This window comes from Hemiscyllium ocellatum, chromosome 28 (assembly GCF_020745735.1).
Source record: "Hemiscyllium ocellatum isolate sHemOce1 chromosome 28, sHemOce1.pat.X.cur, whole genome shotgun sequence".
NCBI classification, from domain to species: Eukaryota; Metazoa; Chordata; class Chondrichthyes; order Orectolobiformes; family Hemiscylliidae; genus Hemiscyllium; species Hemiscyllium ocellatum.
Genome location: NC_083428.1, coordinates 41,291,714 through 41,363,802, shown reverse-complemented (window position 1 = coordinate 41,363,802; position 72,089 = coordinate 41,291,714). Strand labels below are relative to the sequence as shown.

General features: G+C 42.9%; 3 protein-coding genes across 3 annotated transcripts in view; 2 read left to right on the top strand and 1 right to left on the bottom strand.

Moving 5' to 3' along the window:
- The window catches only part of LOC132829005 (procathepsin L-like), a 22,078-nt gene extending 14,047 nt beyond the window's left edge, over positions 1-8,031 (top strand). Inside the window, exons 4-7 of the mRNA XM_060846265.1 lie at positions 1,099-1,320; positions 4,934-5,099; positions 5,855-5,960; positions 7,932-8,031. Of these exons, the coding sequence (XP_060702248.1) occupies positions 1,099-1,320; positions 4,934-5,099; positions 5,855-5,960; positions 7,932-8,031 (594 nt within the window). The remainder of the gene's footprint in view (positions 1-1,098; positions 1,321-4,933; positions 5,100-5,854; positions 5,961-7,931) is intronic.
- Positions 8,032-24,010: 15,979 nt separating this feature from the next.
- Positions 24,011-47,699, top strand: LOC132829188 (procathepsin L-like). The gene is made up of 7 exons (XM_060846550.1): positions 24,011-24,139; positions 28,374-28,496; positions 36,083-36,235; positions 38,033-38,254; positions 38,430-38,595; positions 45,260-45,365; positions 47,600-47,699. The coding sequence occupies exons 1-7, from the start codon at positions 24,011-24,013 to the stop codon at positions 47,697-47,699; spliced, it is 999 nt and encodes a 332-aa protein (XP_060702533.1).
- Positions 47,700-55,281: 7,582 nt separating this feature from the next.
- LOC132829001 (procathepsin L-like) lies at positions 55,282-70,481 on the bottom strand. Its single transcript, XM_060846259.1, has 8 exons — positions 70,463-70,481; positions 66,620-66,761; positions 64,812-64,934; positions 63,312-63,491; positions 60,624-60,848; positions 58,992-59,154; positions 56,677-56,782; positions 55,282-55,677 (listed from the first exon to the last, which is right to left on the bottom strand). Exons 2-8 carry the CDS (start codon positions 66,749-66,751, stop codon positions 55,578-55,580), a joined length of 1,029 nt encoding a protein of 342 aa, XP_060702242.1. The 5' UTR covers positions 66,752-66,761; positions 70,463-70,481; the 3' UTR covers positions 55,282-55,577.
- Positions 70,482-72,089: the final 1,608 nt, after the last annotated feature.

Sequence of the window (72,089 nt, the reverse complement as noted above, 5' to 3'; positions counted from 1 at the left end):
ATTTACCAGGATGTTGCTAGGTGTGAAAGGCTTGAATTGTAAAGAAAGGCTGAATTGGTTGGAACTTTTTTTTAGTGGAGTGTAGGAAGTTGAGAGGTGACCTTATAGAGGTTTATAAAATCATGAGGGTCATAGATAACGTTGATGGTAGGTTTATTTTCCTTAGGGTGAAGGATTTCAAGACCTAAGGACACATTTTTAAGGTGAGAGGGGAGAGATTTAAAAAAGACCTGAGGGTTCACGTGTGGATTGAACCTCCTGAGGAAGTGGTAGATATGGGTACACTTACAATGTTCAAAAGGCATTTGGATAGGTACATGAATAGGAGAGGTTTGGAGAGATATGGGCCAGGAGCAGGCAGGTGGCAGTAGTTTAATTTGGGATTATGTTCAGCATGGACTGGTTGGATCAAAGGGCTTGATTTTATGCCGTATGGCTCTATGATTATGAATATGACATCTAGTGGATTTGATTCCCATTAATAAATCTGGAATTCAAAATGTATTCTTTGTAATGGCGGCCATGACCATCATCTCTTGCTGTAAGATTCCATCTGGTTATATCACATTCTTTAAGGAAGGAAATCTATTGTTCTGACCAGGCATGGCCTACAGATGACTCCAGACTCATAGGAACTCTCAATCACCCACTAAAATGGACGAGCAAAATATTCACTTGAGGGAAGGGTAACACATGCTGGCATTGATGCCACATCTGAAAGAATAAAAATAAACAGGTAGGAGAGTTGAGGATCTGGTGGAAGTTATAGAGATGAGGAAGAATGGAGTCCTTGAAGGAAAATGAGAGCAAAATTTTAAAGTTAATGTGTTGGCGATGTAGCTCAGGGATGATTCACAAAAGAATTTCCATTAAGCATTCAATTTTTAAAGATTAAAAGCCTCAGGCTAAATATATGTGAGAAAGAAAATCATTATGAATGAAAGAAGAAATGGATACCAGGCAGCTGATCTGATATTAGATGAAGTGAAAATATTTTCAAATTTGGAGTCCTGTGCTACAGCTTTTGACCTTTATGTGAGTTTTCTAAGTGCAATAAGCAATCACAAATGTTGCTCCCTGTGATTCTTTCTATATTAGGGGCAGTGTGGTTCTTGTTGGGCTTTCAGCACTACTGGAGTACTTGAAGGACAAGTCTTTAATAAAACAGGAAAGCTCATTTCCCTGAGTGAGCAGTACCTGATGGACTGTACCCAATCTGTGGGAAACAGAGGCTGCAATGGGGGATTTAAAGTGCAGGCCCTTCTGTTTATCAAAGAACATGGTATTAATTCAGAAGAGTCATACCCCTACACTGCAAAGGTAATGTTCTTTTCTGTTTAATGATATGGAATTTTGTATTTGTTAAATGAGCAAGTATTTATATCCATTTTTGGGTCTGGCTGTTTAAATTCTTCTCTGAGGGATTGGCTAATTGGTAGAGATATGCTACAGATCTAGCACAAAGGAATACAAAAGCGATTATTAGAAATCCCAGCCTTGGAGCATCAATGCAAAAGCTCCTCATGGGGTTTGCCAGGCCCAGCCATCTTTAACGGCTTCATTATTGACCTATCCTCGATCATCAGAATTTGAGATGTTCACTGATTACAAAATATTCAGCAACACTTGCGATTGCTTCAATACTGAAGCTGTCCATGTCCAAAAGCAGCAAGACCTGGACAACATTCAGACTTGGGCTGATAAGTGGCAAGCAATTTTTGCTCCATAAAAAGTGACAAGCAATGGCCATATACAAGAGAGAATCTAATGGTGTTCAATGACATTACCATCACTGAATTCCCCACTACAACATCCTGGGAGTCACCGTTGAACAGAAACTGAAAAGGATGACTTGTATATGTTGTGTTTACAAGGTTACGTCAGAGGCTACAAGTTCTGTGCCAAACAATTCCCCTTGTGCCCCCCCACCCCTCAAAACTCTGTCCACCAAATACCAGGTTTAATTAAGTCAGGAGTGTGATGCAACGCTTCCCACGTGCCTGGATGGGTGCAGCTCCCAACAACACTCAAGAAACTTGACACCATCCTGAACAGAATAATCTGTTTGATTGGCCAACCATTAGCCACCATTTAGCTTTAACCCTGATGCACAGTGCAGCAATATGTATCGTCTACAAGATGCATGGCAACAACTCAAGCACCTTCCCAACTGGTGAACTCTATAATCTGGAAGGATAAAGACAACAATGACACCAAAACACCAAGTTTGTCGCCAAGTGACATACTGTGCAGACTTGGAAATTAATCACTGTTTATCCACAGACACTCTGTAAAAATCTACATCTTTCCCTAACAGCACTAAGAGTATTCCTATACTTACATGACGGCAGTGGTTCAAGAAGACAGGTCACCATCACCTTTTCAAAGGCAATTGGGGACGGTTAATGAATGTTGGTCTGGAAAGTGACACCCACATCCCACGATGATTAAATGAGTCATTGCAGAGTTTTAGGGTTCCCATCCCCGCTCCACTTTGCACACCGAGATCATGCAAGTGGGAAGGAAACTTTTCTCCTCCAGTAGCATGATTCCCTCTGTTTATGACCATTCTATCCAATGGTGCTGTCCTTGATGGGCTGGATTTCCAACTTGGAGCTGGGATTTGGGAGTTGGGCCATTTTCTGTTGTGGTGATCCCACCTCCTGCCTCATGCCACATATAATGGGGCAACAGCGAAGGACCTGGATTTGAGGCCACTGCATCCACTCCAGGCCCAAGTGGAGACGGAGCTGGACAGAGGCGTCTTGGTTAAAAAAAAAATCACTGGGACATGCAGCCAGTTCTCAAAAAGAGAGTGAGACCTCCTTTAGTCTCACCTTCTATCCCCATAACCCAACTATGTACCTCGACTCTCTCTTCCCACTCATTTCCCTTCTCGCTCCTCCATAATTTCTCACCCTCTCACTCCCTCAACTGCTATCCACTATGTGCAGAACCTCTGAGCCTAATTATCGCTTCAGAATGTCTTTATGATGTTCATGTCTGTCATAATGAAGAGACTATTTTGAAGCCTATTGATGAGAATTCCCTTTTTTTGTGCTGAGGTACAGCAGCCAATTGCAGTGTTCCTCACTGAGGTACAGCAGCCAATTGCAGTGTTCCTCACTGAGGTATAGCAGCCAATTGCAGTGTTCCTCACTGAGGTATAGCAGCCAATTGCAGTGTTCCTCACTGAGGAACTGGTACAATGTCATCTCTCATTACAGGATTTTCACAGGCACTCAGCAGGAAGCAAAGAGCAGCAAAAGAAAAACATTCAAACATTTTCCATTGAACAAATAAAATATTGGGACACATGTGTGGGATGAAGGTGTATTATTTAAAAAGGCAAAAAAGTTTACATTTTATTGTTGAGCAACAATTCATGAATAGATAATTACATTTTCAGTCCAGTCCTAATCTTCATCATGTTTCATTCATCATTTGAATTCAGTTGCACTAAATTTGACAAGATGTAACTTTAAACGTGTTTCTAACAATAAAAAGAAGTTCTTACTGATTTTAACAATTCTGGCTCTGGGAAGTGTTCAGAAAACTGTAGCCTGTGTTAAAGTCCTGAGTGACAGACCACGGTTCAGAATTCCCACTTCCTTGCAAGTCTGAAACGCTGTATCAGCAGTCACTTTCCAAAAGGCAATGGCAGTCAATGCTGGTAATTTATCATTAACCCAACTCCAACAAAATTCAAGCCTTTGTACCAACTTGCTCCATCTCGGAACACCACGTGGCTCCCTTGATGAGTTTAGTCAGGTTTAATAGAATGCTGGTACAGTGATGTGTGGGGAATGTACAATAGCAAAGCAACAGCTTTACACAAAGGATAGATAAGGTCTACAGTGTAGGTGAGCAGGATTTATTTGAATTAAAAAGGACAAAATGAAGTAAGTTAATACCATAGGCTCTTTCCTCAGAGAGCTGTCGTAACATATTGAGAGGGTGTAAAAGGCACTGGGCAGGGTGCAGAGAGCATTTACAAGGTTGACAGCAGGAACGCATGATTACCTATGGTGGTCTTCTTTTTCTTCAAACAGATGTAGAGAATTTTAGATTGATGAGAGGCAATGCTAAGATATGGTGGACAGAGAAGGTAGATAGAGACAGGAAAAGCATGCCTAGAGACCATCATATGGAACAGTCCCCAAGGAACTCAATAGAGAAATTTGGAAGAAAATTCTTTATCCAAAGCATGCGGAAAATGCAGAACTCATCAGCACATGGAACTGTTAAAGCAAATAGTGTAGATGTGTTTCAGAGGAACACTGACAAGGCAGCTGAGGGAAAAGGGGACAGAGAGTTACAAAGATTGATTCAGAAGAGTGAAAGTAGGAGGATGCTTGAATGGAGAATGGATTAGTTGGGCCAAATGGCCTGTTCCTGTGCCAAACACGTTTGAAGGAAAATGACCTGTTAAAAAGTGTTCAATGCAGGGAAGTTGTAAATATGAGGAGCACAAAATAAAATGCATAAGTGTAGGAAGAAAAAACCATTGACCTACTTACATTAATATAAAGGTTCGGGAATATGTTTTAGTTGAGATATATTCACCAAGCAACTAAAAAACAGTCATGAAAATTCATGAATTTAAGGAGTCTAAAGATGTGCAGGTCAAATGGATTGGACATGCTAAATTGCCCAAAGTGTCCAGGAATGTGCAGGCTAAGTGGGCAAGCCTTGGGAAATGTGCAGTTACAGGGACCAGGATAGGGTAGGTTCGGAAGGGTGGGTCTAGAGAGATGCTCTGCAGAAGGTTCGTGTTAACTTGATGGGCTGAGTAGGCTGCTTCCACTCTGTAGGGATTCGATGATTTTATCACTGAGGGACACAGTTGATTTTCTGGTCTTTTGTGATTTCTACTCATTTCTATTAATTCTATTGGTTTTATGTTGCATTAACCCTTGTCTCTTGGTTTTAGGATGGAGATTGTAAATCCAATAAAAAAGATATTGTTGCCACTTGCAAGGGTGTCACAATTATCCCAAAAAATTCTGAAGCAGATTTAGCTGCAGCAGTGGCCACAGTTGGACCTATATCTGTCTCCATAGATGCCGAGCATAGATCTTTCATGTTGTATAAGTCAGGTAAGAGCTGGGTTTATAATTAATGTACACAATGTAATGAAACTATTAATGGTCGAAACAAATTTTGAGCCAACCTTTTGAAATTCATACATGATGAAGCTAACAATTAATTGTAATGACCTTGTTTTGTATTTTTAGTATTCAATGAGCATTGTTTTGTATCACATTAAGAAAAAAAATGAGCATTATACTTTGAACAATTAGCAAATGGAGAATAAAGGGTTATTGGGGAATGTTACAAATAGTGTTTGTCAGCTGAGAACACCTGAGTTATTAAACAAAGTTCGGTACAAACCATTTTCTTGGGATGTGTTTAAAGTTATTCTCAGTTGCCATGACATTTAAGTAATTCTCCCATTGTACATCACTCTCTGTGAAGGTTCTCTGAAACTGTTTGTGCTATTGGAAGGGTTAGAACAACAGGGCACATATTTAATGTGGTTTATGAAAGGATCAAATATAACGTGAAAAAAAGATTTTTCAAAAAGTAAGTAGTTAGTGTATGGAAGGTCCTGGAAGTGTAGTAGAGACGAGTTCAATTGACTACTTGAAGAATGCAAGAGATAAACACTTGGACAGAAATAGAGTGCAAGGATATGAAGGAAAAAGCAAAGTTTTGGCACATGGTAATGATGCTTGTTTGAAGAACTGGTTCAGAGATGGTGTGCTCCATCTGTGCTCTAACATTTCTGTGATTCCGGGATTTCCACACTTCAATTCCAAAATAACAGGTATAAATGTTTCTTTCATTCCAGGTATATTTTATGAGCCCCATTGCAGTTCTATTAATCTTGATCATGAAGTGCTGGCTGTTGGGTATGGGACTGAAAATCAGAAGCCATATTGGATTGTTAAAAATAGGTATGTGTCTCAGAGAGTCTGCAAATTCAATGTCTTTATATTCAAATCAAAATAAAAAAATACTTTACTGTAGGTTTTCAGTTAACTATAACAAAACCTAACAAAATATACTTAGAATATCAATCACCCTTTCCTTATTTGCGGCACTTGCCCATTTGATCTTAACCATTTGGAATGTTTCTCTCTTTTTAATTTTTCCCTGAAGTCAGAAGGGAAGTTGAAATACTGGAGGTTGTAATTCTACAGATAACTGAGGTGGCTCTTCATAAAATCCCAATGTTTGGCCCATCAAGCCTGTACTGACTGTCTGAAGAGCATCCCACCCAGAACCATCCTGTGTAACCCTGCATTTCCCAGAGCTGACGCACCATGCCTGCTCATCCCTGAACACTATGGGACAATTTAGCATGGCCAATCCACCTAACCTGCACAAGGTTGTGACTGTGGGTGGAAACCAGAGCACCTGGCGGAATCACACACAGACACAGGGAGAATGTGCAAACTCCATACAGACAGTCACAACCAAGGCCAGAATTGAAACTGGGTCCCTGGTGCCGTGAGGCAGCCGTGCTAACCGCTGAACCACCACATCACCCCTTGTATGAGAGCTGAAATTCTGCCCAACCACTTACCCATACACCTAAGCAGATCCTGTTTTCAGGAGTCAGGGCCATTCTAATAGTCCAATATCAACACCATTTACAGCATTGACTGGGTATCAGCCTTGGGGAATGAAACATCTGTGAGTTTTTGCGACAGTGTAAATGGGACAATTGTCCTAATTTAACATTATTTCCTTACAGCCATTTATTACTCCGCAAAAGGGACATTTAAAACGTAAAATTCTCATCCTCAGGCCTTTGATTAACATTAGACAGAAGTGTTGGATGTGTGGCTGTTGTAGTCAGTGCTGTTAAAATGAAATTAATAAGAAAAATGTCATTACCATCGCATTACATTTTCCTCTATTGAAAATTCTGATTGAAGTCCAGCTATTTGGTCCTTCCTGATGGAAAATATAGGAATTGCTATTGGAAAGAAGGATTTCTCTGTGAAACAGTTGCTGAATTCACAGTGCAACCTTCAGTCTTGCTTAGTTTTATCTTGACAAGGCCACTTTTAGAATTTTTCTTGCAATTCTGGTTCCACGTCCCCCAGCTCCCCCCACCCCCATTAAAGGAAGGATGTTGTGCAACGTGAAAGGGTTCAGAAAAGCTTTACAAGGATGTTACCAGGATTGGAGGATTTGAGCTACAGGGAGAGGCTGAATAGGCTGGGGCTGTTTTCTCTGGGGCATCGGAGGCTGAGGGGTGACCTTATAGAGGTTTGTAAAGTCATGAGGGCCTTGGATAGGATAAACAGATAAGGTCTTTTCCCTGGATTGGGGGGGTCTAGAACGAGAGGGCATATGTTAAGGGTGAGGGGGGAGAAATTTAAATGGGACAACTTTTTCACATAGAGAGTGGTGCCTGTATGGTATGATCTGCCAGAGGAAGTGGTGGAGGCTGGTTCAATTACAACATTTAAAAGGCATCTGAATGGGTAAATCAATAGAACGGGTTTGGAGGGATATGGGCCAAGTGCTGGCAAGTGGGACTAGGTTAGCTTGGGATATCTAGTCAGCACGGACGGGTTGGACCGAAGGGTCTGTTTTTGTGCTGTACATCTGTATGACTCTCCAACTCTAAGTTGGTTCCATTTCTACAGAAACTACCTTTTCATTGGCTATTTGTGTTTGGTCTTTGTGTTCATAATCAATAGCAAAACTTCTTATTTCAAAGAATATCCCTTCTAAACAGCCCTACACCCCAAGGACTGCAGGAAGGCAGCTCACCCCCGCTTTCTCTGGGGCAATTAGGGACAGGGCATAAATGCTGGCCTAACTCTTGAAGCACATATCCCACAAATAACTAAAAAAAAACTAATGTGTTGTGCCTGGACTGTGATACAATGTTGTTTTTAAAATTTCAGCTGGGGAACAAGTTGGGGCAATGAAGGATATGTTCACATGGCTAAGGATATGGATAACAACTGTGGGATTGCTACAACTGCCGTTTATCCTGAGGTGTGATTCATCAAGTGAGGCTGCCTAAAAGTCCATCAACAAGAATCAGAATGACGTCTGACTGAAGCTACTAAATTTAAAGATTAACATTGATACTATTGGTCTCCATTGCTATTGTGGTTTCTGGAGCATTAATTACAAATATATTGACAAAATATAAATACACATTTCTTTGTTTTTGGTAGGAACAAGAATTTGTTGTTTAGGATCAATGTAATGTGTAAACTGGATGCACTTCAATACCGTAGTTTCACCTGAGCATTTTATGGATAAGAACATTGTAATAGTTTCCTTTAAAACAGTTCTCTTACATTGAAGTCTGCTACATAAATGTAAATTGTTGTTGCGATACATTAAAGATCATTGCTCATCAATCTGTGAAGCTAGCTCACTAAAATAAAATTATAGTTTTGGGTGGGTGCAATTGGTTTCCAATTCTGATCAGATGTAATCCTGGAGATTTCCAATACTTGAGCTGAAAATGTGTTGCTGGAAAAGCGCAGCAGGTCCGGCAGCATCCAAGGAGCAAAAGAATCGATGTTCCGGGCATGAGCCCTTCTTGAGGAATTGCTCATTCCTGAAGAAGGGCTCATGCCCGAAACGTCGATTCTCCTGCTCCTTGGATGCTGCCTGACCTGCTGTGCCTTTCCAGCAACACATTTTCAACTCTGATCTCCAGCATCTGCAGTCCTCACTTTCTCCTCGAAGATTTCCAATACATGACTTGCTGCCCAGCCTCCTTACTCCCTGTCCTGGTCTTCTCTGATACTTTATAATTGGCAATACTTTATAAATGATCCCGATGATTTTTTCTGCAAACTGGCAAACCATACTCCATGGTGAAGGTCCAGTTGTGATGGTTGGTTCCAACTGCGAGGTAGCCCTTCTACTTGAAGACTGTACATGGGGACAGAACCACACTTGGAGAGTTTAATTATGGAATATTTTACCATTGTAAAGAGAATAATGATTTGGGAAAATTCTAGCAGATTGTACCAGCAGAGTCCGATAACGTTAATAGGACTAAGTAACTAAGATGCTGGGTAGAATCTTCCTGACTTACCTGAAGCTGAGGGAAGGCTAGATGAGTGGCCAGGCAGATGGGGAACTGAATTAGGACCGAGACAATTCTCCAGTTTCCAGTCTGTAGTTACAGTTTTGGTATAAAGTTCTCAGAACCATTTGGCTTTCCTGCCCCACCCCATACCTTCCCACCCACCCTGCTCCCCTCCCCTCCACCCCCCCCCGATCACCGAGAAACTCTTTTGCATTCATTACCATCAATGAATATTCATTAAAATCTCGCCTGTTGGAATTTTGTTCACGGCTGCAATCTTGTCAGGCAGAAATGAGAAACACGAAGTTTCCCAGATCCCTCTACATCTCAGAACTCTGAAGCTCTCAGCATTTAAACACCAAGCTTTTGTTTTATTTTTACTTTATTGACATTTCTCCCCATATTATACTCTATTAACCACATTGTTGTACACTCACTTCACCTATACATATACTCATGTTATTTATCATTTAATCCTCTTCATAATTTACATTTGTTCCTAGTTTGATGTCATCAACAAATTAAGCAATAGTACCTTCCACCTCTTCATCCAATGGTATAAATTTTATTTTTACTTTTTGCAAAATGTAAAATTCTAAATGCAAGGTCCCAGTGCTGATCCTTGTGACATGTCATCCATTACATCTTCCCAACCTGAAAAAGACCCATTAAAGCCTACTTTCTGCTTCCTGTTAGCTACCCCATTTTCTTATTCCATGTGCTGCAGTGAGGGAATATTCACAGGCCCATGTACCTAAAGGCATTGAATCATACTGTAGGATGTTAAATATGAGTTGTAGGTCTGTATTACAGGGGATAATGAGGCCAACTCGAGTCAAATTGAGCTAATTGACACATGAAAGGAAAGGTATGTAAAGATCCAAGCTGTAAGGATCCTGCACAAGGGGAAGAGCAATTCAGTCATACATCATTTTACCGTGTAGAGACTGTTACAGGCTATCCAGCATACAAGCAGCTTGATTGGTAAAGACTCGGTCAAGATCTCAAATGGAAAGCAAACCTTTCATTTCTGACCTTTCCTCCCCTGTACACTAAGGCAGAGACTTGACCAAGGTACCCCTCGCAGCCAGACCAGCTTTGCTGAGGTTAGGAAGGAGGATGAGAAAGAACAAGGTTTGTCCACTGACAACAGAACCAGGGAGCTGGAGGAGTGTATGAGAAAGCAGTGCCTGAGAGGGAGAGTCCGTGATGTTGAACAGTGTACCATAGCAGCATGCACTGAAGGTGTTACAGCTACCGCAGTGTGAGTGAAAGGCAATGCTGGGCAAATCTTGGTGCGAGTGGAGAAGCCATTACCTACATCTACCATCTTCTCCAAGCAGACCTTCAGCCACTTTGGGATCAAAGCTTCCGAATAACCAGCTTCTTTCAAATCTCAATTGAGTATGTGCATGGCACCTCCCAACTAGTGACCTGGAAGTACAGAGGTGAGTTCAGAATTGCCCTTTATGGGAAATCACTACAATTTCTCCAGCTGACTCGATAACAAAGAGGCAGGTAGCTGTCAGATTTACAACCATTGCTGGAAATGGGATAGACTGGAATTTTCTCCGGTATAAAGAGCCATTGTCTAAGTGCCTGTGGTGTCTGGAGTTCCATGGTGTCATCCAGCCAGATTCCTGAACAGGAGGAGATTTTGCTCCTGCAGTATCCAGCTTTGTCGCCACAGACAACCATTCCCACATTCAGGAGCTGTCATATCCCTCACATTTTGCACTGGGTCCCAGATTCCTTCAACATACACTCCCTCACAACATCTCCAGTGGTGGCTTGTGAGTAACAAGGGTTACCCACGGATGGCATGGCTAATGACCACAGTGCACAACTCTCAGGTCAATGTTTACACATTGCTGCCATGCTGTCTGTACCCTGTCCATGTTGACCATAGGAAATCAGACAATGGTCTTCTGAAGATACATTTAGAACCATAGAAATACAACCATGGAAATGATACAACACAGAAAGGGGCCATTCAGTCCATTTTGTCCATGCCAACCCAAAGACACCCAGATGCCCTTTCTAATCCCTTCTTCCTGCACACAGCCCATAGCTCTGCAGTTTATAGCACTTACAGAGCAGATCAAGGTACTTTTTGAAAGGGTTTAGGGTCCCTGCCTCCACCACCAACTTAGGCAGTGAATTCCAGACACCCTCCACCCTCTGTGTAAAAACATTTTTCTTCACGTCTCCCACTTAAATTGAATCTATGACCACTAGATTTTTGAACTCATAACCAAGGGAAGCAGCTTTGTCCTGTCTATCCCTACCCCTCACAACTCTGTCACCCCTCAGCCTTCTCTGTTTCAAGGAAAATAGCCACACCTCTCCAATCTCTCCTCGTAGTTACAATTCTCCAGCCCTGGCAACATACTGGTACATCTTCTCTGCACTTATGCAATTATGGTCCTTCCTGTCATGTGACTGCACACAGTCCTCCAGTTGTGGCCTCACCACGACCTCTGTAGCCTAGACAGCTTAAAAGCAGCTATCCAGTGCTGTCTGGAAAGGGACAGTAAAGATTGTCCGCTGTACCCACCCAAGCGCCATGACTGGATTGGATCTTCGAAGAATGAGAGATGGACAAGTCCTCTGTCTGCTTGGGTGAGGAAGGAAGGCAGTCAGTCACAAGTGATGAAGGAGCCAATGCTGATGATAACAATGTGGAAGAAGTCAGGGCAGGATTGAAGTGAGACAGACAGGCCTGAGAGCACTCAACAGGAGCTGGATTTGAGAGTGAAGGACATTATATTAACAAATGTGGATAATGAGTCAATTACATCACAGTGATTTCTTGGCCTCAAGGGAATGATTGCTTTGTAAGACCGTAAGAAATAGGAGCAGAATTAGACCATTCAATCCATGGAGTTTGCTTCATCATTTCAACATGGCTGATGTGTTTCTCAACTGCTGAAAATGTGTTGCTGGAAAAGCGCAGCAGGTCAGGCAGCATCGAAAGAGCAGGAGAATCGACGTTTCGCGCATGATTCCTGAAGAAGGTCTCATGCCCAAAGCGTCAATTCTCTTGCTCTTTGGATGCTGCCTGACCTGCTGCGCTTTTCCAGCAACACATTTTCAGCTCTGATCTCCAGCATCTGCAGTCCTCACTTTCTCCTCTGATATGTTTCTCAACCCTATTCTCTTGCCTTTTCCCCATAACCCTTGATCCCCTTACTAACTAGCAACCTATCAATCTCTGTCTTAAAGACACTCAATGACTAGGCCTCCACAGCCCTCTGAGGCAATGAGTTCCACAGATTCACCACCCTCTGGCTGAAGAAATTCCTGCTCATCTCAGTTCTAAAGGGTAGGCCCTTCACTTTGAGGGTGTGCCTTTGGGTCCTAGTCTCTCCAACTAGTGGGAACATTTTCTACAAGTCCATTTTACCCAGGCCTCTCAGAATTCTGTAAGTTTCAATCAGATCCTCCCTTATCCTTCCAAAGTTCATCGAGTACGGACCCAGCATCCTCACCTCCCCTCATACGACAAGCCTTTCATTCCCAGGACCATTCTTGTCAACCTCCTCTGGATCTCTTCAAAGTTAGCATATCTTTCCTTAGATAGGAGGCTCATTACCCACAATGCTCCAAATTTGGGGAGGTGACGGCCTGGTGGTATTCTCACTGGACTGTTAATCCAGAGACTGCTGCAGAAGAATCATTCAATATTCTGTAAAAAAATTACCAGGAGACAGAGAAAATCCTTCATGAAATTAGACTTTAATTTTGCAAGATCAAAGCTATGACAGCCAGAAAATGTCTTCCCTGTCTGCTCACGAGACCTTTGTCTCTCGGCAGTTTATACAGTCTTAGGTTCCCATGCTTATCTGATAGCATTACCATCCCCAATGATACTGGCTTGCTTTGTCTTCTGAACCTAATCATTTTCTGCCACACTTTTTAGATTAGATTACTTACAGTGGGGAAACAGGCCCTTCAGCCCAACAAGTCCACACTGACCCACTGAAGCACAACCCACCCATACCCCTACCCCTACATTTACCCCTTACCTAACACTACGGGCAATTTAGCATGGCCAATTCACCTGACCCACATATCTTTGTGACTGTGGGAAGAAACCAGAGGAGCCGGAGGACACCCACGCAGACATGGGGAGAATGTGCAAACTCCACACAGTCAGTCACCTGAGGCGGGAATTGAACCCGGGTCACTGGCGCTATGAGGTAGCAGTGCTAACCACTGTGCCACCATGCCGCCCGCTAGCTTGTAACTTGTTCTCAATGTTACACTTAAGCTTAAAATTACAACACCATTGCCTTCAGTATTAGCTCATCTGTCAGTGATTTAACTAGCCTATCACAGTGCACTACCATTATCTGTTACTGGAGCTCTGTTGTATGATCCTGTGCATGCATTACAACACTAAGTCAGCTACATAACTGCCAAATTAATTTCCATAAGAGTTGGGTAATATTCTGGGGACCCAGGTTCGAATCCTGTCATGTCAGATGGTAGAATTTGAATTCAATAAAACTCTGGAACTAAGAATTTAATAATCATGAATCCATAGTTGATTGTTGGAAAAACCCATCTGGGTCACTAATGCCCTTTAGGGAAGGAAACTGCCATCCTGACCCAGTCTGGCCTACATGTGATTCCAGACCTACAGCAATGTGGTTGACACTTTACTGCCCCCTGGGTAATTAGAGACAAGCAATAAATGCTGCCTAACCAGCAATGCCCACATTCTGTGAAACCAGCAGTCTGACCAGAATCTTTCACAGACTCAGCGGTACACCCCTGCCCTTGTATTGTCATCCACTTGACGTGAATGCTCACATTTCATTTGCTTTCCTAATTGCCAACTGAATCTGCATGTTAATCTTAAGAGAAGCCTGAACTAAGACTCAGAAGTCTCTTTGCTCTTCAGATTTCCAAATCCTTTCTGCATTTAGAAAATAGTTTACGCCTTGATTCATCCTACCAGAGTGCATCACTTCACACTTTCCCACATTGTATTCCATCTCTCACTCCTGTGCCTCCTGGTCTGTCCAAGTCCTTTGGCAGCCTCCTCACTTTCTCAACCTACCTGTCCCTCCACCTATCTCTGCAAACGTAGCAACAATGCACTCAGTTCCTTTGTCCAGATCGCTAATTTATAATGTGAATATTTACGGTGCCAACATAGACCTCTGCCAAGCTCCACTTGTCAACGGGAGGAATGAATGTGGGGAATGGGCATGTTTAAGAACTGAACATCCATGGTGAAGGTGAAGCACTGGGGACTGGGGAACTGGAGGTTTCCGAGGAGGTGGAGGGTGTGGTTGGTATCCTGGATGTAGGTGGGAAGTGCCTGGACCAAAGGGGGAAAGGATGGAGTCGCGGCAGGAAGAAATGAGTTAGTGGTCAAGGGGTAGGTAGGACCTGGTATCAGAGAGCTGGTCTTCAGCCTCTGTGACATTCCATCCTCTAAACTACCAGAACTCTGCATTTGTCAGCAGGTTTGATGGCAAAACGGGGATTGGTGTGGAGGGAGTGAAGCACTGCACGTTCGGGACAGGGGGAGGGTGAGATTGAAGTGGGCGAGGGAGAGGCGGAGAAATCGAGGCAACTGATGTCATACAATAAAGAGTTCCAGGGCAGGCGAAAGGCTGGGAGAGGCTGTCTCAAAGGAAGAGGAAGGTTGGAGGCTGGAGAAGGTGTCATCAAACAGTGGTTGGGAGTCTTTGTCAAACATTGAATGAACTGGTGAACAGTACCTACACAGACACTGTGCCCCAACTCTTCCAATGTTACATTGGCGACTGCATCGGTGCAAGGTCCTGCACCCAGGCTGAACTGGAGCAGTTCATCGACTTCACCCATAACTTCCACCCCACCCTCGAATTCACTTAGATACCTCCCTCTCCTTTCTTGACATCTCCACTTCCATCTCTGGTGACAGGTTACAGACTGACATTTCCTAAAGACTTACAGACTCCCATAACTACCTGGACTACACCTCCTCCTAACCCTCATCCTGCAAAAACTCCATCCTATTTTCCCAATCCCTCTGTCTCTGTCGCATCTGCTCTGATGAGGAGACATTCCATTCCCTAGCATCTCAGATGTCAATCTATTTTGAACAACGTGTTTTTCCACTCTCCGTCATCCAGACGTCCCTCCACCACATCTCCTCTGTTCTCCATTCCACTGTTCTAAAATCCCCCACCTCCAAACACAATAAAGGTAGGGTTTCCCTGGTCCTCACTTTCCATCCGACTAGTCTTCTCATCCAATATACCATCCTTAAACACTTCCACTAACTCCAATTAGACCCCACCACCAAGATCAACGTCCTCTCCCCATCCCTCTCCGCCTTCCATAAGGAGCATTCCTTTTGTCACTCCTTGGTTCACGCCACTCTCCCCACCAAACCTCCAGAAACCACCACCTCCCCCCCTTTCCCGCACCACAACCCTATACCTTGCCCGGCAGCCGGAAAAGATGTAACACTTGCCTGCATACCACCCACCTAACTTCCATTCAGGGCCCCAAACAGTTCTTCCAGGTGAGACTGAGGTTCACCTGCCTCTCTTCCAAACTAGTTCACTGCATCCCATGCTCCCGACGTGGTCATCTCTACATTGGTGAGACCAAACGTAAACGCAGGGAATGTTTCGCTGAGTATCTCAGTCCATCCTGCGAGGGCCAACCTGACCTACTGGTCAACCCCCACCCCCACCCCCACCCTCACCCCCCCAATTCAATTCTCCTTCTCTACTCCACTCCCTCTCCAATGTGCCCATCCCCAGCCTCCTCCATTGCCACAGCGAATCAGATCGCCAAATGGAGAATCAACACTTTATCTTTCACCTGGGCAGCCTACAGCTCGGAGGACTCAACATTGAGTTCTCCAATTTCAAATAACCTTCCCCCAACTCCCTCTCCAACCCCACCTCCTCTCTTCCATCCCACCTATCGACACTTCCTTCCAGCTCCCATCGACCAACCAGGTTGTACCCACCACCTGTGTTCACCTATCACTATCTATGAATGGCTTGGAAGAGAACCTTCAGGTGGTGCTGTTCCCAAGTATCTGTTGCCTTTATCCTTCTAGGTGGAAGTGGTTGTGGGTTTGGAAGGTACTGTCTGAGGATCTTTGGTGAATTTCTGCAGTGCATCTTGTAAATAGTACACACTGCTGCCACTGAGCATTGGTGGTGGGTTGAATGGATGTTTGTGGATGTGGTGCCAATCCGGTGGCTGCTTTGTCCTGGATGGTGTGAAGTTTCTTGAGTGTTATTGGAGCTGCACCTATCCAGGCAAGTGGAGAGTGTTCTTTCACTCTTGAGCATTGTATGTGGTAGATAGGCTATGGGAAATCAAGGCATGAGTTATTCGCTGCAGTTCCTAGCCTCTGAACTGTTCTGGTAGCCACTGCAATGAGTCTGGTCAAGTTTCTGGCCAATGGTAACTCTCAGGATGCTGTTAGTGGGGTATTCTGTGATGACAACACCATTGAAAGTCAAGGGTTGGTGGTTAGATTGTTTTGTATTGGAGTTGGTCATTGCTTGGCATTTGTGTGGAGCAGATGTTACTTTTCACTAGTCAGCCCCAGCCTGGATATTATCCAGATCTTGTTTCATTTGAACATGGACTGCTTCAATATTTGAAGAGTTACGAACGGTGCTGAACATGGTGCAATCATCGGCGGACATCCCCACTTCTGACCTTATGAGGAGGGAAGGTCATTGATGAAACCGCTGAAAATGGTTGGGACCAGGACACTACCCTGAAGAACTCCCACAAAGATGTCCTGGAGCTGAGATGACTAACTTCCAACAACCACAACCATCTTCCTATGTGTCAAATATGACTCCAATCAGTGGAGAGTTTACCTCCTGATCTCCATTCATTCCAATTTGGTGGGGCTCCTTGATGCCACAGTTGGTCAAATGATGTCAAGGGCAGTCACTCTCTCCTCCCCTCTGGAATTCAGCTCTTTTGTCCATGTTTGAACCAAGGCTGTGATGAGGTTAGGAGCTGGGGGCCCTGGCAGAACCCAAATGAGGCATCACTGAGCAGGTTATTGTTGATAAGGTGCTGCTTAGTAGCACTGCTGATGACCCCTTCCATCACTTTACTGATGATTGAGAGTAGACTGATGGGACGGTCATTGGCCAGATTGTACAGGACGCACCTGGGCAATTTTCCATATTGGAGGAGAAAGTGAGGACTGCAGATGCTGGAGATCAGAGCTGAAAATGTGTTGCTGGAAAAGTGCAGCAGGTCAGGCAGCATCCAAAGAGCAGGAGAATCGACGTTTCAGGCATAAGCCCTTCTTCAGGAATGAGGAAAGTGTGTCCAGCAGGCTAAGATAAAAGATAGGGAGGAGGGACGTGGGGGGGAGGGGCGTTGGAGATGCGATAGGTGGAAGGAGTTCAAGGTGAGGGTGATAGGCCGGAGTGGGTGGGGGCGGAGAGGTCGGGAAGAAGATTGCAGGTTAGGAAGGTGGTGCTGAGTTCGAGGGCATCTCCTCCACTTCCCACTACTCCGCCCTTGAGCCCCACCCCTCCAACCGCCACCAGGACAGAACCCCACTGGTTCTCACCTACCACCCCACCAACCTCCATATACAACATATCATCCGCCGTCATTTCCGCCACCTCCAAACGGACCCCACCACCAGGGATATATTTCTCTCCCCTCCCCTATCAGCATTCCGAAAAGACCACTCCCTCCGTAACTCCCTCGTCAGGTCCACACCCCCCATCAACCCAACCTCCACTCCCGGCACCTTCCCCTGCAACTGCAAAAAATGCAAAACTTGCGCCCACACCTCCCCCCTTACTTCCCTCCAAGGCCCCAAGGGATCCTTCCATATCCGCCACAAATTCACCTGCACCTCCACCTCCACACACATCGATTATTGCATCCGCTGCACCCAATGTGGACTCCTCTATATTGGGGAGACAGGCCGCCTACTAGCGGAACGTTTCAGAGAACACCTCTGGGGCACCCGGACCAACCAACCCAACCACCCCGTGGCTCAACACTTCAACTCCCCCTCCCACTCCACCAAGGACATGCAGGTCCTTGGACTCCTCCATCGCCAGACCATAGCAACACGACGGTTGGAGGAAGAGCGCCTCATCTTCCGCCTAGGAACCCTCTAACCACAAGGGATGAACTCAGATTTCTCCAGTTTCCTCATTTCCCCTCCCCCCACCTTGTCTCAGTCAAATCCCTCAAACTCAACACCACCTTCCTCACCTGCAATCTTCTTCCCAACCTCTCCGCCCCCACCCCACACCGGCTATCACCCTCACCTTGACCTCCTTCCACCTATCGCATCTCCAACGCCCCTCCCCCAAGTCCCTCCTCCCTACTTTTTATCTTAGCCTGCTGGACATACTTTCCTCATTCCTGAAGAAGGGCTTATGCCCGAAACGTTGATTCTCCTGCTCTTTGGATGCTGCCAATTTTCCATATTGTTGAGTAAATGCCAGTGTTGTAACTGTACTGGAAGAGTTTGGCGAGAGTAACGGCAAGTTCAGGAGCACAAGTCTTCAGTACAATTGCCGGAATGTTATCAGGGCTCATTGCCTTTGCAATATTCAGTGTCTCCACCCATTTCCTGATTCACTTGGAGTGAATCAACTTGGCTGAAGACCGGTATCGGTAATACTGGGGACCACTGGATAAGGCCAAGATGGAGCATCCACTTGGCACTTTGGGCTGAAGATTGCAGCGAACACTTCAGCTTTGCCTTTTGCCTTGATGTGCTGGGCTCTTCCATTATTGAGGATGAGCCCTTTTTCCTCCAGGGGCTTGTTTAATTGTCCACCAACATTCACGACTGGATGTGGCAGGACTGCAGAGCTTAGATCTGATCTGTTGGTTGTTGGGATTGCTTAGCTCCGTCTATCACTTGCTGCTGATGAGCACTGGGTGTACTTTGATCAAGGGGTGAATTCTCACAGCTGCAATTGTCTGTTTGTTTTGCTTGTAAGAAGAACTTGGTAGATGTGATTAAATTAACTAGGAGCAGAAACAGACTACTGGGTCACTTGGGCCTGATCTGCCCTTTCAACAATTTCACGGTTGATCTAATTCCTGTATATTCCAACCTATCCCCAATAACCTTTTACCTAATTGAAGATGCATGAATACAAAGAGTTCAACAGAATGTTCAGCATCAAACCCACAAGAACAACTTGAAAATTGATCTCAAACTATGGCTCCCTTTCTTATATGTCACGTCTCCTCAATGTCTACCCTCCGCAAGTCAAGAATGTGATGGAGGACTCTCCAATTTCTGAATGGTGTTAAAAATTCCCATCAGTGTAAATCACTCTCTCTGCTATGACTCAATGATCATCCATTCCATCAATCCCTCTGGAGTGTAGCCTCTGTGCTGAGCAGAGCTGAGAGCGTGCTGCCTACTCCAATATGGACTCTCCTTGTGGCTACTGTTTGCTCTTGTCCAATCAGGAAGTGTAAGTCTGCCAATGAAAACACAATGGTTGATGTTCCTACCAAACCACCAGGAAATGATCTTACAGCCATTAGACAGTTTATAAGATGACTATGCTTTAAACATTGTCCTTGAACCTAACATAGAATGAGGTGAGGTTGTGCTGAACTTTGCCTAGCATCAGCACCAAGAGACTGCAGTTTCACAGATCCAGGGAACCCAGTCAAAAGTCAGATATAATCTTTCCCACCTGGTCACTGACAGGAAGGCAGCTGTTCTTGTTGCTCGCAGAGTTCAAACTGTCCGGAAGAGTCAGGACAGGCTTTGGAGTAAAAAAGGCTCACAACAGGCCAGGCAGAGGAAAGGATTGTTTTTAGATCAATCACCTAACTGGGGAAAGGCCGCTAAAGGATGGAATCCATGTTCAAGGAAACAAGAAATAGAAGAGTGGAAGGCCTAAGAATCATCAAGGGAATTCTGATTTTTATGTTGAAAGGATTCTGTCACAGGAACTTTATTTCAAAGGACACTGGAGAGTCCACTTGGTAAAGCAGGGTGAAGAGATCCTGTTTGACTCAGGGAGAGTTTAAACTTTAATCTTAAGACTGTGGAGAGTGAGGTGTTATGTATAAACACAGAAGTGGGTTGTTGGCTGTGGTGGTAATTTCCTGGTGGTATTATCACTGGATTGTTAATCCAGAGAACCAGGTAATGTTCTGAGGGACTGGGTTCAAATCCTGCCCTGGCAAGTGGTTGAATTGGAATGCAATGAGAAAACAAAATCTGGCATAAAGAGTCTAATGAAAACCATGAATCTATTGTTGGAAAAACCCATCTCATTCACTTATGTCCTTTAGGGAAAGAAACTGCCATCCTTACCTGGTCTAGCTTACACGTGACTCCAGACCCACAGCAATGTCCTCTGGGCAATTAGGAGTGGGCATTAAATGCTGGCAGAGCCAGTGATGCCCTCATCCTTAAATGAATAAAAACAATAGGAAATTACTGCAGAATATTCTTTTTTACAATGTAATGAACGGAATATTTAGTCTATGTTGACCTTACCTTTTTTGTTACAGTAAGGGTCTTAAAATGTGAAAGGAGAAAGTGAAGACTGCAGATGCTGGAGATCAGAGCTGAAAATGTGTTGCTGGAAAAGCACAGCAGGTCAGGCAGCATCAAAGAGCAGGAGAATCGACGTTTCAGACATGAGCCCTTCTTCAGACATTCCTGAAGAAAGGTTTATGCCCGAAAGGTCGATTCTCCTGCTCTTTGGATGCTGCCTGACCTGCTGCGCTTTTCCAGCAACACATTTTCAGTTAAAATGTGAAAGCCTATCCTCCATTTTTAATTTGGTCGCTCAGTTGGAAACCCTGCGTTGGGTCTCTACAGGGTTTGTAACAATGACTGCTATTGTCTAAGTTTGTAGACCAAGTATGGTGATCTTAGTGAGATAGCAAAGTCTTGGCTACTGTGGAAATATACTGTAGTCTGAGCTTGAACCTTCAGTAGAGAAGGAATGCAAAGGAAAGATTATTACTAAAAAAAATTGTAAGTTTGGAAAGATAAGCTATTGCTTATTAAATGATACTTGATAAATATATTCTGATCCAAAAGGTACATCTGCCATTACTTGTCAGGAAAGTGACTGCTTCACTTGTCAATCAGGCAGCACCTTGGCATGGAAAGGACGCTAAGTGTGTTGTATAAAACTTCTCTCACATGCACACTCCCTGGTGGGATCCCATATAGATGGCAAAAACACTGGACGGTAAGGTTGCTAATGCAATTTATTTTTTTAATTGTTATAGTATGTATTTTAAGCAAGCATTTTGTGTTTAAAATAACGTTGTGGATATCAAATGTCAAGGTCTCTTTGTGTCATTTCAAGTTGTTGTAATATTTCAGAGAAGGAATGTTTATCTTCGACGTGGGCTTAATAATGTAAAGCAAAGTCCACCGAAGTTGGTGCCATCATCAAAGATTATACAGAGAGACTGGAGAAAATAACCTTATTGTCCACGACTTGAACTCTCACCAGGCACGGCTTCTTGTGTTCGGTTCTTAGATTAGATTAGATTCCCTACAGTATGGAAACAGGCTCTTTGGCCCAACAAGTCCACACCAGCCCTCCAAAGAGTAACCCACTCCCCAACCCTATATTTACCCCTGACTAATGCACCTAACACTATGGGCAATTGAGCATGGCCAATTCTCCTGACTTGCACATCTTTGGACAGTGGGAGGAAACTAGAACACCTGGAAGAAACCCACGCAGACACTGGGAGAATGTGCAAGCTCCACACAGACAGTCACCCAAGGCTGGAATCAAACCCTGGTCCCTGGCTCTTTGGGGCAACACTGCTAACCACTGAGCCACCGTGCCACCCCTTATAAAGAGTGGGCCAGGCATCTACTGCACAGTGAGCGCGGACATCAATAATAAACTCTTTTTCTGCTCATTCATGATTAGTGTGGTGCTGGAAAAACACAGCCAATCAGGCAGTATCTGACGAATAAGCGATTCAACATTTCAAGCATAAGCTCTTCATCAGGAAGCACCAGTAATGTGGAACTCCAGGCTATCAACAGGGGAGATGGTGGTGTAGTGGCATTATCACTGCATTAGTAATGTGGAACCCGAAGCTATCATTTAACATTCCTGATGAAGAGCTTTTGCTTGAAACATTGATTCTCCTGCTCTACAGTTGCTGCCTGAGCGGCTGTGCTTTTCCAGCACCACACCTTTTAACTCTGATCTCCAGCATCTGCAGTGCTCACTTTCTCCTGCTCATTCATGATCCCAGTGTCTCCTTTGAGGGCTAGGAGGGTTCCTGAGGCATTTATTTTAAGGGCAGTGGTGACTTGCATTGTAATGGTTATGTGCTAGGAGACTGACCAGGCAGCTCCTACGTAACCTTCCTCCTGGCCTCCATTCTGTGAGGCTTCTCCTTATGCCCAGTTAGCTGACTGGGGTGTGATTGGTCCATTGCCATAGTTTGCTCTTTAAGTCAGAGAGTTTCCATTGAAACATCTGACAATTACTACTGCACTTATTTTGTTGGAGAAACTCCCACTGAGCTATCTTACTGAGCTGATCAACACACTTTGAATTTGAATTCAGAACTTGTTCATATACTTCTTCCTAACTTCTCTGCACAATTTATGTATTGTTTCTTTAAATTGGCCAGCATTTGTGCATTTAAATTGAATTCAGTTGCTGCGCTCCGACCCTCATCTTAATGGTTAGCTCAGTTGGTTGGTATATAATGCAGAGTGATTGCAACTTAATTCCCACACTGCCTGAGGTTACTAGAAGAGACTCCTTCTCACCCCTTCCCCTCACGTGAGGCGTGATGACCCTCAGCTTAAACGTCCACCAGTTTTATTTCTTTCAAATGAGAGTGTAGGACTGCGGCAACTCCACTTTTCTCAAGAGGCTAGTGAAAGTTAACAATCATGAAAATATGACCTTTATTCATTCCCAGCTTCTGAATATCTCAGGGAATTTCACTTTAACCTCTCATTATTGAACCCTAAGAAGGTGGATGCTGGTAGAGCGATTTGATATGGTTTTCTAGGAAACTTCACAAAAGTCAGTCACGTTAACCTGGGACTGGTGTCGCACCTTGTGCAGGCTGGATAAAGAAGTCAATCCGCAAAGGCATGAGTGAACCATCTGTGTGTTTAGGACATTTTAAAAACTTCCATAGCCAAGATTAGAGTGGTGGTGGAAAAGCACAGCAGGCCAGGCAGCATCCAAGGAAAATCGATGTTTGGGGCAAAAGCAAGCTGGGCTATAAATCGCAAAATAACATTCCAGCACATTCTTATACAGTCACGGAGTCAACAGCATGGAATCAGACTCTTGACTCCAACCAGTCCATGCCAAACATCATCCCAAAGTAACCTAGTCCCTGCTCCTGGCCCATATCCCTCCAAACCTTTCCTACTCATGTACTTATCCAAATGCCTTTTAAACATTGCATTTGTACCCGTATCCAGCACTTCCTCAGGAAGTTTATTCCACATGTTGTTCTACCCTCTGTGTAAAAATATGTCTTTTTAAAAAAAATATCTCTTCTCTCACCTTAAAAACGGGTGTCTTAGTCTTGAAACCCCCATCCTGGGGAAATGACAACTACCATTAACTCTACCTGTACCCCTCAATATTTTAAAAATTTCGATCAGGTCGTCTCTCAATTTCCTACACTCCAGTGAAAGAAGTTCCAGCTGTCCAGCCTTTCTCTATAACTCAAAGCTTCTATACCCAGCAATGTTCTCTAAATCTCTTCTGAACCCTCTCCAAATTAAAAATATTTTTTCTCAAACTCGGTGACCATCTTTGTGGGTGATTGATCAAAACCTCTGGATAACCTTAACTCCGTACAGACTAACATTAATAACAACTTGGTCCAGAGTAATTATGAGCAATATTTTCCATTATAGATTAATATGATGGGTTTTGTCTTATTAGGCTGTTTATCATAATGGTCACCCTCATCATTGGATGTGTGGAGGTCTGCATTCTGGCATTAGCCTCCGGATCCCCATTTAATCCAGCGTTGGATGATGGCTGGAATAATTGGAAATCGTTTCATAATAAACAGTACGAAGAGGTAAGAAGTTAAATGTTGACCTTACTTCAAAGGTTGCATTAGAAACATTTCAGAGAAGGTTAACTCAACCTTCTCCTGGGAGAAAGAGATTATCTTAAGATGATAGGATAGACAGATTGGGCCTGTATCCATTGAGAGGAATGAGAGGTGATCTTGTTGAAATGTTGGCAGGGTGGTTGTTGAAAGGTTGTTTCTCTTTCTGAGTAAGATTAGACCCAAGGGTCAACGATGGGTTTCCCATTTAAGATGGAGATAAAGAGAAATCTTTTTCTCTGAGCGAGGCATTAGTTCTTGAAGTTTTCATCCTCAGAGAACCGTGAAGTTAGGTTCATTAACTCTTTTAAAGCATGAGTTTAATGGAGTCAAAGGTTATAGGAGGTAAAGAAGAATGTAGAAATGAGACCATCGTCAAAGTGACCTCAGTCTTATCAAGTGGCGAATGTTTGAGGGGCTGAATGGCCTACTTCTGTTCTTAATTCCACATTTGTAGTTATGTAAGGAATAATGTTGATAAACATTGCAACAATTTCACACATTTTGAATTCGATTGAAAAAAAATCTGCATTATATATAGCACCTAGTAAAATAAATATAATATCCCAAAGCACTTCGCAGGAGCTTTTTCAAAGAAAATCTGTCACATGTCATTTCAGGTGAGATGAGGCAGCAAATGAAAAGACTTGTAAAGGAGGTAGGTTTTAAGGAACATCTTAAGGAAGGGAAGTGAGGTTAAGATGTGCTGAGATTTCCAGAGGGAAATCTAGAGAAAATCAAGATGAACAAGAGTTCTGAAATGTAGAAACCTGAAATCTTGGAGGATTGTAGGGCTGGAAGAGGTTACAGACATAAGCAATGTACATGGATCGATGTCAAAGCATGGTGAAAACATCTGCATTGAGGCCTTACTGGACAGACTTAGTTAGAGACAAAAAAACCTGCAAATGCTGGAGTCCAAAGTAGATGAGCAGGAGGCTGGAAGAACACAGCAAGGCAGACAGCATTCAGGAGGTGGAGAAGTCAATGATTTGGGTGTAACCTTTCTTCTGGACAGACAGCAATGTAAGTAGGAAAGAACAGGAGTGATGGGGCAGAGAATTGGGGGTGGGGGGGAGGGAGGGGAGGTGGTGAGCATTAGGACACAGACGTAACAGTTTTGCATGGGGTAAGGTCTACCAACACTGTAGGTGGGAGGTTAACTGGGACAGCATTAGAATGCTGGAAAAACTCAACAGGTCTGGCAACATGTGTGAAGAGAAATCAAATTTAACATTTCGGTTTGAGTGACCCTCCCTCAGAACTCAGTATTGGAATGATTCAGTTCAGAACCCCCCCTCAGTTATTAATAATTCCTTATCAGGTATTTATCTGCTTATTCTCTGAATTAAAATTCAATGCATCGAAATGACTGTTCAGCTTGCACAATCTTTCTGAGATTGATTGTTTACAATGTGTATTCCTTTACATAAATTTTGATTATGTTGAGGAATGCTTCATCAACACAATTCAATCTTTAATGAACAATAATTTGTAGAGGGGATCAAATGCCAGTAAGTTGCAAAATGATGAGATTCTGAATTGTTCTGTACTGGGCAGTTACTAGGCTCCAGTCAAAGCTAAAGGATGTATAAACTTGTCTTTTGCTTCAGTCCAATGAGGAGGCTTTATTTTGAAGGTGTGCTCTCTGTAAAAGTTCAAAACAATCTGAACAAGTCCAGGAAGACTGTCACGTTTATCACTGCCACATGACTCACCTCTTAACACAGACACAGTCCCAACATAACATGCACCAACTATAAACATAACACAGATCAGCTGAAAAATGAAAACAGCTTTAAATATTTGTCCCAGCAATTGTGCAACAAAATGTATATTTATCTCTCGCTGTTTCTTTTACAGACCTCAGCTATGTCAGGAAATAGCTGAGGCTTTGTTCCACTCAGTTTCTACTTCAGCTCTGCCTCATAATAGCAACAGATCAGAAAGCAAAGGACTGCAGGATTAGGAGTGTACCATTTCCTCCCTTGAGCTTGTTCTGCTGTTCAATGAGACCATGGACTGAATTTTAAAAGGGCTGTGGAAGTATTAGAAACGTTGTTCACAAACTGACTGACCTTAATGAGAAAGCTGCCCTCGAGTGATAGTGCATTGCAGTTGGCCTTCAGAAACTGAATGGGACTTCCAGCCTTCAGTGGGAGCGAGTTCAGTCTCTGAGAGCTGCCAGCAGGCCCAGTAGCCAGCTGCACCCACTGGGAAGCACTGGAACTGCGTACAACACCAATGATGATTAGCTTCAGCCCAATGCCCCAGGCCCTGTGAACATGGGGGAAGGGGGTTCCTTGGAGATTCTAAGTGGGGGAGAGTTGGACAATCTTTGAGTATGGGAGACCATCCATTTTCAAAGGATCATTGGCCACCATTTTTGCCACCTCCACTGGGATGCCACCATCATGCCACACATATTCCCATTCCCCTCCCTTGTCAGCCTTCTGCAAGGACCCTTCCTTCTGGGATACCCTGGTTCATTCTTTCCCGACCCCGAACACCCCTGACACCCCCATGGCACCTTCCCGTACAACTGCAAAAGGTGTAACACATGCCATTCACTTCCCCCCTCCTCACTATCAAAGGGCCCAGCCATACATTCCAGGTGAAGTGTGATTTAGCTGCACTTCACTCAATCCAGTCTATTGTATTCACTGTTACAGAGTGATCCCTTCTACATTGGAGAGACAAAGTGCAGACTGGGTGACCATTTTATGGAACACTTATATTCTGTCCACAAAAATGATTCCAAACTTGCAGTTGCCTGACACTTTAACACCTCTCCCTTCCCCCCCCCACCCACCCCATTTGCTGGCCAACATCTCTGTCTTCAGCTTGCTGTAGTGCTCCAGTGAATCTCATGGCAAGCTGGAAGAACAGCACCTCATTTATTGGTTGGGGAAATTTGCGGTATTCTGGTCTCAATATCGAGTAGGTCCTGACCACCTTTCCCCATGTTCTTACCGCAGCACCCACATACCAGGCCTTGTCATCACATAGGCTGCTAGCAAAAGGAACACATTGCTAACCAAATGACCGCCCAATGCTCTCTTGAATATCTCCACTATACCTCCTCCACTGCATTTCCAGGCAATGCATTGCAGACCCGAACAACTCGCTGTGTGAAAAAGTCCATATATCATAGGTTTTCTCATTCACTTAATCTCCTGATATCTCAGTAATTTTATGCCCCTGTCTACACATCTTCCAGTGTTGTTTATCTTGATGTCATTAGCAAATTTGGATCAGTGGCTTTCCATTCCGCCATCCAAGCTGTTCAGAAATTTATTGAGTAGTTGTTTTGGGGTAGGTGACATTGGGAACTGGATTGCAGTAACAGGAGATGACAATCTAAGAGACTCAGTGGTTAGCAATGCAGCCTCACAGCTTCAGGGACCTGGTCTTGATTCCAGTTTCGGGTGACTGTCTGTGTGGAGTTTGCATGTTCTCCCTGTGTCTGTATGAATTTCCTCCAGGTGCTCTGATTTCCTCAAATAGTCCAAAGATGTGTGGGGGAGGTGGATTGGCCCCACTAAGTTACCCACAGTGTCCGGGGATGTACAGGCTAGGCAGATTAACCATGGGAAATGCAGGAATGGATTTGTTTAGGGAGGGTTGGCCTGGATTTGGTGTTCTTTCAGATGGTCAGGGTGGACTCAATGGGCTGAGTGGCCTGTTTCCACACTGTAGGGATTCTATGATTCTATAATTGTCAGCAATATGATTCCAATTAACCCAGGCCCTTTGACCAACAAGGAGAGAAGATTCATAGAAAGACGGAATTAAAGATTTCATCAGGTAGAATGTTTGCATGTAAGAGTGTCACTAAGGTCCTCGTGAGTAGCCTTTAAAACAAAGACAACATTACAGCCACTGTTTCCCTCCAACGTGATGGTCGATTATTGGTGCAGAGTGGAAATTTCATGAAGGAGACTGGACAGGGGCTCATGGTATGAAGCTTCAGATTCTGAACAGCTTCCAGTGGTGATGCTGTCCTTGAGGACATAGGTCTGTTGTTAGTGAGTACCACTGTCCACCACAACACAGGAGATCAGAACTTAACAGGAATGGGAATGTTAATGCGGCATGTAAAACCTTTCGTTTTTAAGTGTGCAACTGAAGTGATTAAAACACCCAAATTTACAACAGTAAAAGAGATTAAGATTTAATTTTGGCTTAATCTTGCTTTTAGCATGAGAAGGATTATAGAAGACTGGTTTGGGAAGACAATAGGAGATACATCGAACAACACAATCTGGAGCACGCGATGGGGAAACACACCTTCGCTGTGGGAATGAACCAATTTGGAGATCGGGTATGTACTAAGTAGAAATGAAAGATACCATCTTCTGAACTTTCAATGAATGAGAAGTGATAGTGCTGCGTAGAATGAATGAGAAGCAAGGAAGCTTCTGCCTTGTCAGTTTACAATGGCATTTTTTGACAGTAGATGCTAGACATCTGAGGTAAAACAAATACATGAAACATTCATCAGGTCTGACAGCATCTGTGAAAATGGAAATACGTTGGTATCTCACCAATGATGCGCAACAGCATGCTTAAGAATCCCCAAACGAAGTTGCTAGGAAATCTCACAAACAACTCCTGTGTACCTAAATGGAACTTCATTTTGTTTTCTGTAAGGATACATGGGGAAGTGATGGCCTCGACTATTAATCCAGAAACTCAAATAATATTTGGGGGACCCGGGTTCAAAATCCACCCTGGCAGATGGTGGAATTTGAATCTAATAATAATCTGGAATTAAGAATCTACCAATGACCATGATTCAATTGTCAGAAAAACTCATCTGTTTCACTAATGTCCTTTAGGGAAGGAAATCTGCCATCATCTGGCCTACATGTGACTCCAGACCTACAACAATGTGGCTGACACCCAACTGCTCCCTGAAAGGGGCTAGCAAGCAATTTAGTTCCAAGGAAACTAGGGACAAGTGATAAATGCTGGCCAGCCAGCGATGCCCACGTCCCATGAGTGAATAAAAAAATTTCTACCTACTTGCTCAGGAGTTTGGAAGCAGGTTGGTAAGTTGCAACTCCTGTCAATCCCATGAACCAGATTTCTTACTGGAGTTTAGTCAGCTAAGCAATAATTTACATGTCAAATGTATTTTTCACATGGAAAAGCATCTTAAAGTGCTTTGTGAACAAACTTAAGTACTTTTAAGTTACTTTAGAGTAACTTAAGCAACAAAATATAGGAGACTTGAAGAAGAGAGCTAGTTATAGATGTGAGTTATCTGTGCTGCCATCAGTGACCTAGTGAGCCACATAATTAAGGATGTATAGAGACTTTTAAATCAAATATTAAGGGCAAGAAATTGAAATTGAGACAATGTGCTCAACTGAAGAATAGTGACAAGGCACAGACAGAGAGGCATTATAAATATCATTAAATGACAAAACTGAAGGCTGTTTCTGAATGAATCTGGCATTGAAATAAAATAGATGAGCTAATCACACAAACAGAAATAAAATAGCACAATCTGGCAAGGATCACAGAAATGGGGCTGCAGAATGTCTTAGATTGAAACCTGAATATTGAAGAGTACAGGACACTTAGAAAGGGTAGGAACCTAAATGGAGGGATCACTCTGTTAATTAATGATGGTGTTAGCATAACAGAGTGATAGCCCAAGTTCAGGGACAGCAGTTTGGGTAGAGATGAGAAGTGATAAAGACAAGTTCACTTGTGGGAGTGGTGTAGAAACCACCCCACCCCCCAACATAGTAGGATAGAGAATAAAGGATGAAATAATGGAATCTATCAGAAAGGTATGGTGATAATCATTGGGGTTGTAAATCAACACATAGACTGGAAAAATCAGATAGTCAAAGATAGCCTAGATAATGAGCTTATAGAATCTTTCAGGATAGTTTCTTAGAATTGCATGTTCTGGAAGAAAGTCATGACTGCAGTTGCTGGAGATCAAAGTTAAAGAGTGTGGTGCTGGGAAAGGTACTTTTCAGGTGTGAAAAGCACAGTAGGTCAGGCAGCATCCGAGGAACAGGAGAATCAGCCATTAGCTCTTTATGATGAAGGGCTCATGCTCACAGCACTGATTCTCCTGCTTCTCGAATACTGGCTGGCCTGCTGTGCTTTTCCAGCACCACACTCTTCAGTTCACATGTACTAGAGCTGACCAAAGAGCAGGTTAGACTAGTCCTGATATTGTGCAATACAATGAATGACCTACCTCTAGGTAGCAGTGATCACTATATGATTGAATAATAATATGACAATATAGAGAAGTAAAAATCTGGTACATCAACATTGTTAGGACAATTATGAGCACATGATGGTGAACTGGTAAATTAGGTTAAGTGATAAGTTAACAGAAATGCAGTGGCACATACTTAAGGACAAATTACAGAATATGTAGAATAGTACTTTGCAATGAGCATGATAAACTTCAAGGGAAGCACCTCCATGCTTTGTTAACTAAAAATGTTAAGGATAAGTTCAAACTTAGCAAAAGAGCATTTACTGTAGAAAGGTGTGTGGCAGGTCAGAAAATTAGACAAGATATTAAAGAAAACAAAGAATGACAAGAATATTAACAAAGATGGAAAGTATTAGAGAAAGCTAGCTAGAAATATAAAAACAAATAATTAACGTTTCTATAGCTACTTAAAAAAAGAGTTTGCCAAGTGAAGTTAGCTCGATAGAAAGCACATCCAGGGAATTACAAATGGAAAATAAGAAGGTGGCAGATGAACTGAATAGGTTTAGTTTTGCATCAGTTCCACTATAGAGATTACTGTAAAGATTGCAATGAGGTCAGCCAGACACAGTCTTAGCTGTAGGAAATGGAAAGCAGAAGAATTCAAGACATTACAATCACCAGGGAAGTAATAGCGAGTAAATTGTTGGAGTTATTGGTTCAGAAATCCACTAGATCCTGATGCACTTTATTCTCAGGTCGTAAAAGAAATACAGGTGAGAAAACTGATGCATTTTAGTTTCCAGAATTCTAGATTTGGAGAAGGTTGCTCAGATTGGAAAATACAGAATATAACTTCTTTATTTGAAAAAGGAGACAAAAACAGGAAACTACAGATCAATTAGCCTAGCATCAGTCAGAGGACAGATGTTAGTACCTGTTAGTAAATGAATTATGATCCAACACTTGGAGTTGTGTATAGACCTCCTAATAATGGTCAGGACCAGGGACGCAACCTGTACTGGGAAATAGAGAAGGCATGTCAGAAAGGCAACATCACATTGATCATGGGAGATTTCAATATGCAGGTGGACTGGGTAAATAATGTTGCTAGTGGATCCAAAGAAAGGGAATTCATGGAATGCTTACAGGATGGCTTTTTGGAACAGCTTGTCATGGAGCCCACGAGGGAGCAGGCTATTCTGGACCTAGTGCTTTGCAATGAACCAGACTTTATAAAAGATCTTAAAGTAAGGGAACCCTTAGGAAGTAGTGATCATAATATGGTAGAGTTCAGTCTGGAGTTTGAAAGAGAGAAGGCAAAATCGGATGTAATGGTGTTACAGTTAAATAAAGGTAATTATGAGGGCATGAGAGAGGAACTGACAAAAATAGACTGGAAGCAGAGGCTAACCGGGAAGACAGTAGAGCAAAAATAGCAGGAGTTTGTGGGTATAATTGAGGACACTATACAGAGGTTCATCCCCAGGAAAAGAAAGATTATCCGGGGAGGGATTAGACAACCATGGCTGACAATGGAAGTCAGGAAATGTATTAAAGAAAAAGAGAGATCCTATAAAGTGGCTAAGAGCAGTGGGAAATCAGAAGATTGGGAAGGCTACAAAAACAAACAGAGGATAACAAAGAGAGAAATAAGAAAGGAGAGGATCATATATGAAGGTAGGCTAGCTAGTATTATTAGAAATGATAGTAAAAGTTTATTTCAGTACATAAGAAACAAATGACAGGCAAAAGTAGACATTGGGCCACTTCAAACTGATGCAGGAAGCCTAGTGATGGGAGATAAGGAAATAGCAGGAGAACTTTGCGTCAGTTTTCACAGTGGAAGACATGAGTAATATCCCAACAATTAAAGGGAGTCAGGGGGCTGAGTTGAGTATGGTTGCCATTACAAAAGAGAGAGTGCTAGAAAAGTTAAAAGGTCTTAAAATTGATAAATCTCCTGGCCCCGATGGGATACACCCTAGAGTTCTGAGAGAGGTGGCTGAGGAAATAGCGGAGGCATTGGTTGAGATCTTTCAAGAGTCACTGGAGTCAGGAAAGGTCCTGGATGATTGGAAGATGGCTGTTGTAACCCCCTTGTTCAAGAAAGGATCAAGACAAAAGATGGAAAATTATAGGTCAATTAGCTTAACCTCGGTTGTTGGCAAAATTCTATAATCCATCATTAAGGATGACGTTTCTAAATTCTTAGAAGAGCAGAGTCTGATTAGAACAAGTCAACATGGATTTAGTAAGGGGAGGTCATGCCTGACAAACCTGTTGGAATTCTTTGAAGAGGTGACAAGTAGGTTAGACCAGAGAAACCCAGTGGATATGGTCTATCTAAACTTTCAAAAGGCCTTTGATAAGGTGCCACACGGGAGGCTGCTGAGCAAGGTGAGGGCCCATGGTGTTCGAGGTGAGCTGCTGGGATGGATTGAGGATTGGCTGTCTAACAGAAGGCAGAGAGTTGGGATAAAAGGTTCATTTTCGGGTTGGCAGCTGGTGACGAGCGGTGTCCCGCAGGGTTCAGTGTTGGGGCCACAGCTATTCGCATTATATATTAATGATTTGGATGAGGGGACTGGGGGCATTCTAGCGAAGTTTGCAGATGATACGAAGTTAGGTGGACAGGCAGGTAGTACTGAGGAAGTGGGGAGGCTACAGTAGGATCTAGACAGGTTGGGACAGTGGTCCAGGAAATGGCTGATGGAATTCAACGTGAACAAGTGCGAGGTCCTGCACTTTGGCAAAAAGAATAAAAGCATAGACTACTTTCTAAATGGTGAGAAAATTAGTAAAGCCAAAGTACAAAGGGATCTGGAATGCTAGTCGAGGATTCTCTAAAGGTAAACATACAGGTTGAGTCCGTGATTAAGAAAGCGAATGCAATGTTGTCACTTATCTCAAGAGGGCTGGAATATAAAAGCAGAGATGTGCTACTGAGACTTTATAAGCCTCTGGTTAGGCCCCATTTGGAGTACTGTGTCCAGTTTTGGTCCCCACACCTCAGGAAGGACATACTGGCACTGGAACATGTCCAGCGGAGATTCACATGGATGATCCCTGGAATGGTAGGTCTAACATATGAGGAACAGCTGAGGATCCTGGGATTGTATTCATTGGAGTTTAGAAGATTATGGGGAGACTTAATAGAGACGTACAAGATAATACATGGATTGTGAAAGGGTGGACGCTAGGAAATTGTTTCCATTAGGTGAGGAGACTAGGACCCGTGGACACAGCCTTAGAATTAGAGGGGGTCAATTCAGAACAGAAATGCGGAGATATTTCTTCAGCCAGAGGGTGGTGGGCCTGTGGAATTCATTGCCACGGAGTGCAGTGGAGGCTGGGACGATAAATGTCTTCAAGGCAGAGATTGGTAGATTCTTGTTGTCTCGAGGAATTAAGGGCTACGGGTAGAACGCTGGTAAGTGGAGTTGAAATGCCCATCAGCCATGATTGAATGGCGGAGTGGACTCAATGGGCCGAATGGCCTTACTTCCACTCCTATGTCTTATGGTCTTATGGCCTAAGTCTCAGGAAACCAAGCAGCAACATGGCTTTAAAGGAAAATTGTGCATAACCAACTCATTGGAGCTCTTTGAAGAGATAACGTGCTGTAGATATGTAGGGGAATGTGAATGTATAGAACTTAGAATTCCAGAAAGTATTTCATCAGGTTATTTTGGGCGATTAGCGTTTATGATGTAGGGATTGACGTGTTGGCATGGAAAATCCAACAGGAAACAGAAAATTGGTATACATGAGCCACTTTCTGTTTGGTGTGATGTAACTAGTGGTGTGCTACTGGGATGAATGCTGGACCCTCAATATTTTGCAATTCCCTTAAGTAACTTCAATAAAGGGACCGAACGCATGGTTGATAAATTTACTGATGACACAAAGATCAGTAGGAAAGTAAGTTGTAAAGACAACATAATCTGTCCCTTTATACCTTCCTTAATTGAAGGGCAAAGATTCAGTTGAAGCAATATTGAAAGGCATATTATTCAACTAGAGGGAGGTGCAGAGTTCTGGGACGATCAGGCATCTGGATGGCCTCGTGCATGAATCACAGATTGCTCATATGCAAGCCGAACCAGTGATCAAGAAAACTAATAGAATAACTTTGTTAATTTGAAGGGAATCACATACAAGTGTAAGGAAACTATGTTTCAGTTCCTGAGATTACAGCAATATTAATGTGTGTACCATGTTGTTCTCCTTATTTAAGAAAAGCTTTCAATACTTTGGAGGCAGCTCAGCGAGCACTTACTCCACTGATACTTGTAATGGATGGGATCTCCTGAGAGAAAAAGCTGGACAAGCTAGGCTTGTATCCACTGTAATTTAGAGGAAGTGACTTGATTGAGGTATTTTCAGATCCTGATCGCTTTGACATGTATAAAATGGATGCCATTCCACAATGGTCAGAAGCTTTCCCCTTTCAACATCTATCTCTCTCAGTTTGAATTGTCCCTATGGGAGCATGTTCAAATAATGACTGAAATAGCTGAGTATCAAACATAGCCTTTTTATTCAGTAACCGATGTAGTGCAGTTTGAGTTGGAATGTAGTATTAATGAATATAGTGAGCTGGTGAGTGAGTGAGTAAAGATAGCTATAAGGCAATATCTCACATCCCCTTGTTCTGGACCTCCCTCTCTATGCTCCTTCCTCCACATATATGCTTCAGTGTCAGGCAAATGTTTCTTGCCTCATGATGCCTCCAGTCTAAAACATCTTTGCACAGTAACATCACTTCAAGATCCCTGCAGCAAATTTGGGAAACCAGTTCTTATCAGTTTTCTGACATCATAGACATGTACACAGCCAAACATACAGACACGCGCACATACACACACACACACACACAGACAGAAATACATACACACACACTCAACAACATACACAAACACACATATACACACATACATACAAACACATAAATTTACACAGACATTATGCACCTTTCTATACCACATATATAATATATGTATATACATACACACACACACACACACACACACACACACACACACACACGTGCATGCACGCACAGTTTAAAATCCAGCAGGACTTGTGGTTGCAGTACAATCATGAAATGCGCTGCACTTTGAGTAGGAGGTCATGTTTCCATACTGAGATTTCTGATAATATCTTCCAGCACCTTCCATGCCAAGTCTCACTACCTCTTTAGGGGGCTATATGGCAGTCATTTTTCTCCTGTGTAGTAACACCAACTTTTGTGGCCTCTCCAAATCCATCTAACTCTGAGCAGTGAGCACCTTATTCCAACTACCGACTCCCTGCAGCATTAACTGCTAGTACTCTCGGCATAATTTCTGAGATCTACAGAATTCTTTGGTGAAACTTACCAACCTGCTTATGAATGTTCCCCACAAATCTTGCTTAAAATACAAAGGGGTTCTACTTGTGATTTCTTTTCTTTCTTGTGTTGAAGCAAGAAACTGAACTATGCCTACGAAGTGGAAAATCCAGGATACGGATGTTTGAAACTTTACAATTGCCATTCTCGGCTACACTCTGCTAACAGAGTCTATCTGATGACTGATTCTTGGAAATTCAAAATGTTTACTTTTTGCACCCAGGGGATGAAAGTTATGCAAATTCACCGTGAATTTATAAGCAAAATAAAATGAGTCTTTAGATCCTGCTAAGTTACAATTTCAGTTATTTTGACTTTCTAGACCTTCGATGAGTTCAGGCAGCTTTTGTCTGCATCCAGCATAAACAAAGCTGAGAAAATGACTTCCAAAGTGTTTACAGGACAGCAGAACATCCAACTGCCGAGCACTGTTGACTGGCGTCCCAAAGGTTATGTCACTTCAGTGAAGGACCAGGTAAAGATGAGGGGAAATGTTTCTGATGCTCATTAAACTGAGATGTTTTGAAGACCTGTTAATGCCATACAATATTAAAATCATGCTATTTGACCTTTTTTACAGGTAATATAAGCAACACGATCAGTTTGCTGGGATGATCTGAAATCTGGATGGTTATGTAACAAATTGCACATGACAATACATCAAGGCAGAAATTGTGACAATTTATTTTGTACATTACAATCAAATAGAATCTCAATCTTGGACAATACACCTTGACATTTGTTTTTTCCTTTTTCAAAGAATTATTATTGGTTCTGGGAATCTTCCTCTCACCTCTCTGTCTTCCTCCCGTGCACCTTACCAATGTCGGGGGAGCCTGAAAGAAGCATCTCTCGCACTGATCCATCCTCTCCTTTAATGATTTCCATTCCTCTGCTTCACCCTGTTTACCAGCCTTCCCTTTCACCCTGTTTACCAGCCTTCCCTTTCACCCTGACAGGAATATACTTTCTCTGGATTCTTGTTATCTCATTTCTGAAGGCTTCCCATTTTCCAGCCGCCCCTTTACCTGCGAACATCTGCCCCCAATCAGCTTTCGAAAGTTCTTGCCTAATACCATCAAAATTGACCTTTCTCCAATTTAGGACTTCAACCTTTAGATCTGGTCTACCCTTTTCCATCACTATTTTAAAACGAATAGAATTGTGGTCGCTAGCCCCAAAGTGCTCCCCCACTGACACCTCAGTCACCTGCCCTGCCTTATTTCCCAAGAGTAGGTCAAGTTTTTGCACCTTCTCTAGTAGGTACATCCACATACTGAATCAGAAAATTGTCTTGTACACACTTAAGAAATTCCTCTCCATCCTAACCTTTAACACGATGGCAGTCTCAGTCGATGTTTGGAAAATTAAAATCCTCTACCATAACTACCCTATCATTCTTACAGATAGCTGAGATCTCCTTACAAGTTTGTTTCTCAATTTCCCTCTGACTATTAGGAGGGGGTGGGGGTGTCTATAATACAATCCCAATAAGGTGATCATCCCTTTCTTATTTCTCAGTTCCACCCAAATAACGTCCCTGGATGTATTTCCGGGAATATCCTCCCTCAGCACAGCTGTAATGCTATCCCTTATCCAAAATGCCACTCCCACTCCTCTCTTGCCTCCCTTTCTATCCTTCCTGTAGCATTTGTATCCTGAAACGTTAAGCTGCTAGTCCTGCCCATCCCTGAGCCATGTTTCCGTAATTGCTATGATAGCCCAGTCCCATGTTCCTAACCATGCCCTGAGTTCATCTGCCTTCCTTGTTAGGCCCCTTGCATTGAAATAAATGCAGTTTAATTTATTAGTCCTACCTTGTCCCAGCCTGCCCTGACTGTTTGACTCACTTCTGTTCTCAGCTGTACCCGTCTCAGATCGATCTCTTTCCTCACTATCTCCCTGGGTCCCCCCCCACCCCACCCCCACCTTACTAGTTTAAATCCTCCCGAGCAGCTCTAGCAAATTTCCCTGCCAGTATATTAGTCCCCTTCCAATTTAGGTGCAATCTGTCCTTCTTGTACAGGTCACTTCTACCCCAAATGAGATTCCAATGATCCAAAAATGTGAATCCTTCTCCTATACACCAGCTCCTCAGCCATGCATTCATCTGCTCTATCCTCCTATACGTCTTTTATATTTCTGCTTCTGTCTCAACTTTTTATCCTTGATTTGAGTCCTGAACAATGAGCTTCCTCATGAAGCTTCCTCCAAATTAAGAAGATGTCCTAGACTATTTCCCCACTGACTGAGACTTTTATTTCTTTGTTAGGGGCAGTGTGGTTCGTGCTGGGCTTTCAGCACTACTGGAGTACTTGAAGGTCAAGTCTTTAATAAAACAGGAAAACTCATTTCCCTGAGTGAACAGTACCTGATGGATTGTAGCAGAGCTGTGGGAAATGCAGGTTGTAATGGTGGATCTGTCCTGGCAGGATTCCTATTTATAAAAGAAAGAGGCATCACTTCTGAGCAGTCTTATCCATACACTGCGAAGGTAACTTTTCTCTGAAACGTCACTGTTTGGCAGTTGTCAGATAGTTCGAATAGACAGAATGCTGCCTCAAATTTCTCCAGAAATCTACATTTCCAACAGGTTATGGTAACAGTTGTCAGGAAATTCCTGGAAATCATTTGGATCTCAGTTTTCTCTGACTTGCTTTTTGTTTCAGGATGGCAATTGTACGTTCAACCAGAGTGATATTGTTGCTACTTGCAAAGGCTCGCAGCGGATTCCATCTGGTTCAGAAGTGGATTTAGCTGCAGCAGTGGCTACAGTTGGACCAATATCAGCTGGTATAGATGCAGAGCATAGATCGTTCATGTTGTACAAATCAGGTAAGAAGCAAATTAAAGGGACTCATGCCTGTTTACGAGAGTAAAGCAGCAGGGAAGCATGATTCATGTGTCACGAAATGTCAGGTCCAAGCACCATCCAAGGGTTCTCAGATTTTGCCTTAATAATTCTGGGATCTGCCAGGACCCGCCCCTTTCCAGCAGTCTCCAGAGAGCACACAGCGGGATTCCTGGGAGAAAATGACAAAGGAGGTTCTGACAGTGCACTTACTGTTATGAAGCAGCTCAGTGGTGTATGTCTGTTGCTGGCATGCAGCAGGCAGTTCAACTTGTTATGGACCTGACCAGACCCCCTCAAAATATTTTAAGATGGTGGCCATGACTTTTGTTTTTCTTTTTTTAAAGGCAAATGTGAAGCGCTGTGTTCCAGATGTAATGCAGCTGGACAAACTGCTCCATCTGAAGGAAAACAGTGGGGAAAGTGAGGATTGCAGATGCTAAGAGATCAGAGTCAAAAAGTGTGGTGCTGGAAAAGCACAGCCAGTCAGGAAGCATCTGAGGGACAGGAAAGTTGACATTTCGAGCATAAACTCTGCCTCAGAAATGAAGATTACTTCCTGATGAAGACCTTATGCTTGAAACGTTGACTCACCTGTTCCTCGGATACTGCTTGGCTGGCTGTGCTTTTCCAGCACCACACTTTTTGACACATGAAGAGAAGCATAGTTTATTTAATCACTGTAGTTAAAATACAAACAAAACAAAGAAGAACTTTGAATAACTTATCTCTATTGGAAAACTTAACTGAATAATAGGTACAGTGACAATTATTAATTAGCTGTTCCTATGTAGCAGCGTCCCATAAACACACCCCTTGGCAAAATGGCAATTTCAGACACAGATTCTCACATGCAGTTCTTCAATCCAGGAGGAAATAAAATCCAGAGAGTAGCAGCCGGGAGACATTTACTGATGCTTCCAACTTTGTTGAGACCCAACAGCTTCTGATGCTACTGAAAAACCAAAACCCAGAGACCCTGAGAACTGGCCACACCCATTCAGGCAGTTCAATAAATATCAAGGCCTCCTAACCCCCTGTTTACTGAAGTGGTGTTCGCTCGCCAGCTCAGTGCCTCTTGTGCAATCTCTCTCTTGAAAGAAGCCAGGACAAAATAACCTCCTAAGCCATACCTTCATCACAAGCTTCATTGCTGACTCAGACCTCTATATCCTGTTTTACGTTCAGCTGGTCAATGCTAGCTGTGATAACTCATGTGTGGAATAAGGCTCCCTGGAAGTAACAATATTTCCCCATTGTTCTTTCACCTTCCTCCACAAAAACATAAATGATTTTGTAAGCGGGATTCGATTCGGGGCTGTTGTTGTTACACCAAATAAAACGTGCTCAGTATAGTTATTGCAAAATGTGCTGAACACCTCAGTGGAAGCGGGGGAAGCAGAAACAATCTTCGAGGAGAAAGTGAGGCCTGCAGATGCTGGAGATCAGAGCTGAACATGTGTTGCTGGAAAAGCGCAGCAGGTCAGGCAGCATCCAAGGAACAGGAAATTCGACGTTTCGGGCATAAGCCCTTCATCAGGAATGAGGAGGGTGTGCCAAGCAGGCTAAGATAAAAGGTAGGGAGGAGGGACTTGGGGGAGGGGCGTTGGAGATGCGATAGGTGGAAGGAGGTCAAGGTGAGGGTGATAGGCCGGAGTGAGGTGGGGGTGGAGAGGTCAGGAAGAAGATTGCAGGTTAGGAAGGCGGTGCTGAGTTCGAGGGATTCGACTGAGACAAGGTGGGGGGAGGGGAAATGAGGAAACTGGAGAAATCTGAGTTCATCCCTTGTGGTTGGAGGGTATGGGGGAAGATGAGGCGCTCTTCCTCCAGCCGTCGTGTTGTTATGGTCTGGCGATGGAGGAGTTCAAGGACCTGCATGTCCTTTGTGGTGTGGGGGGGGAGTTAAAGTGTTGAGCCACGGGGTGGTTGGGTTGCTGGTCCGGGTGTCCCAGAGGTGTTCTCTGAAACGTTCCGAAAGTAGGCGGCCTGTTTCCCCAATACAGAGGAGGCCACATCAGGTGCAGCGGATGCAATAGATGATGTGTGTGGAGGTGCAGGTGAATTTGTGGCAGATATGGAAGGATCCCTTGGGTCCTTGGAGAGAAGTAAGGGGGGAGGTGTGGGCACAACTTTTGCATTTCTTGCGGTTGCAGGGGAAGGTGCCGGGAGTGGAGGTTGGGTTGATGGGGGCTGTGGACCTGACGAGGGAGTCATGGAGGGAGTGGTCTTTTCGGAACGCTGATAGGGGAGGGGAGGGAAATATATCCCTGGTGGTGGGGTCCGTTTGGAGGTGGTGGAAATGATGGCGGATGATACGCTGTATATGGAGGTTGGTGGGGTGGTAGGTGAGGACCAGTGGGGTTCTGTCCTGGTGGCGGTGGAGGGCATCGTCGATCACGTCTGGGGGGAATCTCAGGTTCTTGGACTCCTCCATTCGCCAGACCATAACAACACGACGGTTGGAGGAAGAGCGCCTCATCTTCCGCCTGGGAACCCTCCAACCACAAGGGATGAACTCAGATTTCTCCAGTTTCCTCATTTCCCCTCCCCCCACCTTGTCTCAGTCGAATCCCTCGAACACAGCACCGCCTTCCTAACCTGCAATCCTCTTCCTGACCTCTCCACCCCCACCCCACTCCGGCCTATCACCCTCACCTTGACCTCCTTCCACCTATCACATCTTCATCGCCCCTCCTCCCTACCTTTTATCTTAGCCTGCTGGACATACTTTCCTCATTCCTGATGAAGGGCTTATGCCCGAAACATCGAATTTCCTGTTCCTTGGATGCTGCCTGACCTGCTGCGCTTTTCCAGCAACACATTTTCAGCTCAGAAGCAGAAACAATGACTATCTCAAATATGAAAAGATCTAACACTCTCCCCTTGACATTCAATGGCATTGCCGTTGCTGAATCCACCACTATTGAAGTACTGGCCAGAAATTGAACTAGATTATCCACATAAGAAAAGGAAAAGATCCCACTCTTTCATTGGAGAGAGACAACTGGTGGTTGTTTAAACTAATGGTCACCATTTTCCATGGGAGGGGCAAGGCTGAGAAAAGAGAAAGGTTGACAAAGTCGTTTATGGTAAGCTCAGCTATATGTGCATTGAACCCAATCTGTCTACCAAACCCACTGCCCAGCTAACAGAGCTGACCGATCCTCATACAATCATATAAGTACAATGGCTATAGTTGCAAATCAGAAGCTAGTTAATGCACCACCTGGTTCTCCAAAGACTTTTCCTGACAAGTCAGGAAATGCAATGGATTACTCCCCAGTTGCCTGGATAGGTGGAGGTCCAACACTATTCAGGACAAAGCAGCCCATTTGATTGGCACCACATCCACAAGCATCCACTCCCTCCACCACTGACATTGGCAACGGCATGTGCCATCAACAAGATGTATGACAGAAATTCATCAAGCCTCTTTAGCAACTTGTAAATACATAGAAGACTATCTAGAAGCAGATAGGCAGCAGATATATATGATCACCACTACTTTCAAATTAATTTCCCTCCTCACCTTCAGGCCATCAGTGACATGAATGTCATTATTCAGTGTTACTGGGTTAAAATCTTGGAATTCCTGTTCCAATTGCATTGTGGATCTATCTCCACCAGATGGACTGTAGTGGTTCAAGGAGGCAGCTCACCATTCCCCTCTATCGAGGACAACCCAGGATGGGTGATAAATGCCAATCCAGCCAGTGAAACCCACGTCATGGAGTCAAAGAGATATACAGCACAGAAACAGACCCTGGGGTCCAACCCGACCAGATATCCCAACCCAATCTAGTCCCATTTGCCAGCACTTGGCTCATATCCCTCTAAACACTTCCTATTCATATACCCATCCAGATGCCTTTTAAATTTTGTAATTTTACCAGCCTCCACCACTTCCTTTGGCAGCTCATTCCATACACATACCACTCTCTGAGTGAAAAAGTTGCCCCTGAAGTCCCTTTTTTATATTTCCCCTCTCGCCCTGGACCTATGCCCTCTACTTCTGGACTCCCTCACCCCAGGGAAAAGACCTCCTCTATTTCCCCCTCTATATCCACGCTATTCATGATTTTATAAACCTCTATTAGGTCACCCCTCAGCCTCCGACATTCCAGGGAAAACAGCCCTAGCCTATTCAGTCTCGCCCGATAACTCAAACCCTCCAACCCTGGCAACATCCTTGTAAATCTTTTCTGAACCCTTTCAATTTTCACAACATCCTTCTGATAGGAGGGAGACCAGAACTGCACACAAAATTCCAAAAGTGGCCTAACCAATGTCCTGTACAGCTGCAACATGACCTCCTAACTCCTACACTCATTGCACTGACCAATAAAGTCAAGCATACCAAATGCCTTCTTCACCATCCTATCTTCCTGCGACTCTACTTTCAAGGAGCTATGAATCTGTTCTCCAAAACATGAAAGAATATTTCAAAAAACAGACACTCACACCCACACATCCACATGCGCACAATCACTTGGTCACACACACACACACACACACACATTTGTAGGGTGAATTTGTACTTGCAGAATTACATTTTATTTTGCCCAAAAACTGCATAACCCCATGTAACATTCTGTTAAACTCAGTTTAGAAATAGTCTGATCTAACATTTGGGACACAGACAGACTTTAACTTCACACCTTTAATGCATAATGCTAAAAATCACACAACACCAGGTTATAGACCAACAGGAATAATTGGAAGCACTAGCTTTCGGAGCTTTGTTCCTTCGTCACAACCACCTGATGAAGGAGCAGCGCTCTGAAAGCTAGTGCTTCCAAATAAACCTATTGGACTATAACGTGGTGTTGTGTGATTTTTGACTCAATACAAAGAGGTTGTTGCCCACTTGTGGGAGAGTTGAAGACCACAGGGAGTATCTCAGAATAAGAGGGCACACATTCTGAACAGACATAAGGAAAAACCTCTTCTCTCAGAGAGTAGTGAATTTGTGCAATGCTTTACTGCAGAGGGCTGTTAAAGCTGTGTCATTAAGTATATTCAAGACTGAGATGGACAGAGTTTCAATCAGCAAGGGGAATGAAGGGTTATGGGGTAAACCCAGGAAAGTGGAGTTGAGGATTATTAGATCAGCCACAATATCATTGAATGGTGGAGCAGATTCAATGGACTGAAAGGCCTACTTTTGTTCTTATTTCTTATGGTCATACTTGAAAATTGGCAGACCCTACATTAGCTAAAACTATAAGTCTGAAATCTCCTGTGACAGAACTTCAGATATCTAAACGTCATAATCTGTCTGATTGTATCATCTACCAAGAGCAAAGCCTGAAACTTCCACTGACATGTGGAAGGAGTAGAAATATGTTAAGGTGAAACTAAACAGCAATCTGTCACATCGACAGATGGCCTACCCACAATCCATTGCACTGGGCCACTTCCAATGTTTTGGACATTCCACGTGTGGCACTACATGAACTTTAACCTGCAGAGAGGAATGGTATTGGAATGATAGTCTGCTTTTCTAAAGGGGACATTTGTAAGTCAAATAGGGTTGAAGCAAAAGATAGAAGAATATAAGTTTCATCACTGAGGAATCTCTTCAATAGAAATTAGGACCGCACCTCTGTGCTCAGTTGTACCTTTTGATATTGGATTGACTGCATCTATCTAGGGTTGAGATGGATAATTTTACTGGAAATACCCATACCCACACTTAAGCTGACTGTAACTATATTAGGGCACGTGCTTAAGAAACCCATTACTTCCACAGTCTTTCCTCCCAATCAGCACAATCTTAGGAAGGTGAGAGTAGCTTTGATGACTATCAGGGAGGTAATGGCATAGTGGTATTATCAGTGGAATGCTAATTCAGAATAATATTCTGGATACCATGGGTTCAAATCTCACCATAGCAGGTTGTGGAATTTGAATTCAATAATAAGTTGTAAATAAGAGTCTAATGCTGACCATGAAGCCATTGCTAATTGCCAGGGAAAGCCCGTTTGAGACTCTAATATCCTTTATGGAAGGAAATCTGCCATCCTCATCTACATGTGATTCCAGACCCATAGTGATGCACTTGACTCTTAACTGCTTCTGGGAGTTAAGAATGGGTAATAAATGCTGGCCGACCCAGCGATACTCACATCATGTGAATGCATAATGTTAAAAAATTGTTCAGGTTATCCATGTACAGAGATCAATATAGGAATTCACTCCAACCCTGATCCTGCAAATTAGAATTTCACCTTCCACTAAAACTTGGGCAGCACGGTGGCACAGTGGCTAGCACTGCTGTCTCACAGCGCCTGAGACCTGGGTTCAATTCCTGACTCAGGCGACTGACTGTGTGGAGTTTGCACGTTCTCCCCATGTCTGCATGGGTTTCCTCCGGGTGCTCCGGTTTCCTCCCACAGTCCAAAGATGTGCGGGTCAGGTGGATTGGCCATGCTAAGTTGCCCGTAGTGTTAGGTAAGGGGTAAATGTAGGGGTATGGGTGGGTTGCGGGTCGGTGTGGACTTGTTGGGCCAAAGGGCCTGTTTCCACACTGTAAGTAATCTAATCTTCATGAGTTTTTGATATTTCACACACAAAATTCCAGCTTTTATTATTGTGGAACATTTAGAAATTCTGCAGTAACAATTATAAATATTTATTTTCTAACAGGAATATTTTATGAACCTCGCTGCAGTACAACCAAACTGGATCATGGGATTTTGGTCGTTGGATATGGAACTGAAAATCAGAAACCATTTTGGATTGTTAAAAACAGGTACATCACAGAGTGGATGTGGGAGCAAGGTGTTAAAGACATCTTAATGCTGCCTTGGAGTTTAATTTTCTTTATAATTAAGGCTACAGAGTCAAAACCTGCCGTCACACTGTAGTAGGCTCAACTCTTTTTGTCCACATCGATTGAAATTTATTGTCCAGCTGTTAATGTTTCAAAGAAGTCACTCTGTAATTGGTAATAAAACTAGAAATACTTATCAGGTCTGGCAGCATCTGTAAAGAGGGAAGCAAAGTTAATGTTCCGGAACTTTCTTCAGAACTGAGAGAAATTAGAAGGAGCCAAAGGTTTTAAGCAGGTAAAAAAGGGGACGGTAAGATAAAAAATGAACTAAAGTAAAGATCTTTAATAAATGGGAACAGCATGTTTCCCATTTCTGATGAAAGATCATTGGTCTGAACCACTTGGATTGCTTTTGTGGGGAGCAGATGATCCCCCTGTCAAAGCTAAAACTCATTCAGCACTGACTTAACTTTAAAGCTGACTGTTTCCTGATGTTTCTAATCTAATGGCAGCATTAATTACTCAAAAGTGGAGCTTTCACCGCTCAGGGAGAGAATATCCCAACAGAAAGATTGCTGGCCTATCAGATTGACCGGCCTTTCTGTTATCACAGCAGCACCATAAGATTATAGCAGTGACTGCTGGGACTACAAGCACTCCCACTAAGGAAGATGATGTCTCCTGAACTCACAGCTATGTCTAGGCAAACGCTGAGAGAGTACATCTGGGAATTTGGTTCAAAGTGGAAATTCAACTGGTAATTTTTTTTCAAGTTCATTTTGAGAGCATAAGTTAGATTTAGACCTAAAATGGATAGGAGTTAAGTTAAAATTGATTATTTAAAAAGGCAGCTGTGATGGCAGTTATCTGTCAATCACCTGAATTTGAATTGAATTGATTGTCACGTGTACTGAGGCACAGTGAAAAGCTTTGTCTTGTGAGCAATACAGGCAGATCAGGCAGTTAAGTAACATAGATAGTAAATGCCTGAAATTGCTTGCCTGAAGTAAGTGACTCATCAAAGTTCTGTATTAAAAAAAGTTGGTTTTTAAAGCACATGGTCAATGTGAAGGAACTATTACCTGATAAGTCAGAGACAGAGAGAATATATCTAGGAATGTGATGCGCAGGGAAAAGAAGTGCTTAAAGTATGGTCTGATGCAAGAGGCAAAGTCTCCAAAGCAGATGGTGAATGGAAGGAGGTTATGAGGCATGAATTGAGAGGCTGACTTGCAGTGAGACCAGGAGTACAGTGATGCCATGGTCCACAACCTGACCCAAGAGCAAGGAATTGTGTGCAAGATTTATTCAGGCTCCCTTCAAGAGTTTAACTGGACTGGAGGAAATGTCCCATAGCCTGAAGCGGTCAAATGGAATTAAAAACCTGAAATAACTTGTGAGGACAGGGGCCAAAATCTTGATCATTATCTCCTGAAATTTAATCATTCGAGGGGTGTCCCAGTTGAAGTCTGTTTAACAACCATTTACAAGCTACATTCACACAGATACTCCTCTTATAGGGGAATCCAAATAAGGCAGAATTGCAAGACACCACAGTGGCTCAGTGGTTAGCACTGCTGCCTCACAGCACTATGGTCCCAGGTTTGATTCCAGCCTTGGGCAACTGACTGTGTGGAGTTTGTAGGTTCTCCCTGTGTCTGCGTGGGTTTCCTCTGAGTGCTCTGGTTTCCTCCCACACTCCAAAGATGTGCAGGTCAGGTGAAGTGGCTATGCTAGGTGCGTGAGGGAGATGGGTTACTGTTCAGAGTGTGGGTGTGGACTGGTTGGGCTAAAGGGCCTGTTTCTGCACTGTAGGGAATTTAATAAAAAAAGTAAAACTGAGCCATTCAGGAGCAAAGTGAGGCAATGCAATTTCACATAGTGATGTAGAACTCTTTCCCTCAAAGCTCAGATGCTGGGATATTGAAGTTTTTCAGACTGAGATTAATAGGTTGTTTTCAGCTAAAGCTTTCAAGGAATACAGAACAGATAAATGGGGTTGTTACAAAAGTCAGCCATGATGTAATGAAAAAATGCAGCAATCTCAGAACTAAATAGTCATTCCTGAACCCATAAGCCATTCAAGAGATCTCTATCTCTCAGTCTCCTAAAATATAAATTAAAATATTGCTTTGAATTGTCATTTTTCTCGCTTGATTTTGAAAGGCATGACTCACCAGGACTGTAATGCAAGCTTATTTTGTTTGCTTCAGCTGGGGAGCAAGTTGGGGCAACAGAGGATACGTTCACATGGCTAAGGACATGGATAACAACTGTGGAATTGCTTCCAATGCAGTTTACCCTGAGGTTTGAAGGTTCAAGCATCAGTTGTAACTGGATAAAACTCCAACAGCAATAATCAGACTACATCTGCCTGGAGCTCTGATTTTATGGATCATTGTTAACCATATCATCATCATTTATCTTTGTCATTGTACTTATGCAGAGTTAGTTACAGAATATTCAAAAAAATGCTATAATTAAGACAAATGAAAGCCTACATTCTGGTATCAATGAAACGATAACCATACCTCCTTCAATAACAACACAAAGGTTCACACTATTGCAATCACCTGTTTATTGTAATACTATGATGTCTTAAACTATTATGTTGTGTAATGTGTGGACACGAATGTCTGTATGTATAAGCAGCACTGATCTATGTAGTAAAATGTGCCAGCAGTGATTCTGTGTCTCTTACTGTGTTTCCAATTGCATTACATCCTGTAATATATCAGCGGTCAAATGGAATTAAAAACCTGAAATAACTTGTGAGGACAATGGTTGACCCACACACCATTTCCTCTGACTTCTCCCAACGATCTACTTTGATGTTTGATGTATTGGGCATCCTTTTGTCTTGCGAGACCATTGGTCTGTGCCTGGGAAGTCTTGCTTCAATCTTTGTTGGCAGAGCAGTGTCTTTTGTGGGTGTAGATGCCCCCGCGGGAGTGGCAGTTTCAGCTGCAGTGACTGCACTTGGAGGTGCTGTCCTCCGGTATAGTCTTAGAGTCATAGAAATGTACAACATGGAAACAGACCCCTCGGTCCAACTGCCTATGCCGACCAGATATCCCAACAAATCTAGTCACATCTGCCAGCACCCGGCCATATCCCTCCAAACGCCTTCCTATTCATATATCTATCTAAATGCTTCTTAAATGTTGCAATTGTACCAGCCTCCACCATATCCTCTGGCAGCTTATTCCATACACGTACCACCCTCTGTGTGAAAAGCTTGTCTTGTAGGTCTCTTTTATATCTTTCCCCTTGCACCCTAAATCTATGCCCTCTAGTTCTGGACTCCCCGACCCCACAGAAAATACTTTGCCTATTTACTTTATCCATGCCCCTCACAATTTTATAAACCTCTACAAGGTCACCCCTCAGCCTCTGACGTTCCAGAGAAAACAGCCCCAGCCTGTTCAGCCTCTCCCAATAGCTCAAATCCTCCAACCTTGGCAACATCTTTGTAAATCTTTTCTGAACCCTATCAAGTTGCACAACATCTTTCCAATAGGAAGGAGACCAGAATTGCACGCAATCTTCCAACAGTGGCCTAACCAATGTCCTGTACAGCTGCAACATGATCTCCCAATTCCTGTACTCAATACTCTGACCAATAAAGGAAAGCATACCAAATGGCTTCTTTACTATCATATCTATCTGCGACGACACTTTGAAGGAGCTAAAGGTCTCTTTGTTCAGCTAACACTCCCTAGCACCTTACCATTAAGTGTGTAAGTCCTATTAAGATTTGCTTTTCCATCTGCCACTTCTCAGCCCATTTTGCTGCTGTTTTCTCAGCAGGTGATGGTTGATAGCACCATCCAAAAACATGACTTCACCATCAAATCGTACAACTTCTGCACTGTCGGGCTGCTTGTCCAATTTTTAATTCTCGTTCAGACACAATTCAGAAGGTGGAAACTTATTGTCTGTCACCTGTTCCCTCTCCACCAATTCCTTGCTGGTCCTCTGGCTGCTGTCTCAAGTACTTGGGACCTCCACGTCCTTCAATGACCTTTTGATTGATTTTGCTTTCTCTATCCCAATATCGTTTCTTTTACCAAAAATGATGGAATGATTTCTCATAACATATATTGTCTCTTACTATGGTTTCTGCTGCTGAAACACTTTACTAGGCTTTTAGTGTTTGCAGAATCATTTATTTCAGTGCATTTCTGACTGACTTCCTACATTATACCCTCCATAACCTGAACTCATCTAAAACTCTGCTTTTCTTTTCCCAGCTTGAATCAGATTTCATTCACTTATCACTCTGTGTTGATGACTTACTTTAGCTCAGAATTCACTTAACTTTAAACTTTATTTTTCTTCTGCACAGACAAATCTCTCTTTGGTCTCTTTTCTCTTTCTCTAATAAGATTACCTCTGCAACTTTCTAAAACATTATAACTGTTCAGCAGCCATGCTTTCCTCCAACTCCACACCATCCTTCATTCCCAGTTATTACCTCTCCACCATTGGTGGTATGTCTTCACCTGAATAGATGTAGAACTGCCTTTGCAAATCTCTTCTTTCTCCTTATTAGGCTCCTTCAATATGTACATTTTTGACCAAGTTATTCGTTACACATCCTGAATATTCTTTTCTGTGGACATGTATCTTATTTTTCTGATCATGCTCCTTTGAAGAGTCCCAGTGTATTTTCCTATCTTAAAGGTCATAGAGTTTTACAGCATTGGAATTGACCCTTCGGCCCAACTTGTCCATGCCATCAGGTTTCCCAAGCCAAACTAGGCTCATTTACCTGCGTTTAGCCCATTTGCCTGCATTTGGCCCATATCCCTCTAAACCTTTCCTATTCATGCACCCGTCCAAATGTCTTTTAAAGGTTGTAACTGCACCTGCATCTACCACTTCCTCTGGCAGTTCATTCCACACGCGAGACATTCTCTGTGTGAAAACATTGCTGCACAAGGCCCACTCCGACGTGGCCCTGCATCACATGGGCTCATTTCCCATCGTTTCTGAGCTGGGCCAATGGAGTTTCTTGCATTTTATCTCCACCTGTCTGGGACTGGCCCCAATCGGCCTGGAGCAAGACCCTCCCCAGCCCAGGGATCGGTCCATACTGGCCTGAAATACCTGCAAAAAAACAGCAATATTTGGAAATGAAAGTACTGGTCTTATTGGAGCATGGTTCTGAGGTATACAATTCAATTTAATGTAGTTTACCATAGCCCGAGCATATTAAAGGGAACGCTCTGGAATCAGGGACCAGGAGGCTTCTGGGAAGGTACATTTCCCATTTAAATGAATGGGTTCGCTCCTATCTGTGGTTTCGGACTTCTACTGTTGGAGCATATCCCCCGTGGGTTGGGGGGGTCTACTGAATTTGTTTCTTTTATTGCAAAAGTATACTGTATTCATTAAAAGAATTGTCTTTATGTACATATCCAGGTACTAAAGCGATTCTGCACAATCTTTGCACATAAAGAAAGCCAAACATTGAAATTTGAGATCCCCTGCAGCTGCAGACACCTAAAGCATTACCTACTCCTGCAGGACACTCACCTTGAGGCAAAGAGAGGGTCTGTGGCAGCTGGCTTAAGCTTATATGTACCCCTCAGCCTGGATCTTGGAATGTGCTAGTCTACAACACTAGGTCAAAGTCAACTCTTTACACTGGAAGATAAACAAATATCAGGCACATCACAGGGTGTCGTTCACTGAATTGATGGTCCTCCAGGTGCAGTCAATGTTTGTTTCGGAGTGTGTTCCAGAGAACAGCGTGAAGAGCACAGAGTCTTGCATCATGGGATAAACCTCAACAAGCATCACTCCAAAAATCAATTGACGGGTAAGCTAGCTCACATTGCAACGTTTCACTGCGTAGCTTGTCAACCCAATAAGCAAAGTTGCATCACTTCACATCAAATGCTTAATTTTGTTGCTGTTTTGATGCTAAATGAACCATGAAAACGTGTCAAACATAGATTCAGTGATGACTATGCTGAAGTAGTTCAAATCAACAACTACATGAAAATTTGAGACAGGCTGTTTAAGAAATGTCAAAAACAAATCTGTTCAAAAATGAATGAGGGATGACGGGTGGAAATTACAGACCGAATGAAAGCCCAGGCCAAAGTGTGTTGAGGTGTAAGTCAGAACAACATTCCCTCTTAGGGGCCACAGCTAGCTCCTGCTTGTGGATGTAGCACGCTACAAAGTCAAGTTCTGTAACCAGGCCACACACTAAACTATATGGATGTGATTAAATTAATGAGGTAAGCCTGAACTGAATTCAATGCAATGCCAAGACCCACAACAACACAATGCTGACTGGCAAAATATATTCTGATGAACCATAAACCACAAAATATGAAATGAAATGTGTTTCCGCTATGATTCAAACAACTACACGGCGAAAAGTGGCATTTACATTTTAGTCCCTCGTCCAATTTTGAATCTTTGGGTTACTTTGCTTATGATGTGCCCACTGTTTCAGTGCAAATTTATTCTTTGTTACTTAATTTCAAGAAAACTGCGTTCTGAAATATCCCCTTAAATCGTCTGTCAAACGATATCTTCTTTAACCTAATTTACTGGTTCACTATAGCAAGCTCTACTTCCAAGCATTTATAATTGCCTTTTCAAGCTGTACCAGATATACACTTGAGTTTAATTTCTTAATTACAAGAAGTAGTCTTGTAATTTCTAGCATTTCTAAGCTGGCCAGCCCATGGCACTGGCAGTAATCCCGAGATTACTACCTTTGAGGTTCTTTTCTTTAACTTCTCTCCTAGCTCCCTGAATTCTGCTTTCAGGACCTCATCTTGTTTTTTACTTATATTGTTGCCTGTATGCACCAAGACAACTGGCTGTTCACCCTCTTCTTTAAGAATGCTCTGCAGCCGATCAGTGACATCCCTGACCTAAGCACCTGGGAGGCAACATACTATCCGGGAGTCTCGTGTTCGGCCACAGAACCGCCTATCTACTCCCCTCACAATAGAATCCCCTATGACTATGGCCCTAAGAGTCTTTTTCCCACCCTTCTGAACAGCAGTGCCCGCCACGATGCCATGATCTTGCAACTGCTGCCCTCCCCTGGTGAGCCAACTCCCCCAACAGTATCGAAAATGGCATACCTGTTTTGGAGGAAGGTGACCACAGGGGACACCCTAGAGTGAATTATACAGTAAATGGAAGACCCTTGAGAAAAGTTGATGAACAGAGAGATCCATTGTACCCTGAAGGTTGCTGCACAGGTGGATAGAGTGGTCAAGAAGGCATATGGTATGGTTGCCTTCATCGGACAGGGTATTGATTATAAGAACTGGCAGGTCATGTTAAAATTGTACACGACATTGGTTCAGCTGCATTTATAATACTGTGTACAGTTCTGGTCGCCACATTACCAAAAAGATGTGGACGCTTTGGAGAGGATGCAGAGAAGGTTTATGAGGATGTTGCCTGGTATGGAAGGTGCTAGCTGTGAAGAGAGGTTGAGTAGGTTAGGTTTATTTTCATTAGAAAAAAGGAGATTGGGGTGTCCTGATTGAGGTGTTCAAAATCATGAAGGGTATAGACAGGGTAGATATTCCAAGTAAATTTAGTCTAATTTGACAGCATTTGGCCCACATCCCTCTAAACCCTTCCTATTCATATACCAGTCCAGGTGCCTTTTAAATGTTGTAATTGTATCAGCCTCCACTACTTTCTCTCGCAGCCCATTCCATACATGCACCACCCTCTGTATGAAAAGGTTGCCCCTTAGTTTCCTTTTAAATCTTTCCCCTCTCACCTTAAACCTATGCCCTGTAGTTTGGACTCCCCCACACGGGAAAAAGAACTTCGCTATTCACCCTATCCATGCCCCTACTGATTTTATAAACTTCTATCAGGTCACCCATCAGCCTCCGTCGCTCCAGGGAAAACAGAATCAGTCTATTCAGCCTCTCCCTACAGTTTATACTTTCCAACCCTGGCAAATCCTTGTAAACCTTTTCTTAGCCTCTTTCAAGTTTAACAATATCTTTTCTATCCCTGTGCCAATCAAATCAGGTGTAACTCTGACCTTCAATGACAAAAGCAAATTTGTAATGATGTCTCTTTCTGACAGGTAGAGTCCAAAAATCATCGATTAGAAATATTAAGTCCTGGAAAAGACCTTGAAACTGTAGTGATTGTAATGAGGTCTGGCATATGGACCTCATAGAATGGGATTTCATGATTGGGGCTATTAATCTGGCCCAATTATGGACCCCTGGCTGGCAGAAATAACAGGTATATCAGAGGTTGTGTTCACTCAGAGCTGACTCTGAGGAAGCTGGATCAGTGCCAAGGACTTCCCACCTGTAAATAAAAGATGACATGGTGACCGGATACTGGCCTCTGTGGAGTTATTTCATTGGGCAGCAGTTAGCAAGCCTGACGTTTAAACTGTTCAAAGTAATTTATTGAGAGAGAGAGAGAGAGAGAGAGAGAGAGAGAGTTTTTGGCTTGTTTTGCTTTAAGGGTTGTTTCTTACTGACTGCTAGAGAAAACAATGTTGCAACAGCCATCCACATCTGGATCTGTGAAATCATATACCACTTTGTGGTAGAGGCTGATGCTAGGCACAGCACTGATCCTATGGTTTTCAAAGTTTGTTCGTCTAACAATTAAGGGCCATAAAATTCACCTCTTATCTCTCTCAATAGTTCCATTGGACTCTTCTCCCAAAATTATTTGCTTTTCCAGTAAACAGCAGACACTCCACATTACAGTTACCTACTAATAATTACACCGAATTGTGCAATCTTCCTTGTCTGAACTTACTCTTGTAGGCAACGTCAGTCTGCAGCCTGACCAGATCAACTTATGCATCCAGGAGGATTCTTGGGTGAGCTCTTTACAATTTAAGCTTAGACACCTTGACAATGCTGTTACACTTGTTCATTAATTATACCAAGGTGTGTGAAGGTTTGTAGCTCAGGTTGAAGTTTAGGGTGTAGGTTTGATCGCTGAGCTGTCGGTTTGATATCCAGACGTTTCATTACCTGGCCAGGTAACATCATCAGTGGCAACCTCCAAGTGAAGCGAAGCTGTTGTCTCCTGCTTTCTATTTATACCTTTCTCCTGGATGGGGTTCCTGGGGTTTGTGGTGATGTCATTTCCTGTTCGTTTTCTGAAGGGTTGATAGATGGCATCTACATCTATGTGTTTGTTTATGGCGTTGTGGTTGGAGTGCCAGGTCACTAGGAATTCTCTGGCATGCCTTTGCTTAGCCTGTCCCAGGATAGATGTGTTGTCCTAGTTGAAATGATGGCTTTTTTCATCCGTGTGTAGGGCTACGAGAGAGAGAGGGTCGCAAACACTACATAGGACAAACAGACAGAAAGTTAGCCACCAGGATATACGAACACCAGCTAGCCACAAAAAGACATGACCCTCTCTCCCTCGTAGCCCTACACACGGATGAAAAAAAGCCACCATTTCGACTGGGATAACACATCTATTCTGGGACAGGCTAAGCAAAGACATGCCAGAGAATTCCTAGAGGCCTGGCACTCCAACCACAACGCCACAAACAAAAACATCGATCGAGATGCCATCTATCAACGCCTCAGAAAACAAACAGGAAATGACATCACCACAAACCCCAGGAACCCCATCCAGGAGAAACATATAAGTGGAAAGCAGGAGACAACAGCTTCGCTTCACTTGGAAGTCGCCACTGATGATGTTACCGAGCCAGGTAATGAAACGCCTGGATATCAAACCTACAGCTCAGCGAGCAAACCTACACCCTAAATTAATTATACCATTGTAATGATGAAAAACATTTTATATGTGCATTATTTTAAGATGTTTATCATTTCAAATTAAACGAGATGTTTAATGCAAAAATCAAGACTTTTCCTTTGGAATAAACAGACTGTCGAAGTGATTACTGGCAGTGTTTACTATATTGCTCGACATCAGCGGTACATGCAGATCATTGTCTCTCCACAAGGTGGAGAACATAGTCACTCAGACATTACTGTGGTTACATGTATCAAACACAAAATAACATTGGCCTTTATGAGAAGCTATAGAAATGTGCAGAAGCTGTTATTATTCCACTTTTTCAAATTGCAGCAGACAGTGAAAGCAATGGTGTCAATGAGGCAGCATCAGCAGCATTGGTTCCATCATTTAGGCAGAGTTCAATGAAGCTCTGGTTTAACACGTGGCTCTTTAGACGATTGGATAAACCGCATAACTAGCAATTGCACACATATTCCGAAAATCCTTAGCCATTTTGATGTAACCTTCATCACCCCAACCTTTTCCCCAGCTAGAAAATTAGAAAAAAAAGAGTTAATATCACAATTCTATAGTGGCTGATTAGAGAACTGGAGATTTTTACATTAAAAATGTATAGTTTCTGATAGGATCTAGTTTGAATGTTTACACAATGGGAGATTAGCATCCTACCCTGAACTCCCCCAACCATCCCTGTAGCCTGCACTTTCCCATGGCTAATCCACCTACCCTGCATATCCCACGACACTATGGGTAATTTAGCATGGCCAATCCACCCAACCTGCACATCTTTGGACTGTGGAAAGAAATTGGAGCACCTGGTGGAACCCCATGCAGATGCAGGGAGAACATACAAACTGGAATCAGATTGGGTGCCCGGCATTGTGAGGTAGCACTGCTAACCACTGAGCCCCCGTGCCACCCCACTCTGTCATTCAGTTCAACCACTCTGTGTGGTCACGGTTTCTCAAACGCTACCCCACTCTGGGTAAGGAGATTGTTTCTGAATTTCTGATTGAATTTATTAATGACTCTGTCCTATTTATGACTCCCGGTTTAGAACACCCCTGTAAGTCTGAATGATGTTTGGAGAAGGCATTCTGCCAACTTTACTCAGTGTGGCCTGCTTATAACTTTGCAGCCACAGCAGAGTGGTTGACTCTTAATTGCCCGCTGGGCAATAAATGCTGGTCCATCCAGCGAAGCCCTCATCCTCTGAACAAATAAAGAAAAGAAAAATTCTCTTTGCCCATTTTATCAAGGTTTCCATCATCTTAAAGACTTCTATTGAGTCAACCATCTCTTTCTTGAAGAAAAGAACTCCAGCCTTTTTCCGATAAATATATCCGATCAGTTCTAGTCATTCTTGTGAATTTTTATGCAGCTTTCCCAGGCTCTTTGGACAGTCGTTAGCAATGAGAATTTTGACTGATGTTTCCCTCCCTAGCCCAGGAACACTGGGAGTAAATCCAGTGCTCTTGTCACACCCCAAGCTCTGATTAGCTGTTTGCTATTTTTATGAAGTATGTACCTGTTTTTAACCAGCCAATACTTCTGTCTACCGTCTACTCCAAATCCGACCACCAGCACTGCATGGTTTGGAATACGTCTCGAGCAATTTTGATTACGATAAATTCCTGTAAGATAACATGATCTTTAATATGGTGCCATCATAAAATGTATAATTATTAATTCCTTGCACATTTGTTGATCAAACATTTCACATGATGAGGTCATAGATCAGTTTTTTTCTCACTCAAAGGATAAATATGCAAATTTCATATAGGAAAGCATTAACCATGAGTTTGAGACGAGAAGAAAACAAACACATTGCTTGGCAAAAAGTTGTCTAAATAATAAATTGCTCATTTTAAGAAAAAAAATTAATAAAGGTGGCTATTACAAGTGACAAACAGCAGAGTTAATTAATAAAACCTTTGTATTCTTTTTTTCTCAAAGGCAGAGTTGGAGAGAGTGAGAGGTGTTAGCCTCAGTGTGGATACCTTGTTGTGGCATGTACTGAGGCTGAGCTAAAGAGTTGGATTTAGTTAACACTGTCCTTGTGCTCATCTTTACTGGTGTATACTTTATGGGCTTGTCTCAGAAGAATTCATACATGATCGGGTCAGAGCCTTTAGCCTCAGACTTCCCAGTCCAGCTAATGTATTGGCTTTTGGAGAGGGTGAACCACTCTCTCTACCAAAACATTTCCCCTCTCTCTCACACACATATCCTCCTTTTTAATTCGTGTACACACCTCCCTGTTGCTGACATGCACCCTTCTCTATCATAGACATTTTGCTCATGACCTTACAAACATCTCTTCCTCTCTCTCATTCCCTCATAGATACACACAAACACCCCCTTTCTCACTCTCATGCATACGCTTCCTCACACTCACTCACTCTTCCCTCCCACACTCCTTCATAAACACTCCATTTCTCACATACACGCACTCCCCCTGTCTCTCACTCGCACTCTTTCTAACAATCTCTCACACTGTTCCTCTCATTCTCTCTCCTTGACCCTCTCACATTCTTTCACTCTCTTACAACTGTCCTCTCGCAGACAATCTCTCCACACTTTCACACATTCCTCCTCTCTTTCACACATTCACCCTCTGTCACACACTTAGCTGATCTCACACTCTCTCTCTCAAACACTTATTTCTTATACACGTTCTCACACTCCCTCTTTTACGCTTCCTTACACTCGAGCACTCAGATAGCCTCTCTGTCTCACAATTTTTCTCTCATGCTTTCTTTCACACACACTGTGTTTCTTATATGCACTCCTCCACACTCATGTCCACACTCTGCTAATCAAGGCGCCTCACCGCCATCTTGTTTGTGGGGGTTGCACTGAGTTTACTCTGCTCTACCCCAGCTCCCAAACCAGGGAGCCCTTCACCCACGCAGGGACACCTAATCTTGCACTTGCTATCTGTCACAATCCTGCAGACTCAGCAACATGGCTCCAGTGTTCACACTTCAAGTTGGATGAAGCCTTGGAGCTTCACACTGCTGGCTTTTTGTTTCATCTTCATGGGATTGAAATGTAGGAACATGGAAAACAGAAGTAGGCCATTCAGCCCTTTGAGCCTGCTCAAACCAGTGATGGCTGATCATCTAACTCAGTCCCCTGTTCCCAATTTCTCTCCATACCTTTTGATCCTTTTAGCCCAAAGAACAATATCTAACTCCTTGTTGATAACATTCTCTGTTTTGCCTCAACCATTTTCTGTGGCAGAGAATTTGACCGGCTCATCATTCTCCAGGTGAAGATATTTCTCCTCATCTCAGTCCTCTCTTTAGGGCTATTAAGTGGATGAAATGAATGTTTTAGGACGTGGGAGCAGATACATTCGCTCATGTTGAACTTTTCGCAGCACTCAATCCAGATCCTTGGACGAAACTACTGGCGTTGACCATGACAGCTTCCTGCTCCTTCTGCCTCACCAATGTCTGTCTGGAGAGCCTCCTACTCGCCTGCAGGAAGGCACCTTTCCTTCCCCTGCCCTCCTCCTGCACCAAGGTATCCAGTCAATACCATGAAGTTTATGAGCAGGCTATGTATGGGAGTGAGACTATCGCTCACCTCCATTTCTGGACTCAGTTACAAATCTGATCCAATTACAACCCCATAGGACTGGACTGCATGTAAGCACAGGGGCTAGTAAAACATCAGTGAAGGAAAGAGGTTTGGCAGTTTCCATTCTAAAATGGAATTAATAATAAAAGTAATTGGCAGAGAATACAAGTGAATGTATGATTTTTAGTCCTGTATTTGTATAGAATTAATTGATAAGCCAATTGATATACATCATTGAGAGTTTCTGTTTCTTACCAGTGCGATACAACTGGAAACCTCTCTGGCTTGCATCAATAGCAACGGATATTGGTCCAATTCTTGATACTGCTTTTGCTAAATATTTTTCGTTTCTTATGACATGAGCATAATGTCTGATCATGGCAGCGGTCTTGTTTGGCATAAATTTGCAGCTTTCGTCCTAAATGTTAAAGAAAATTCATACCACGTCATATTTTTCCAAGTAACAGTGATATTTTTACAGGATTGTTAATAGCTGATCTTCAAACACTGCTTCAATTACTGAAGGTGACCACCATTCCCAAATGTAAACAAGCCGCCTACAAATGTGGTAACTATTGAAAGATCTCCATTTTATTGGGAAGTAGATTTTGGTCAGCACACTGCAGTTAGTGTAGTTTCAAGATACACAAATCTCAGATTCTTTCCTGGTAGTTCCTTGGCTTATCCATTGCTCCCCAAAACTACAGTCAATGTAACTTTAGTGTGGGAAACTAATAGATGCAATTCTGAGGGACAGAGTTAACCTGTGTTCGGAGAGGCAGGGATTAATCAGGAACAGTCAGCATGGTTTTTGGTAAGGAGAGGTTATGTCTGGTTAACTTTTTGAATTTTTCAAAGAGGTTTATAGATGAGGACAATGTTTCTGATGTGGTCTGTTGGACTTTCAGCAAGGCTTTTGATAAGTTTCACATGGAGGATTGAGAGTCCATGGGATCAAATTCAATGGATTGGATCCACAATTGGCTGTGCAGCAGAAACCAGAGGGTGATAGCTGAGGGGTGTTTTTGTGACTGGAAGCCTGTGTTCAATGGACTTCTCAGTGATGGGGGCCCCGATGTTTGTGGTGTATTTAAATGATTGAAATTTGAATGTAGGAGGGTTTTTCAGGAAGTTCGCGGACAATACAAACTTTTTGGGGTGATAGATAGTGAGGTTGATCACTTAAGATTACAGGAGAATTCGGACAGGCAGATCAATGACAAGAGGAATTGGATTTGGGTGCATGTGAGGTGATCTATTGATCAGGATAAACAAGGCAATGGAATACATGATAAACAGTAGGACCCTGGAAAATACAAACTATCAGTGGGACCTCAGTGTTCGTGAATGCTGGTCCCTTAAGACAACAAGACAAGTGGATAAAGTAGTTAAGAAGGTATTTGGGATACTTGCTTTATTAGCTGAGGCATAGAATTTCAGAGTAGAGAGAGGAGGCAGGAACCGTATAAAAATGTTGTGGCAGTATCTGTTGTTGGGGTGGTGTACATTCCCCAGATCACGTACAGAACATGCTGAATGGTCTGATTCAGCTGACTGTCACATCAACCTGCTGGCTCACAGAATGGTGAACGTCATTCACAGGAACATAAACACACCAAACTCTTCATTCCCACTGCCTGAGTGGAGATTTGGGAGATCAATATAAGATAAGGGAGAAATAAGAGGGAAAGCTGGCTCTGCCCTGAAAGATGATATTCTCTCAGTATTCCCAACGTCGATTGTACGGTGACACTGGCTGAAATGTGGGAGCAGATTCTCGGGGAAGGATGGATACAAAGTAGGATATCAGCTTGCTTTTGATTGGCATGGGCTCCACTGTCTAACACCATGAATGTGAACCTGAAAATGCATTCAAAAGTGATTTACCGATGCAACGTAAGGATAATCTGCTGCAGAATTGATGCCATGATTAGCGATTACATAATCAAATGCGTTTGACATCCATCCACCGCTACATCCATGATTTCTATAATCCCTGCTGCAGTCAACTAGATTCTGTTCACTAAGAGAAATGAGTTGATTGGTTCTTTCAAACCACTGTCCTTCGATGGCTCCAGTTGCACTGAAAGCCCAGCATGAACCGCACTGTCCCTGGTAATGACAGAAATACAATCACATTAAAAATATTAAAAATAAAATTCACTTGGAAGTCGCCACTGATGATGTTACCTAGCCAGGTAATGAAACGTCTGGATATCAAACCTACAGCTCAGCGAGCAAACCTACACCCTAAATGAAATTAAAATCTTCCTTCCATCTATTGTCAGTGGAGTAAGGTCAGTTCCTCCTCCTTCTGTAGTTTACCAAAAACATGTGAGAGTCTGAGTAGTAGCGATTGAAGGGCAGTTTTTCTTTAGAAGCGTGGCACAACTGTGTAGGTCAGGGGTAAACGTGGAGTAGTAGGGTAGGGGATTGGGTCTGGGTGGGTTAGTCTTCAGAGAGTCGGTGTGGACATTTTGGGCCGAATGGCCTGTTTCCACACTGTAGGGATTGTATTAAAAAATATTTAAAAGATTGATGACAAAATAATTTAGTAAGAAGGTTTAGGAATGGATTCAGAGTAAATTTGCACACTGCTTGTTATCCAGGCTTCCATCAACTTAAGTTGGAAGTTGTTCCAACTGCTTTAGTTTGAGCTCAGCATTGCATGAGTATTGGCTTTGGAAGAGTTAATGTTGAATTTGCATTAAGCTCCACTCATCTGATGCTGTCACCCAGTCTTGGATGGAGAATCAATCAGTATGGCACAAGATCCTGATGAGGGCAGGAGTCTCTCTTGATTTCCTTAAGTAATTATGTCTAACTAGTTAATGTAAAATGTATCTGCTATTATCATGCAATAAACTACCTTGTTTAGACTCAATAGTAGTCTTCCTGCTACCATTGATAGTTAGACAGGTCCTTAGACTAAGCAGAGATAGAAGGATTTAAGAGCACCCCACATCAAGCAGTTAACTACCTGACATGTTACTGAAGGAGCAACAGGGAGAACGAGAGTTTCTCGGATTGTACATTGCAGGAAGTGGTCAGTCAGTGCAGCCAGACTTAATGATACAGGATCAGTGTCCATTTGGAAGAATACTGAGAGGCAAGATGCACAAGAATTTTAGGAATGTGCCACTGTGAAACGTGACTCAGTGTTTGAGATGGCTGGGAGTGGCGTTATCTTGAGGGAGCTCAGCCCTGACGTTTGCATTAATAATAAATGGACCTCGTAGTAAACAGCAGCAGAGAGGAGGAACATAACCATTACTGGAGATTAGATTACTTACAGTGTGGAAACAGGCCCTTCAGCCCAACAAGTCCACACCGACCCGCCGAAGCACAACGCACCCATTCCCCTACTTTTACCCCTTCACCTAACACTACAGGCAATTTAGCATGGCCATTTTTGGACTGTGGGAGGAAATCAGAGCACCTGGAGGAAACCCACGCAGACACAGGGAGAATGTGCAAACTCCACACAGAGAGTCACCTGAGGCGCGAATTGAACCCGGGATTCTGGCGCTGTGAGGCAGCAGTGCTAACCACTGTGCCGCCCACATTGCACAGTTATCAGGAGTCCCAAGTGATATATTGCCTCACTGATGTCAAAGTAAGGAACAATATGAAGGATAATCTACTAGGGAAGTGAATGATGCAGAAACTATGGTGCTTGTTTGCACAACCACCCAGAGTGAGCAGGTATTTCAGATCCAAAGTTTAGGTACTATGGAGTAAATTAAAAAGTAGGGCTTCATGAATAGTAATTTCAGGACGAATCTTCCCATTTGTGAAAGCAGGAATAATATGCAAAGGATCAATGAGTGGCTTTGATCATGTGTGCAGAAAGGGAAGCCTTCAGGTTTCTGAGGCTATGGCAATCAGGTCTGGTTCAGGAGGTGCCTATATCTAGAGGGATGAATTGCACCTCATATTCTTGAATAGAGACTGGACATGGTAATAGTAGGAATATTGGCATCACATCTTGAAAAAGTGTCAATGTTGAGTTTTGCCAGGTTGGACCTGAATGTTTAATTTTGTAGTTAAAAATCACGCAACACCATGTATAGTCCAACAGGTTTAATTGGAAGCAGTAGCTTTTGGAGCACTGCTTCTTCATCAACCACCTGATGAAGGAGCAGCGCTCTGAAAGCTAGTGCTTCCAATTAAACCTGTTGGACTATAACCTGATGTTGTGTGATTTTTTTTAACTTTGTACACCCCAGTCCAACACCAGCATCTCCAAACCATTTATTTGGTATGTTAGAATGCAACATGTACATTTGAATTTTAAAATTTATCCCAGTAACTTAATAAAGCTTTTAAACTTTGACAAATAACATCAGATGGGCTCTTCATCAAAAGAACGAACATTAACATAGACACTCACACTATGGTTCAATGCTTCACCAATCGCTAACCCACACACACAATTGCAATGAATGGTCAGGACAGGCTTTTCTGGATCTAAAAATGAAGTTGAATTATCTTTACCGATTTCTACAAGCTCATCATGACTTTCAGATTTTTTTTCACTTAATAATTCCTAGAAGGATTCCTAATGGTTATTACCTGGTTTTTCACTGGAGTGACAAATCCTTTTTCACGCCAGTCGACTGGCTTTTCATCATTACTTTCATCTTCATTAGATTCCTCATCATCTATGTCATCATCAAATTCATCAACTTCATTTGCGTTATCAGCATCTGCTGGCCGGAATCCGTTCATGATTTCATTAAACTCTTCATTGGTCTATAAAATCAGACACATGACCATTTATTAATGAAGGGATTGGAGTTTACTGGAGAATATACAAAATGAGAATCGATGACATCACTTCGCTACATCCTACACCTTCACTGAATTTAGCAAAAAGGTAGATCAAAGCAGTGATGACACTCCAAACTTGAATAATGCTTGAAGAATGCAGGAAATTAAGCAACTCTCCTTTCTCTCACAAGGTCAGTATAAAACAGAATGGAGAGCCTGAAGGTGATATAGTATTTCCCTCGTCTATGGTGCAACAGCCAAAATTGGAGCAGTGATTATTCATGAGGCCCATAATGTGAGAAATTATTTGATAATCTTTACTGCCAATTAAAACCTTACAGATCACTTTTGCTGTGAAGGGGGTGGGTCAAATATCCACCATGATGGCTGAGGCTATTGGTGTTTAACTGAATCACCCTGATAAAGAGGGTCACTGTGAGGCAGGTCTGATTCCCTAGTCTCAGTTAGCACTGCATTGGAATTGGTCTCAGGACCTTTAATTTAGTGGAAAAAAAGGCAGTGTTCCTCATTCCAATTACACTGGGAGATGGCTGTTAGACAAGGGTCGTGTTTGATACCATCCATTGGTGAATATCCTACCAAAATGAATTGTTGAGGTTCACACCTCAACCTGAGGGAACAGAGGTATCCAGGGATCAGTTTGCATTAAGTTTTTTTGCTTGGAAGGGTGCAATTTTTAAACAGAGATCCAATATTCCAAACTTAGCCTTTACTCACTTTCATAATCTAATTTTTCCTCAACAATTTTTCAGTGAGTTTTATGACAAGAAATTATATTCGGATCTAACCTGATCCCGGTGATGGGTTTTAGTCCTTACTGTGGGAGGTGACGGTCAGGGAGAGATTCAGGCAGAAGGCCATCCTGTCATTTTGAAATTGTCTCTGAGTTTGATGCAGGTGAACCCGTCCCATGCTTAATATTTCAAAAGGACAGTGGTGCCCCAGCCCATGAGACTGGCTATTTGACAAGAGCAAACAAACAAAACGGGATGTACAATGGAAAGGAGAATTTATTTTGCCAGAAACATACATCAGTGAGGGAGGTGAGATACTTCTGAGAATAGGGCACTGGAAAAGCCCAGGGGGCTCATTCCTGGTGAAGGGCTTTTGCCTGAAACCTCGATTCTAATCTCCAACATCTGCAGTCCTCACTTTAGCCTAGGGGCGATTCTTCATTAAAATGAGGTGTTGTGATATCACTGACCATATCCCACCTCATTCAGTAACAGAACCACAATAACCAGCATCTCATAGATTTCACAATATACATCATGTACATACCATATCGCCTAATTGGTTCATTCCCACAGTAAATGTGTGTTTTCCCATCGAGTACTCCAGGTTGTGTTGTTCAATGAATTTCATATTGTCCTCCCATATCATTCTCCTGTAGTTCTCTTCATCCTGAATAAAAACATTAAGCCAATTAGGTTCCACCATCTTCCAGTCATAAAATCATAGAATAGTTCTAAAAATCCCTGTGTGAAACTTGAATAACAGTTTTCAGTCTGGTTTCTATCCTCCCATCCAGATTGGAGAAGTTGCCCTAATTCCCCTTTCCTTAACCACGCGCAGAGCAAAACCTGTCTGAACTCCCAGAGCAGCAAGGTCAAAATCTTAGAAGCAAATTAGTGCAGATGCTGGAATCTGAACTGAAAATAAAAAGTGCTAGAAACCACAGCGGGTCAGACAGCATCCATGGAGAGAGAGCAAGCTAACACTTTGAATCTAGATGTCGTGACGTGTGGAGGGGACAGCATTTATGCTACAGTTTGAGGAAGTGGAGTTTTGGGGGGAGTGGGTGTAGGGTGCTGCTGGACATAATGTCCTTAAGTGAACAATACAAAACAGTGAAACAATACAGTTCATGCATTTCTCAAATTATATTTGGTCTGCCCTACTCCATTCATTCTGGAGGCATGCTGGGATTTATGTGCACACTGCCAACGTCAATATATTTGAAGAGAGATTGAGTCTGAAGCTGCTTGAGTTATATTTATGGTTTCCCTGGCAACTTCAACACGGGCTTCAACAGATTTACTGTAAACTGAGTTCCCCAAGGGTTACACGTATTGCCCTCCCTGAGGCAGGTTCATTTAGTGAGATGGCGTCAGTTGGGGAATCCACTACTTCCTTAATGTCCTGAGGAAATACAGGGCAGCAAGACACAATATTAGGCTTTCTGCATTGACACTTGTTGAAACCCTTATACAGAGAGCCATACACTTGTATTTGCTGCAGATTCTCCTCTGTCTGCGAGCCCATACCATTCCCAATTACCTATGGGGCCTACATTTCAAGTGGGGGCCTTACTGGCAGCAGGCAACACCTTGCTGGTCTCCACATGGAAGTTCAGCTCCCTCGCCCATGAATGTCTCGTGCTGCCCAGATAAGTGTCTGTCTAACACTCAATTCAGTGAATCTCTTAAACGTAAATGTCGCAGGAACCTCTCAGCAGTTCTACAGCCTGTTGGTAAGAGCATTGTCACTTCCATAAATGGGGAGGTGATGGCCTAGTGGTACTATTGCGGGATAGTTAATTCCAAGACTCTGTGAGTGTTCTAGGGACTTGGGTTCAAATCCTGCTGTGGTAGATGGTGCCGTTTTAACTCAATAAAAATCTAGCATTAAGGCTCTAATGATAACAATTGCTGCATGTTGGGAGAAATCCCTATAGTTCTTCAGGGAAGGAAATCTACATGTGATTCCAGAACAATGTTGTTGTCTCTTATCTGCCCTCTGGGCAATTAGGGATGGGAAATAAATGCAAGCTTCACTATTGACGTCCACATCCCATGCATGAGAGAAAAACTCTTCAGCCATAAGTCTTTGCTGTTTTATTATGAGTTCGGTCAGTCCTCTATTGGAGGTAGAAACTGAGAGAATTTCAGGATCAATATCTTTCCATTCCCATCCATTCCATATTCCACTCATACATTCTGTTCCATGTCCATTTCACCCAGCAGGTGTCTCTCACGTTAACTGCAACTAAGAATTCTCAATATCTGTCAAGTGTGTGGAAACCCTTCCCTTCAGAGTGAGTTAAATACTTGGATTACATTCTGTACAGGAGTAAATTCTCCTTTTACCTTGGTGTACTGCTTCCCATGCTGTGATTTCCAGTTCTTCCAGTCTTCATCCAGTGTTGAATTAAATGTGTGTCCTGAGGCCGCAGCCAGGGTAGACACCACTACACAGCCCAGAATCAGAGTAAGTTTCATGATGGACAATCTAATGGAGCGAAACCAATGGGTATATACGTGAAGTGGATAATATTAATTGATTGCAATGGAAACATCTGCTTGATAAAGTCATTTGGCACAATACACACAAATAATACTGTCAGCTCTCCTGAGGAAGGATGCTCTTGCTCTCGAGGGAGTGCAGCAAGGGTTTACCAGACTCATTCCGGGGACGACGGGGCTGACGTGTGAGTAGAGATTGACTAGGTTAGGATTGTTTTCGCTGGATTTCAGACGAGCGAGGGGGTTTCTCATAGAGACTTATAAAATGCTAACAGGACCAGTCAAGGTAGCAGCAGGAAGGATGTTCCCGATGATGGGTGCATCCAGAACTGGGGTCTTCAGGATTCAGTCTGAGGATTCAGGATGGACCATTTAGGACGGAGATGGGGAGACATTTCTTCACCCAATGAGTGGGTGAGGCTGTGGAATTCATTACTGCAGGAAGTAGCTGATACCAAAACATCGAATGTATTCAAGAGTGGCTGGATACAGCACTTGGGACATATGGGATCATAGGGGTGGAAAGCAGGATTAGGCTATTGAGTTGGACAGTCAGCCATAATTGTAATGAATGGAGAGCAGGCTTGAAGGGCTGAAAGGCATATATCTATTTCCAACTTCTATGCTTCTGTTTCCATGCTTTTTGTCAATCAAAAGGTATCACCTTTTTGCATCTTAGCTTCATTGGAACGGACGTACCTCACGGCAGTGCTGTGAGGATTGGAATAACCCTGCCAATAAGTGCATTTAAATAAAGTTGTTCAAAATTTAAAATTAATGATCAGAAAGAACAGATGATTAAAAAATATATATAAAATTAGTGCAAATTAGACTGAAGTGATGGTTCAATGTAGAGTTCTAGCCTTTGAATCAGAAATCACAATGGGTAACAGCAGCAGAATAATGGTCACTTCTCAGAGCTAATACTTCATTCACAATATTCGATTTCCACTGCGGTGCTTTTTAAAAAAAATTACAAACAAAATACGCAAATAAGGGCAAAATACTGCAGATGCCAGAAATCTGAAACAGAGTTTCCCTGGTGTTCTCTGAGTTTTTTGCAACAAGAAGCTGGTTTTGAAAATGTGAACCAACTGGATTTTTATTTTATCCAACAATTTGCCACTTTAATGGCTGCATATAGTGATACGAGTGCTTCTGACTAGAATGGGAGTAAGTTGGGTGTACATTTTCACTAACTGTCCTTTTCTCTTGAGAAAAAACTATCCTATCGAGCTTTACCTATGTGTTACTCCAGTTGTGTAGTTATGTGGTTTATTCATGACTGTTCTCTGAAGTATTCCAGGGACCTATCTGCTGTATTTGAGAAGCTAGGCATGGACTTTGCCCCAGAAATGCCCCCATTTCCAAAATAAAATTTAAAAGAAACAGTGTTACCTTGATGGGCAATCTGATGAAGCAAAACCATTATTTTTAAATACAGAGGGCTAGTGAGAAGCAGAATGGAACTCCAGCCTCTGAGAACGAGTTTGTGATATTCGATGGTGAATGTAGACTATACCAGTTATTATATCCACTCTCTAAGCTCACCGTTACCTACTCATTCACTATTCTCACTGTCACCTACCCACTCACTAAGCTAACTGTCACCTACTACTCACTCGCCTCACTGTTACCTACCCACTAACTATACTCACTGCTAAATAGGGCAGCACATTGGGATTGTGTTAACCTCACAGCTCCTGGATTTGATTCCAGCCTCGGGTGACTCTCTGTGTGGAGTTTGCACGTTCTCCCAGTACCTGCGTGGGTTTCTGCCAGGTGCTGTGGTTCCCTCCCACAAACTGAAGATCATAGAATCATAAAATCTCTACAGCATGGAAGCAGGCCATTTGGCCCATCAAATCCACATCAACCCTCTGAAGACCATCTCACCCAGATTCACCCCAGCTCCCACCACCCTATCCCCACAACCCTGCATTTCCCATGGCTAATCTACCTAGTCTGCACATCCCTAGGTGCTATGGGTTATTTAATCTGGCCTACCCACCAATCCTGCACATCTTTGAAGCAGATTCGATGGGCTGAATGGCCCTTTTCCACAGTGTAGGGATTTTATGATCCTTTTATATATTAACTACATATGTTATGGAGCAAACCAAGGTTATTTCTTCCCTTAAAACCTCTACCATCAAGGGAGCAAGAGCAGCAGTGCCTTGTGTATAACCCCCAACTCCACACTCTCCTCCCAGTCCCACACCAACCTGACCTGGACATATTTTGCTGCTCTGTTATCAGTGTTTTTGTCTCAGGAAGCCCTAAGACCATTGTGGGTCACCACCAAGATTCAGTAGAAGGTCACTACTTCATTAGCAACCTCTTAGCAACCATTTGGACTCAGAGAAATGTCAGTTCCCATCCTAGCTCCTTGTGCCACCTCCCTTATGATTGTAATTACACTAAGCTCCACCCCCTTCACATCCTGATTTACAGATATTGCTGGAACGTTTTTTTAATGTTCTCTGTAATGAAGACAAAAGCAAAATATTTGTTTGTTTTGTCCACCATTTCCTTATTATCTGTGTACAATTCCTCATTCTCTGTGTACAACTCCTCATTCTCACTCTCTGGCAGCCTGCATTCACTTTACCTACCTTTTTCCTTGACAAATGTCCTTTTAGAAATTCTATTCAGTTTTACATTTCCAACTAAATTTGTCTCATGTCTAAATTACTCCTTCGAATTAACCTTTTAGCTATTCTCTGCTTTTCTTTGTATTCTGACCTGCCACTCATCTTTGTTCAGGTCTCTGCTTTTTCCTTACCCCTTTCCCCAACTTTGTCAGTTAACTGCAAATGGTAGGTTCTCCCTTTAGCACTTTTTTAATGGTAGGAATATAGTTATTCTGAGCGTTCTGAAATATCCCCTTAAATATCTGCCATTGTATCTGCATTGTGATCTCTGCTTTCTAGAAGTGCCTTAACTCTGAGGTTATCAATTCTGATGTTATCAATTAATCCTATCACATTGCACAAAAGTGCTTCGAATATAATCTACCCATTGGTCAGTTCCAAATACTGCTTCTCTAAGAAATCATCTTTAAAGCATTCCATGAACAAATCATTTAGGCTACCACTGCCAATCTAATTCTTTCAGACTATATAATGATTAAAGTCACCTAAGATTATTGCTGTCTGCGTTAACACAAACATTTTTTTCTTGTCTATTTTGTCCCACATTATGGTTACTGTAAGGGACCTGTAGGCCACTCGCACTAGTAACTTTCTTCTGCTATTCCTCACCTCCAACCAAACCAATTCTGCATTCTGATCTCCTGAAACAAGTGCATCTCTAACGCACAAATACGTCTTTAATTGCCAGTGATCTTTACCTGGCTTCCTATTGTTCTTGAAAGTTACATATATCTCAATATTCAGGTACGAATTCTTTTCATCCTGCAGCCATGTCAGCATAATGGCTATAAGGTCATGTCTATTTTGTTCAATGTGTTCCATCAATGCATTTACTTTGCTATGAGTTCTATGCCAATTCAGAAAGCCTTTAGTAGAGAAGAGGAGAATCTCATTCTTCATATATTGACACTGAAGAATTTATACCCTGATCTTTCAAGAACTAGGTACAGCATGCACAGTAGCCCATCAAATTTAATAACCAATTAATGAAGATTAGAAAGATTGAACGCAAACACTGTATTCGCAACCTCACCTTGAAGTGATCGTCCAAGTGCAGCTCCCCAGATATCAAGTGGACTCCCACATTATATAGACACAACCTTGCAGGAGCCATCCCCTTGGACCTGTGACAACATCAGTGATTGGGAAATGGGCAGCAGTAATAAACGAATGAAGTGTGATTGTTTAATGCCTTTAAGAATATTGCTTAAGAATCAAATTCCCTTTTTTTAAAAAGGATCCACATCCTTGAAATCCAATGATTTGAATTGTATAATTTTATTGATTTTTGATTAGTTTTCTATTTATCTTGATCTCTGGGTAAGTGTCAATCTGCACTGAATCATAGAATCTCTACAGTGTGGAAGCAGCCCATTCGGCCCATTGAGTTCACACTGACCCTACATAGAGTCTCGCACCCAGAACCAACCCCTAATCCATAACCCTACATTTCCCAGGGCCTATTTACCTAACCTGCACCTCTTTTGTCTGTGGAAGGAAATTGGAGCAAACCCACACAGGTACAGGAGAATATGCAAACTCCACACAAACAATCACCCGAGGGTGGAATCAAACTCAGGTCCCTGGTGCAGTGAGTAGCAGTGCTAACCATTGAGCCACTGTGCACTATTTCGGAGGTCTGCAGAATTTAAGAGCTACTGGTATTGGATAACATGCCCAGTGGCCTTGCTGCATTCCTAACATATATGGCAGCATGGGGTTGTTAGCATAATATAATGTGAAATCTAATCAGCTTACAATGCCACAGGATTGTACATTTACAGGAACACAGACGTAAAGTACAATTTTTGCATTAGAGTGTCACTTTGTTAACTATTTTTGAAGAATTTTTACTCTCAATGGAAATAGTGTCAGCTCTGGGAAGGGAAAACTTTGAGGTCAGTTCTATCCAAGTACAGTTCATCAAATGCCAAACAACTCAAACAGGTTCGCTGTGGGCAAGGTGATAAATGACCTTCCTCTACCCTGTTTCAACTTCCACAAAACACTCCCATTAGGAAGACAGAACCATGATTAATCCATTCAGCTACTCAAAACTCTTCCACAGTCACACCAATCTTCATTTATGTGTGATTACCTTTAGACAGCAACGATCTTTCATTCTCAGTTTTTGTTGTTCTGACACCAGTTGCTGTTTGTGGAAAAGAGTTCTAAAATGGGGTGGTACGGTGGCTCAGTGGTTAGCACTGCTGTCTCACAGCACCTGGGACCCAAGTTTGATTCCAGCCTTGGGCGACTGTCTGTGTGGAGTTTGCACTTTCTCCTAGTGTCTGCGTGGGTTTTCTCTGGGTGCTCCAGTTTCCTCCCACTGTCCAAAGATATGCAGCTTAAGTGAATTGGCCATGCTAAATTGCCCATAGTGTTAGGTGCATTAGTCAAATGGGTCTGGGTGGATTACTCTTCAGAGATTTGGTGTGGACTTGTTGGGCCGAAGGGCCTGTTTCTACACTGCAGGGAATCTAATCAAAAATCTCACTTTAACATCTTTTGTGTGAAGGGGTTTTGTCCTGATTTCACTCTGGAAAAGCTGAAAATGTGTTGCTGGTCAAAGCACAGCAGGCCAGGCAGCATCTTAGGAATAGAGAATTCGACGTTTCGAGCATAAGCCCTTCATCAGGAATGAGAGAGAGTAGCCAAGC

Bases quoted from the DNA above. Each gene is read 5' to 3' on its own strand.
- LOC132829001 (XM_060846259.1), bottom strand. From the start codon at position 66,751: ATGAAACTTACTCTGATTCTGGGCTGTGTAGTGGTGTCTACCCTGGCT. The intron at 60,849-63,311 runs GTAATAACCATT...TGTCATTACCAG, and splicing joins TCACTCCAGTGAAAAACCAG to GGACAGTGCGGTTCATGCTG. The intron at 55,678-56,676 runs GTACATACTTCA...CTAATTTTCTAG, and splicing joins TATTGGCTGGTTAAAAACAG to CTGGGGAAAAGGTTGGGGTG.
- LOC132829188 (XM_060846550.1), top strand. From the start codon at position 24,011: ATGGTCACCCTCATCATTGGATGTGTGGAGGTCTGCATTCTGGCATTA. The intron at 36,236-38,032 runs GTAAAGATGAGG...TTTCTTTGTTAG, and splicing joins TCACTTCAGTGAAGGACCAG to GGGCAGTGTGGTTCGTGCTG. The intron at 38,255-38,429 runs GTAACTTTTCTC...TTTTTGTTTCAG, and splicing joins CTTATCCATACACTGCGAAG to GATGGCAATTGTACGTTCAA.